Source organism: Microchirus variegatus, assembly GCF_963457635.1.
Source record: "Microchirus variegatus genome assembly, chromosome: 8".
NCBI classification, from domain to species: Eukaryota; Metazoa; Chordata; class Actinopteri; order Pleuronectiformes; family Soleidae; genus Microchirus; species Microchirus variegatus.
Window position 1 is genome coordinate 11,048,618 of NC_139809.1, and position 64,242 is coordinate 11,112,859.

Below are 64,242 nucleotides of genomic sequence, written 5' to 3' on the forward strand. Positions count from 1 at the left end.
AATTTTAGTCAGATTCTGGAAGATTTCTACAAGATATTTTAGTGTAAGCGATAGGTTGGTGAGGGGCGGGGCGGGAAGGTGAGATTAGTCCTCCCACTCGTCGTCATCCTCAAAGTCCTCGTCTTCGTCGTCATCCTCGTCTTCGTCTTGGAAAAGAAAACACAAAATATATATTTAAAACATTAAAAGAAGAATGTGGAAATGAAGGAATCACACTGAGGGATTTAGCATCTGCTTTCAAGGAGCAAAATTGAATTACCTGAAGAATGGATGGCTTTGCTTCTCTTCTGCATGACTTCCATGAGAGCACCGACGATGCCCGCAGTAGGGGCCGGCGTCGGAGGGCTAGACTCAGGCTGATCCGGCACCTGCAGACAACCAAAGAAATCCACATCACCATGAGTGATACGGTTCTTTATTTAAAAACGAATATTGGGGGGAATTTGTGGCACAAACCTTGAAGTTGAAATAGAAAAGTTTTGGGCTTAAACTTGAAAACCGAACTACATTAAGTTTGAGTCTTACATTCAGAATATTATTCCATTGGCAAAAAAAAAAAAAAGGGTTTTTCACAGTATAATTACAACTCTTTTCACACCACAAAGAACTGTTTCGGGGTGTTAATAATGACAAAAGCAGCTCTGAGGAAAAGTATCATTAAGAGCCTCTCACTACTACTGCATCTTTGTGACAATATTATACCTGGAACATGAGTTTTAAACATAAACTCATAATCCTAATGAGAAGTTTTTTAAGCAAAGCTATGTTTTGCTTTTAAATAAAGACTTCATCTTCTCTGTTCAGCACAAATAAGATAAAATAGAATTCAGAATCCAGCTGTTACTACTTGGTTTTTCTCCTTTTCTGGCTTTAACTACCTGTATTGGACTGTATTTTGGTCTATAAACAGAAATGCATGCGAGTACTGGATGTTCTGTCAGTAATAGGAACATAAGAGGCATGTTGACCCAAAGACAAAGTTGACGACTGTGTTTGTCTTACGTTTTTGAGCTGGATTCCCTGTCGGATCTGGCCCAGCAGAGCGTCTCGCCCGGTGCCGGAGGCCGGCGCTCGGCTATTCTGCTCCACCTTCTTCAGTTGAGTTCCTCCCCTGATCTGCTCCAGCAGCGCCGACCCAGGACTCGGTGAATGAGGCGAGTCTCCGCCATTACCGACACCGTCCAGCTCTGAAGGGGGAGGAGGGCCGGGTGGTGGAGGTGGAGGAGGAGGAGGAGGTGGGGGAGGCTGAGCAGGGGCAGAGATGCCCCCACTGTTTACTGGAGACTGGTGGGGCTGTGATGTGATGGATGAGTGCAAGGAGGATGGAGGAGGAGGAGGAGGTGGAGGCTGGTGGTGGTGATGGTGTGAAGCAACGGAAGGCTGGTGACCTCCTCTGGTGGGAGGTGGAGGGGGCGGCGGGGCACCCAGAGTTCCTGGTCTGGAGGGCGGAGGAGGAGGAGGAGCTGAGGCGGGTGCTCTGGACGGAGGAGGGGGAGGTGGGGGGGGAGGGGCTCCTCGGCCCCCTCTGGATGGAGGAGGAGGCGGGGGTGGAGCCGAGCTCTGGTGTGGTGGAGGAGGAGGTGGTGGTGGTCCGCCACGAGAAGGAGGTGGAGGGGGTGCTGCAATGGGGGAACCAGAGGTGCAGAAGCAAGTTGAAACAATGACACTGAAGATGACAAAGATGTCAGCTTTGTTGTACACAAAGGTTAATGGTGGAGACTTTTAGAGCTGAAACAATTAATCCATGAATCGATTATTAATCAATTACTAAATTAATCATTAAACTAATTTGATAATTAATTAATAGGTTTTAAGCTTTTTCTGTTCTGGAAATAAGCCACATGACTTTATTCTTTGTGTTGTTATGAATACAAAGCAACTTAAATTTGATGGTGTGATGTACAGTCTCGAAGTGCTTGGTGACCATTGATTTGGACATTTTTAAAAAAGGTGCCAAAAACACCTGTACCCATCTCATTATATTCTCTGACTCGGTCATTGTGTGTGTGTGTGTGTGTGTGTGTGTGTGCTCTCACCCTGCCTCCTCAGCTCGTTCTTGACGGCCTCCACCCCTCCCTTCTTCTCGATGAAGTCGTAGATGACCTTGGACGTCTTTCCGTCCTTCAGCTGGGCTTCAGAAATGCCGCACATGTCGAACAGGTTCTTCAGTTCGGGGTCCAGGTTGTTCAGCTGTAAACATCAAAAACACCAAGAGTGTTTCAATAAAAACTGACGATGGCTACAGCAAATATGAAAAAGAAGCAACAGTTTAAAAACAAATTGTATACTACTGTCTCTCATGCAAACTGTTGTGCATCATGATCTAATCTAATGTGACAGTGTGAATGAGATGGTTCCTAATTGGTGGCTATTAAATATGTATTTTTTGTGCAGTACAATAATCCACAGGTCCCTGTTCCTCTGTGACTGGCTATGAACTGAAATTGTCCAAAATGAAGAAGACAAGTGAGCTTCTTCCCCAACAACACAGCAGTCAGTCTCAGTGTCAGTGTGACATCTAGTGGCCAACAAGCAGAAACACAGTTTTCCTCCAACACAGCAACAAACCATTGAGCTGCTGTTCATCATTGTCATGTTGGACAGCTATACTCTGGGTGAGTGGCTTGTTGTGCCTGTTAAAGCAAGGAAATTAGGAGCTAGTTTAAAGATAAAGAACAAGCAGCAATAAGTGCTCTGCTGACGGGGTCGCTCAGTCTCAGACTCCATCATGACAACAGCTCTGGTTGCACCGAGGAACTAGTCAGGCAATATCCCCTCTTCTTCATAGGTAAGTCTGACTTTGAATGTGCAGATTCAGTGTTTTCATGGTTCTCAAATGAAGATTTGTCTGTTTTGCTCTGAAATTTAAAACAATGTTATCAACCGTAAACCTCAATCTAGGGTCTTTAAGTATGTAAGGCGTAGGTCCCAAATCCTCTATAGCACCAATTAAGGTGAAAACAGGCAAAATTGAGTTTGACCAAATTTCCCGAAACTTGGTGGGAAGATGATATGGACCAAGACGAACAAAAAAAGTCGACCGTAACCATGGCCTGAACTCCACAGGAAGTCAGCCATTTTTAATTTTGGTGTCCATTTTGCCAACATACATCAATGAGCGAACTTGTCCGAGCACGTTTGTCTTACCGACATAAAAAAAACACGCCAATTTGTACTAGAAACGTCAGAAGACAAAATGTTGTAAGATTTGGTTCAAAATTCAAAATTTTGTGGCCACAGCAACCCTTGTTCTACTTATTATCATTATTATTTAATGTGACCACTTGATTTCTTCAGGACGCATCTATCAAAGTAGTTAATGACGCTGCTGCCTGATTCAACCCTCAACATTCTCTGTCCTCCAGCCTCTGAGAGGCAGTGAGATTATCAGTTAATATGCAGGAAGAAACAAGAGCCTATTGTGCGATTCATCATACAGCCACCACACACAGGTCACTATTGTGCTCCCATGTGCACGTGTTTGCGAGATGCGAATAGAGAGCGTACTCACGTCAAAACCTGTGTTTGGATCCCAGCCCACGTGACCGATGTGCCTGAGGGAAGACGGGGGACAGGTATGTGGTGAGATAACACACATACACGCATGTAACACCAGCACATCAATACACTGATGTACATCAACTATTTAGCATGTGCATGTGGGCGACCATGCGGTCATGATAGATAGTGAGCACAAACACGCATGCGCGTACAGAAACAGTGTGGTCATTGAAGGATCTCCACATGTTTACTGCTGTAACACAGTGTTACTTCAGTGTGAAGTCACATCCATTAACATTGGCACTGTCAATACCATAATGTTCTTAGGGATTCAGTCTTCAAAACCCTCATCAGACCAACATATATGTACTTTTTGGTGTTATGGATATAAAATAAATAATCAAATATGACTTGCGCACGCACACGCACACACACACACACACACACACACACACACACACACACACACACACACACACACACACTCACTGGAAGTTGCTGGGTGTTCCGATGTCGGCCTTGGTCAGCTTCTTCTTCTTGCCTTTGGTCTTCTTGTCCTTGCGGGTCAGACCGCCGTGGCTCAGCATGTTGTTGAGGTGGTACGGCTGCTGCTGGTGGTGGTGGCCGTGGGAGTTGTGGAATCTGACGTTGTTGATCTCCGGGTTCTTGATGTCCACTGTGGCCATGTGCAGAGCTGGACCTGCACACAGGGAGGGGGACATACTGTACCATGAGCCGGGGCCCCGACGCGTGACAATGAAGTCTCTAATTGTATGATAAGCGATGTATGTTCGACGAGCGCATTTGAATGTCATGTTCTCTTTCTGTAGAGGAGGAACTGTTTTCCATGAACACCACCGTCGAGAAGTTAAATGTTAAGACTCTTTAGGTAGGACGGGATTCTGGACTCTTTGAATGGATTATATGAAGAAACCAAGACAAAGGACATTTAAAGGTACCCTCTTTTAAACAATTAAAATGCCTATAATGGCATGGTCATGATTATATTAAAAGCATTTTCATTGAAAGTGTGTCTACGGCTTTGTTTTACACAAAGATTTTTGAAGATTCCACACAGAATGAGATTTTCTGCCTTTCTCACAGTTGCTAGAATTGTTCTTTTACATAAAGTGCAAACCAAAGGCGAACTCTTTACTGGCTCAGACTTCTAATTTTGTTTGTACCCACATGACCCCTTAGGGTGATTATGCTGGATTATCAACAGCATCAGCAACCACCTCAATCAGTGTCTTTTAAAGGTAAATGGTGGCTCAGTCTAGTTCTGGGGATGGGGAAGTTTGGGAACACTTATTTTTGGGAATGCAGGTCAGTTTTTGTAAAGTAAATCTTCTCATCCTCAATAATCCATGATATCCAAGACATCAATAAGACACTCTACCATGTCCCATCTTCAGCAATTTTGTCAGTCTGTTCTGACCTTTTTTTAAATCCATATTTTCTAAATGTAATGGCCAAGGAAGTTCCCTGTCCTTTTGTGGTCAGGCACACTCAGTCCTCGATTCCCTCGTAATCTCCACGAAAACCACAACAGCATCTGACAAATAACACTAATCCATCCACCGCTAATGCCAGTCTAAATCCCTGGAATCCCCCACAAATTCAAGGTCTGTGGCCAGAAAAACAGGCAACTCTGCAGGTAAAAGGGTGGAGCTGGACTGGAGATTGTTTTTTACACCTTTATGCAGAGCTGCAAGATACGGTGAAGATATGGGTCGCAGAGATGAGTTGTTCTATGATACTGATTCAAAAGCTTCTACACCAAGAAAGCAGAATATTTGGATCACATGCTTTGACTAAGTAACCTTTTACATCAAATGTCTGACTACAACCTACACAAAAGTTCGAAAGTCTTAGAAATGTCCTTATTTTTTAAGGAAACACAATTTTTTCAATGAATATAACATTAAATGAATCAGAAATATACTCTATACATTGTTAATGTGGTAAACGACTATTCTAGCTGCAAACGTCTGGTTTTTAATGGAATATGCACACAGGTGTATAGAGGCCCATTTCCAGGAACCATCTCTCCAGTGTTCTAATGGTACATTGTGTTTGCTAATCGCGTTAGAAGGCTATTGGATGATTGGATTTTGCAACTCTTTTGATGAATTAAAGTGTTTTAATGGGAAACACAAACATTGTATAGGTGACCCCAAACTTTTGAACGGTAATGTATAACTTCTCTGTGTACGTGGTTGCCAACAGCAGCAAACGTGCATCCAACTCCACAGCTTTCAGTTCATCAATGGACAACAATTGTGAAGGAGATTTAGCAGGATTTACGAGTTCTAGTAAGGTAATGAGTTAAATCTACAAGGGTCCGGCGTGAGCAGGCGTCTCTGTCTCTTCAAGGGTGTTTGAAGCAATGTTTTCACAATGGGGACAACACCAGTGCCTTCAACGTGGATACAGGAAGCTTAGAAACAACAACTAAACAAATCCAGAGCAACAACGTTGTCCTGGCAGTCTCGTGTTCCACAGCTGAAATGTCAGAAATAATCTACGCCACTGGAGACAAACTTCAATGAAAGAGACAACTCAGGCACAAATCCATGGAGTTGACGGAAGAGACGGCAGAGCTGTTCTGCATATGTTAATCCTGCTCCTTACATCTTCAGTGTTTGCCAAGAGTCAGAGGATCCAATGAAAGTTAAAAGTCTTTTGAGACTTGTGGAAGAACTAAATTAAAGTTTGATGTACTGGCTCACAACTTTGCTCATGTCAGTGTTTAAACGTAAACAACCAAACAGCGCTGGAAAGCTTCTGCCACTTCCTACCATCACTCATCTAGAATGACTTCTTCTAGGCAGCAACAGGACTGCTAAAATAACACACCAAGACTGGTGCCGTAGCTCATCAAAGACAAGCGAAACCCAGTATATGTAAAACAGTACCATACAACCTCCATGAAATGCAGGGTTTGAAGAAATAACAGAAAAGCATGTGGTCTACATATGGCACAGATGGAACTCCGAGTCCTACTGATCAGATTAACCTATGGAGGACTCTGTGTTGTGTCAGTGTGTCGTACTGTCTGCGAAACAATACTTTCAAATAATGTCAGAAATTGTGCTGGGACCGTCAACGGCTGTCAACGTTATCGCATGGCGCGTTTCCGTGACAACTGACCGGAAAAATAATGTGCGACATCATGTTTACACGACTCCGGATTGTTAAAATGAGTCTCTAAAGTAACGCTAAACTTAAAAAAACAGAGGTACACGTACGCAGTACACAGGTACGCTGGTTATTTGTAGCGCTGCTCTTTTCTTTTAATAAACAGACCGCTCCAGTTCGACTGTAGGCACGCCAACGGCGCTAAACGAGCTAATGCAGCTACCGGAGCTACCGTAACTGGTAAATGGTGCCTGGACTCCAGTGACGCAGCACGTAAACATGACATCACCCGCGTCTTTTTCCCGTCAGTCGTCATGGCATAAACACGCTGGAGGATAAATGTAGTGTAGGGTCACAGAGTCACTGATTCTTAGATGGATCATAATTATCGCTTAAAAGACTATTTGATGCAGTTTTGTATCCTCAGAGTTAAATACATTAATAGTGCTTAAAATGAACAGAACTAGCAGAGCAGTAATTATCGTTTAAATTCATGAACAATTTTCTGTTCAAATCAACTCTCAGTTCTGTTTCTGCAGGACAGCATGGCTTTAAAGGAGTATTAAAGCTTTAATAGATCTGGTCATGGAATACAATGTTTTCAAAGTTATTATCATATTATATAACTGTGAAATGTGAATGAATGGCAGGATACCCAGAGATTCCCCACCAGCGCATTGATTTGCCACAGCATCAATCAGCTACAATCCTTAATGTAGATTTAAGACACATCCAAAAAAGAAAAAAAAAAGGTGTGAAAGAAGCATTTGCTGGGAAACAGGCACAAAGTGGTTTTTATGTGAACTTGAGGACATGTGTATGCAGTGTGTATTATTCTGAAGAAGTGTGATTTCTTATCAGGCTTTGCTCTTATTTGTGACTTAAGAACAGCTTCAGAAGAAACTGAAAGGTTGAGCAACTGTCATAAATGGCAACAATGCAGGTTTTGATTCTTCATTCATATTAGATTTAGCTCATTGATACCACACCAGCACAACTAGACTTAAAACATTAATCACACCACTGTAATGGCCTTTAAATTAGGCTCCTTCTACGTTGCTACATCGTCTCTGTATCGAAAAAGCCAAAAGTGTACTCGCATCATCAACACAGAAGCAACCGCTCCAAGTGAGCTGCTTTCGAAGATGCTTTCCACATAATTATAAATCCCTGTTAAGGTTGCTAAAGTGAATCCTCCCCCACACAGCAGCACTCACGCTGATTATATCAAAATATGCATCATACAAGTGTGAAATCCTCTAAAAAGGCCCCCAAACGCAGCTGAGATGTTATGACTCAACCTTACATAACCAAAACGACAAGACAACTACATAAAACCATCACCCATTATTGAGCAACGACGAATAACAAATGTTAGTGTAGAATATCTATGTGTAATTAAATAATTGAAAACCAAATTTCTTTGATCATTAACAAGAGTTCAACGTACCATTTTTAGGGTCACCTCTTTTCTCTGCAAAAGAAAATTTTAACACCGTTATAGTTTCAGAACAACAAAACAAAATCCTGTTGAGCTTTTAAGCGATGAAAGAAGAAGGTGAGCTTTAATTTAAGATATAGAAATGTGTTTAAGTTCAGTTAGTGTGACGCAGTGGTGACAAGTTGACAGTTTTGAAGCCCTCATGAGTGTGTGGGCAAAACAGTCAGACAGTACAGGACAGTTCAGGAAGCCTTTGACAAGAGCAGAAGAGGAGAAGCAAAAGGTTTGGAAGCAGACTTGGGTCTAAACGTAAACCTCTCACCACAAGAAAAGTCTGTCTGCCTGCTCTGTGAGCCTTTGAACTCTCTGTCGTCGTCACAGTGTGAGCGTTGCACTTCAAAGTGCCAACATGCTGAGAGATGCTGGAGGGAAGCCAGAGGAGAAACAAGAGGAGCCCACAGTGCAGGGACACACACTGAGCTCAGAACATGAGCGACGAGAGGAAGAAGTGTCCCTCGCACAATCTCAACATGACAGCCAATCCCAGGAGGAGAACACGGTCAGCTGATGCATGTTTGTCCATTCTGTGGTGATGTGGGTTTGACCCATGTCACTGTGTCAGATATGCTGATGGAATATTCCCTATTTGTCAAATCATTTTCATGATGCAATTTTCCACTTGATGCTGGTTAAGATTGGTTTTCGACTTCTAATGATCCTCCTGTAGCAGAGGTGCCAAAAGAGACGGGTAGTGAAAAAGGTAACGGTCAATATAATGTCTTTGTTTCCACAGTCTACACTAGCAATAAAACTGTACTACGCTTTCTAAGGCTTGCTCATCTCCCTGACTCTGTCTGGACAAAGTGAAGCAGAGAGGTGTGGGTTTCAGATTGTGTTAGTAGAGAATGAGAGAAGTAAGAAATCAGAAGAAAAAACAACAAACACACACACACACACACAACACTTTTAAACTCACCAGTTTTGCGTTGCCGTCGGTTGAGCAGGTCGTTGATGGCAACTCTGAATCTTTTGGCCTCTTCTTCACTGGCAAAATTCAGACCGATCTGAAAGGTCTGAGAGGAAGAAGAGGATCCACAGATCAGTCAGAATCACAATGTTATATAATCAAAAACATCCAAACGGTGGAACTACTGACGTTTAGTCTCAGACTACAAAGAGACAAAGGTGATGCCCTCTGGGAAAAATGGAACACTTATATCTCAAGAAGAGGTGATAACCAGCCTTAATGCTATACATATTTTGGTTTTAAAATTAAATTACTATAATTTATGTGACATACGACCTACTCGCAACCCCTCGGTTCTCTCATGTTTTGTTCCCATGAGTGTCCACACGTATATGTGTATTTGTGTATATTTTACTTGAATACGAGTTTGATTATTTAGACACACAAGCTTGAGTATTGTACTTGAATAAGAGCTTGACTACTTAGACACACAAGTGTGAGTGATCATGTATCTTTGTCAGATCAGGTGCTCAGACTCGTGTACGTATTCTTTGTTATTCGTTTTTTGTTTTTGTTTGTCTGTTTTTTCTGTGCAAGAAAATGTGAAAAATAAAGTTAAAAAAAAAAAAAGAAAAAAAGAATCACAATGTTATGTATATTTTCTGACAATTAACCCTCCCTAATTTAAGCCATTTACAGACATGAGCTCCAGAAAACATCCAGGAAAAACTGTTACACGACAAACTCAAACAAAGCGAGAGATTTCTTCAAGGACAGAGACAAACAATAATCAATGGCTATTATGAATGGAGATATTACAGCTAAGCTACTGTAAATAGGATATTAGTAATGTAAATTCATTTTATGCAAATAAACCACTGCCTGAAGCAAAAATTGATTTTAACCAACACAGTTGCCTCAATTTAATTGTCTTGTTTGCTGGATGTTTACACTTTGTATTAAGATTGGTAATCTCTCTAATTTCAAGCGCTCAATCAGCCGAAGCTTTTTAAAGAGGGGGGACACATAATGAACCCCTGTGGCTGCTTCACTGGCTGTGACTGTAGCAAAAAAAACAAGGCAAAGCAAAACAGCTTAAGCAAACCCACGTTTAAGTCACACTTAATTGAATTGAGGTGATGGCAAAGATGGCTGCATACGTACGTCTCCTGCAAATGAGATGAAGTAGGATCTGGAACAGCTGATGGAGAAGTTGTGGTATAGTTCCTGCTCAAACATGATTTTCCCTTCCTGCAAAAAACCCCACAAAATATCTGTTACACTGTAATTTCTTTACACCAAGATTAAAGATTCCATCAACCACTGCTCTCACTTCATTCCTAATCAAATTCAAATAATACTAATTTTCTTCATTTCTTTTCCTGACGATTAAGTTCATATTTGGCAGTTTAATTAAAAATCTCTATCGATAGATCACTAAACTAGGGATGAAATGATTAACTGATTAATAATGAACTACTAAATTGTTCATGGTCCAATGTTTTCTTATTTTATTTAAGTAAAAAGTTCCCAGATGTCAGATTTGTTCTTAAAATGTGAATATTGTCCAGTTCCTTTGCTCCTAAACAATAACAACAAATTTGAAATGTTTTTTCTTTATCCTCCACCAGAGGGTCACGGGGGGTGCTGTGCCTATCTCAGCAGACATTGGGCGATAGGCGGGGCATCATGTGTCTTCTAAATTGCTGCTTTTGTGATTTGCTAATAGCATTTGTTTAAAATATCAAATTGTGTATCTAAGTTTAGTGAGACGTAAGAACACAACGAGATTAAGATTAGTCAGAAACTCAAACTGCCTATAACAGGCCCAGCAAATCCATGAGGAATATTGAACTGAGGTCAGCTGAAAAGACTTCCTGCAAAAGACACATCTGCTCGACAGTGACAGCACTAAATTTACAGTGTTGCTTCAATGTAGATGAACATTAGTCGAGAAAATGACACAGACATGAGAGCTGTCTTTGCGTCCAACACTCAAGAAACACTATTCCTTTAAGAAGTGACATTGGACTCTGCTCCGGTGCAGAGTTAAAACTTTCACAGATGTTTCCTTTACAGGCGGCTCTCACTCACTTTGATGTCAAACACTCTGATGAAGTAGGATCTCTGTGGGTTGTCTTTAACCAGACAAGCCACCCCACAGCATCTCTTCACCCAGATGGCGCTCCGGTCGGCCCCGTAAACCTGGACCACCGCTGAACACAGACTCTGCGAAGATGCGAGGAACAGAAAATAAGTTTGATTATCAATCAATATCCGTGTGCTTCCTACAAAATTATTTATAAGTGGTAGAATAGGAGTGAGTGAGTGAGTGAGCAGTCAGCAGAAAACTAACAGCTTGGCAGTCATCTCGTCCATTGTGCCCAGATTTTACAGACAGATCTGATTCCTTGTTAAATGCTTCCAAGATCCACGTGTGTGACAGAGCAGCCAGCGCCGAGAAAAAGACATCGATGCAGCGTTTATTAACCTTTATAAAACACAAGACGTGCTGACCCAAACACAGCTCAGATCTCAAGTCGCACATGATGCAACTATCTATACACTGTGGATCAAGGTCACCTCCTTTATCTGCAAAGTGGATCTCAACTGTGCACAGCACAATGGAGAAATGATTTAGGGTGTTGAACGCCGGCACTCGCTTGAATAATTTAAAAAATATCTAGGATTACAGCTTCACAACCAGTCAAATTACATCCATGTCTGTCCAGACTCGTATGTAATGAAGACGTCGAAGGAACTCAAAGCTGCTGTCAGCAGTGTTGTCTTTGTCTGACCTTTGCCTAACTTACGGTGTGCGACGCTGCACTTCACATTCCCTAAATCACCTCATGAACATGTGTGATGATGAGTGGTGGCATTTTAACAGCCCGACCTCACAACTCGACACGACTGCCACGCTAAAATGCTGAGTTCTGGGCACTGATTGGATAAAGAGCTGAAGGACGCTGGAAAAATGTCTCCTTGATTCACCATCAAATCCCTGAAACTGAGAGACCGGTGTCACTGATCAAACATGCCAGATCAGTAATAGCTGTCAGAATATCCAGCTGTTCAACAGATATTAACAAAAGTACTGACTGAATTTTGTTGTATTGAACATGATCATTATTTAAATTATAGCCAAATCACCTATCACCTTTTACTACGCAATTCTAAGTCAGGTTAGTGTTTGTAACGCACCATCCTTCCAGTGCGGACATACAGAACATGTAGAAACACTCGGCATCCGTTACAGTACAGGTGCATTCATAACAACAAGTCTGCATCTGATTTTACAAACCAACCTCAGGAGTTGAAGCACAACACACAGAAGAAAAGAACCATGGAGAGCACTGAGTGGGTTACTCTTTCACATCAGTCTCTATTCCAAATGAAACCATTTGAGTGTTTACCCAGTTGTCATCATGTTTGCATTTATGTGGATCATTTTACCCCAGACTGGATGCAGTTTGTATTCATTTCACCCTGCAGACAAAAGCCAGATATTATTGCAACGAATTTAACCTTCATAGAAGCTGCTGTTGTCAGCACCGTCCTGCCCTGCTTTGTGATTTTTGAGTGTTCTGCAGAAGACACGCGGTGTTAATTCCTTTGCCAGGTTTTGTCCCTGCTGCAGCAGAAAGTAACTCCCGCCTCTGGGAGAGAACGGAGGAAATGCCACTGGGCTGGTTTCTTCCTCCTCTGTGACTTATGAGAACAGGTCAGAGGAGCAACAGGAAACACTATTCGCCATGAAATCACTGCTCAGCATCACACAGAAAAGGTCAACGGTTGGCTGTCAAAGCGCTCTTGTGGGCTCTAACCCTGACGAGAAGAGAAGTATGCATTTAAATACACAGCAGACTCGTAGACTTTTGCAGGCTGTATGGTATGGTCTCTATAATTATAATTAGCCTATATTGATATGTCTATGCATTCTGCAAACACACCGAGCTTGATCATATAAAATTGCTTTAAAAGTTTTTTACCTTCGATATGCTTGTGTTTATCAAGCGTTGGTTTTCTGGCAATAAAGATGTTTAAAGCCAAAATTTAATGGAAAATAAAGCTGCCAAAGAGGCAAAAACCAGGCTTTAACTATATGACATTTATATTGCTTTAATAAAGATGGAGCAGGGAACTCAGTTGACTGATATGTGAAGTGAATAATTATTACGAGAGCTGGTTGATTAATAAATGCACATATTCAAAGCAGACGCTGATTTTAACCCAATCTTTCATGTCAAAACCAAGTTCTTTGAGAAAGTTAGGCTCGACCTTGTCAGATCAGTCCAAACTAGGATGAGGAGGTGCAGCAGGTCAAGTCAAGGTTTAAATAATTCAGATAATTGTTGACACTGATGGGGAGAAATCTGGCTATTTGATGGAGGTTGAATTATTCATTTTTTTTTTTTTTTTTTAAAGAAAATGAGCTTCACTGCATTTTAGACATCCAAATGACAAATAAATACATCTAAACATATACTATATGACATTGGCATTCTGAGTAACACGTAAAATAAGTAGAGAAATTATTTAAGGATACTAGTTTGTGATTTGTGTGACGACTAAACAGTTTAGACACAGGATTGCTGTTTAAACCTGACTGTTAGCCTAGCTGTTAGCAGGCAACAGAATAAATCTCCATGACAACTCAGCCACATCATTCACACAGGAAACTGTATTTGATGTTGTACCAGTACCAGTACCTGTGCCCCAGTTTTTTTAAAAACGTTAATTCAAAACAATCTGTTATTTAATGTAATTCTTATTTAAAAGTGGCACTTATTCGCAATGCATCAAAAATGTTTAAACACATGATGTGGCAGTATTCGTAACACTGAATCTAGGGTTGGATAAACCAGGACAACGAGGAAAATACCAGGTTAAATTCGCTGTCTATGATGGAGGAATAGCCCTCTGGAGATGAGTCATGGACCGGTGTGTTGACAGCCAGACAAGGTGCATATCCTGTACATATTGACCCAGGTGCAGGTGATAAACAAACGGAGGAACTTACGGAGCATTTCCTGCCCAGGTAGCCGAACAGGCACTCGTTCTCCTGCGGGGTCAGGAGGAGGGAGCCGACGTTTGTGAGCCTGCGGGGCGGCGGGTGGCTGTTCATGGCTCGTAATTTTTTTGTGGTTAACCCCCGAAACGATGCGGTTATTCACCCCGGTCGGGCTAAACAAACTCTGCTGATTACACAAAATCCATGCGGGCTCCGGTTGCTGGGGCCTGCAACCGGATCATCTCCGCTGAGTCCGACTCCGGGCTGGAGGGCGGAGGAGGACGGGAAGTGTGTCCCCTGGCTTGGTACTGGTCCAGAAAGAAGCCTAACTCCTTTGTTTGGTGCTAATTTATAAAAGTAATAACCCGTTGTGCATCTGCAGAAGGAAAAACGCTAAACTTTCATTCGGAAACTCCAGCAGCTGCAGCGGCGATGCGTACATCCAACATGGCAGCAGGACGGGATGGACCACTTTAAAAAAGAAAGGAAGGGGTGTTGATTTAGGCAAACTCCAAAACGATTCCCTATGATTTTGATTGAATGTTGAAAATGTCAAATGTGAGGACAGAAACATTAGCTTCTACGTAGACTTAACGTTTAAAATGCGTATCCTGTGCGTTTTCATTTCGCGGAGAGGTTAAAATGTCCTTGCTGACACAGAATGGTTCAGTCCGATGTGGCAGCAGGAATGCAGCTCTGGTGCTGGGGGGCGGAGGGGTGGGGGGGGGGTGGGGGCGGTGTGGTTCTGCATGAACCGGGGTAGAAATATGACGTTAAAGGGGAGGAGTCAAACGGTGACGTAAAAACGTAAATACATTGATTAAAAGCTGAATATGGTGTTTGTTTTCACGGAAAATGACAAAAAAACATCATGCTATTTAACCACATACTTAAATTACGGACTAATGAATTGAAAAAAAGCAAATTAAAAAAGCTCAATAATAAACAATCATCAATGTGATCATCATTTGCCCGAACAACATGAAAAAAAACATACTTTTGTCGTAGACAAGGAAATGGTGGACCATCATGTTTACCATCAGCTCATGCACCACAATTGTGCATAGTGGATATGAGTATGCAACACCAGGGTGACATGGCTTTTGATCAAAGACTAACATTTACCATAATTGAATTTGTGTTCATGCATTTGAACTACCACTTCAAATTGGCATCTGTCATACATTGGTGATCAGCATAATATTACCACAAAATCACAAGTGACATACCATCAGCCATTCTTCAACCTTCAAGACCCACCAAAACAAACACTTGCTAACACTTTTACCTCAGCATTGAACTATAAGACACGTGGGACTCTCCATTAAAGCAACACATTATTGCAGCTGTGTCATGACAAATTTCTACACATTTTTCAAAGTCCTTCACCAAAGCAAATAAAATGTGTTTGTGTGTGTGTGAAGGTTGTGAAGGTGGGGCTGGCAGACGGACAGGTGGCAATAGAGATTGTCCCACAGGTCCTGTCCTCCTACTGTAGCATTAAAGCCTGTTGGCAGCATTAACACTAATCTGTACGACCAGCTGCTTCTTCAGCCCCATTGTATGAAACTTGTGAGTGAGGAGTTAAATGGCCAAAATCACAAACATCAGAGAACCTGTATTGTAAGTTTACAGGCACAATCTGAAAGAGCCAGAACCTGACCTGGCGGCCCCTGCAGGAAAGCTCACAGGGAAGCACTTTTTGTTTCAATTTCAGAAATTATGTTTACAGAATTGTTCAACATTCTGAAATGTTGTTTAATGGAATGTTACTGACTTGCAAAATTATGTTCTTATCCAAAATGCTACTTCTTAAAAAGCTACCTGTAGGAGCCATTATTGATTTAATTTAGTTTAAACGATTAATGCGGATTACTTGTCGTTGGTCTTGACAACCTTTGATGTTTTTATTAGATAAAGGCTACCGTGGACACTTGATACCTTTGATAGATATAATAGATAAAGGAATAGGTAGATGTAGTGGTTTTTTTTGGAGCATTATGTTACTGTTAAATCTATAAAATGTCATTCACAACCTGGAAAATCAAGGGAATATTACTATGTGTTGTTGGTCTGAGACAGGCTTGGATATGCGGACATGGAAATGTAACCTGAAATTGTTCCCATTCAAAAATGCTCAAGGTCAGAACAACAGTGATTAACACCACTAGATGGCAGTAGAGAGTGTGATTTCAGGTACACATTACACTCACCAGCAAGAGGAAGAGAAAGGGTTTGCTCTAACACTCATCAGGTGAAGCCATCAATGCTACAGGGACAAATAAAAAGCCCTGGCTGGCAGCAAACACGAATTGTGCGGTTACCTGCAATAAAGCTGGTAAAAGCTCTACTGTTAAAAAAGGCCCAGACGATGTCGTTATTCTGTTCAATGGTGCATGAAATCTTCATAATATGAGGTTTTTGTGTGTGTCTTGGTTTTTCTGCTACAGATTCACTTCTCCGCCTGCCATAATCAGCAGCTGATTTTTTAAAATTATTATTTAAAGAGAACATTTTTACAGGAAGCTGAGGAGAAGTCGAATACCTTGCTGCAGATCAGTTTGCAACTGTTATTTTACTGAAGGATTTCTTGACTTCCATTTTCCACATTACGGAAAATGGAATACAATAAAAAAAAAAATACTTAAAGCAAAATAAATGGGCTGAGCATCTGTAATGTTGTCCTCTACCCGGAATCCACTCCTGTAGTCCAGACATAATGTGGGCTCTTTTCTCTGGGTCTGCAAGTGTAATTTAATAAAAACTGCTTCAGCACGCCACAATGGGAGTCACTCTGTCTGTCTGTCTGTGTTGTTTCCTGTTCAGATATTTGAAGGAGAAGGAGACTCCTTCAAACAACTACACTTGTCACCTATATGGGGGCACACAATACGACTTTTGAGTCCACAGTTCTGGTGGAGCGACGAATTTCAGTGACAACATTTTGTGCAAACTAGTATTTTATTTCAGCAAAATGTGACCATAAATGTCCACAGCAGCATTCAAGACAATATATCCATTAGTAGTGAATTAGTTAGTTCAGTGTGAACCAAAGCAGGGGTGTTGCAACAGAATGGATAAAGCAGGAAGCTGTCTGGGGCCCCAAGGTGAGAGTGGGCACCCCTGAGAACAACAGCATCAAGGACAATTCTGTGAGAATTCCCTTTAAATTAGTGCTGCATTAATGCATCATGCCACTTTTCCATGACGAATGACCGGAAAAAGACGTGCACGACGTCATGTTTACATGCCGCGGCACCGGAGTCCAGGCACCGTTTATCAGATAGCTATGTTAGCTTCGTTTGATCCTTTAGCGCCGTTAGCGCGCCTACAATCGAACTGGAGTGGTCTGTTTATTAAACAAAAAGAGCAGCGCTACAAATAACCAGCGTACCTGTGTACTGCGTATGTGTGCATCTGTTTTTAAAGTTTAGTGTTAAGTTACAGACTCATTTTAACAATCGGGAGTCAGGATGGAAATGCACTAACATGCCAAGCACTACTTTAAATGTAATTATTGGTCATGTACAGAAGACTGCAACAACGCCATGGTTGAAAACCTCTTAACTTAGCCCAGAGCTACGAGCTTACTTCAGTTTAATTCAATAAACCCCCTCTTTGCGTTGTCACCTTTGACTGGGGCAACTAAAAGTCTTTTGAAACACCCCTGATCCAAAGTGATCCAAAGTCATCGATGTGTTTAATAGTGCACCAAATTTTGACCAAAAAGATTGTCAGTAAAAAGTTCCATGAGTACAGTGAGTGTTTTAATGTGTGCAGACAGGTCTGACCACTATAGAAGAGAAGATTTAAATCGATTGTTTGAAGTTTTATGAGGGTTAATAAAAGCTTAATGTAGGTGTTATGACAACTCGTGGAGGTGAAGAGGAAAATTGGACAAGTTTCTTTTCTGGACTATATACAAATATGGCTGTACAACACGGTGGATTCCATGGAAGAGGGCCCACTCCCCACGTAATATAAAGCGCTCAATCTAACCAGATCTCAAAAGGTCTTAATTTTATGATGATACATTTTTATAAAACATAATGACAAATATTGTCTATTACTGTTGACAGATCCCCCTTAAATCCTACACAATGGACTTTTAAAAAAGTTTTAATTCATGGGTGGTCAGATGGATCAGGCAGAGGTAAAAAGAAAAGGTCAAAGTACATGCAGGAGGAACAACTAAGGAACAGAAAAATCTGCAAGATTCACAAGAAAATAAGCCTACACTTTAAAACAGGCTGAAAATCAAAGACAATACAACTGCCAAACATATGCCACAGAAGCCCTAATATTGAACAGAACACACAATGTCCAAAGAGTCTTTAAAGGGCAAATTATGACAGGTGTAAAGTTGGTGAACGCTTGTCTATATTGCATGTCTTCCTGGTGGATAAATACTGTGGCTGATGACAAAGCTCTATGGTTGAAAGCCTGCACACTTGATCCCACAGCTCTGCGTTTGTAGAACCAACATCCACTCCACTCTGCTCAGCATTTCCAATATTTGTTGACAGGAGCTGCCTAACCTCCACCGCTCAGTGTTATGAAACCAAGCGGCTGCCGCTTCACCTTGTCTGTGCGCACTAGACCTGTCTGCTTTCCTGCTTGAGCAGCAACATGCGTGCTCAGTAGATTTTTCACTCCAAGGGTCAGAGAACAAAAAAGAGAAGAGACCGTTTGTGTTCGGTTGTTTCTTCAGCTGTAGGATTCATGTTCTGCCAGAATAAGCTACTCGGCAGGTGAAATGGCCTGTGGGTCCTTGGAGGTAATCTTTTTTTAGTCTGTCTGATTGTACAGACATAAAACGATCATTCTGTAGATTCTGTAGATGCTGATAAAGAGGTTCAGAAGTAATAAGAGTTGGATGTTAATCCTCCACAGGTTTCCTAAGCTTTGCAGAAGGCCAAGAAAAGTATGACTGAGGACAACACCTTTCCCAGGGTCACTGCAGTGTCAAGAATAAGAGCTTTGGCTGCCGAGGAAGACACCGATAGCATTGAATTCCTATAGTGTGCCATTTAATTCAGGGACTTTTGTATCCTGGGAAGCATAAACTACATGGGACAACATATTAATTTGTTTTAAAATGTTAAACACACACATTACAGACTGTAGCCTCACAACCTTCAGATTGTAAACACCCCTTTAACTGCATGCCCATGGCTGCATCTCCTGTTTGGTTCAGTAAACCTCCTGTTAGGAGGACACATGAGGAGGGGCCACATAAACAATAGTGGGGCATCTCTGCCCCAGTAAAACCCAAAGGACCTGAAAAAGGGGGGGGACAGACAAACACATAAACAGCTCTACAGGCAGACAATATCTGCATCAGAGGTTAAAATCACCCATATGCTCGGCACGGTCAGAAGAAACAGGACGGTATGTGAACTTTGTTATTAAAACTCGTCTTAATTGCAGATTTGTTGACAGGTCTACACATCTAATCTAGTTCTATCGTCATATACACATGCAAATGAGACACCGAGAATGCATCTCCTTTGTTTGGTGTATTGCTGTTCCTGCCCTGATTTTCTAGTAATTTTGTTTAGGTGAAATTTAAGAGGATTTATTTCCAGAGCAAAGAAAAGCAATGTCAAATATTTTTTTCTGCATATATTTTACAGCCTGAGTTATGTTCAATTGTTTAATACTAACTGTTGTTGTGGTTATGACAGAAAGAGACAGCTGTCAATCATCGGAAGAACAGTCGCCCTTTATGCCTCAGTTCAAAATATGAGCCATGTATGAGAAAATATGTAATTAATCTCAAGATGGCAGCTTGACTGTTTTTGATGTTAAGGCAACACATCAAATTCAAATCCATATAATATTTGAATTATCTTATATGCAGTGTCCATATTAGGCAGACTTATTTAACATCAAATCAGATAAACGACGGCATTAAGAGGAATTTCTGAAAACCCAAAAAGTGAAGTTTGGGACACAGTGTTCCACAGGGATATGAAAAACAGACTGACTTAATGATTGAACTGTTAAAGTAAAAAATATTACATTTAGCTTCCAGTTAATGCTGCAGCCATGAAAAGTGTCTGAGAACTGGTGTTAGTAAAAAAAAAAAAAGAGAAGAAAAAGGACATTAAATCACATCTGGAAGGTGCAGCAGGGTGACCGCAGCCTGAAACTACACACGAAGATTATCAAGGCTCCACTGAAGACTGAAAATGAACCAGATAGAATCAGTGTGTGTGTGAGTGTGTGTGAGAGAGAGAGAGAGAGAGAGAGAGAGCGATGGTATTTTAAAAACCCTGTGTTGGCTTCAAATGAACCAGATTGTTTGATGTGTTTATGATTAAAAAAGCACTGAAGATTGAATTTAGACTGAATTTACTGTCTTGGCGTAAAAGTGGTGGACAGAACAATACATATCGAAAAGAATCACACACCTGTTGCTCTGGGTTAAACACAGTCTTTGCTAACTGATTTTTATCGCGTCAAACTTTCTGTACTTTTGATAATTTGACGCACTGCGCTGTTTACAACGTTGAGCTGTTTATCACTGTGGGCAGTTTGCATGTGGTTTACCACACCTGTCATCATTGAGCTGGTCAGCTTTATGCACTGTGCATTTACGGTGAATGGGTGTGGTGTCCATTTTTAAGCATTTTGACCTGATGAAGACCTGACGTGGATCATTTGTGGCTTCAGAGTCAGTGCAGGGCCTTTACTTTATCCACGGCAGTGATGTGGCTTTTTAAATAGCCCCAGATCTACAAGTGACGTTCACACTGTCTAATTACACACCCTGAATCATATTTGTGTCTCATTTGTGCCATTTTGGATCCAGAGAATATTAGATGTACTTTGGATTTCATACCAATAGTGACTATTTAAGGAAGAATACTATCAAATCTGTCACATTTGCTGCAAATCCTTCATCATCACAGCAGAATAAAAGCTGCTCTTATTCTCCACTCTACTTGTTAACTTGGTGGAGCATCGTTCTGCAGATTATTATCAAATTATCATCTGCTAATTCCAGTTCTACAGTTCTCGGGTCTCGTTTTTCACAGTGGTTCATTATGGATCAGGCCCATGTAGACGTTGAGTCTGGAGAACACTATGTTAAATCATCACACTTGTTAAGCAACTCCACACATGTTGGGAGTCAAACCAGCAGCAACAGTCTGACTCAGAGTTTCTGAGGTTTCAAAGGGCCCCCCAACACACACACACACATATACACACACACACACACACAGATTGCTGGACATTAATGCTGGATCGTTAACTCTTAATTCACGGTTGGCTTCACATTTCCTGGACTCCAAAGTGCGAGCTGGTCGTGAATCAAACACGGCCGCCTCAGACTCATCCAGAACAGTGTGGGACTGTGACTGGGACCCCAGAAAAGAAAGAGCAACACCACATCTGAACACACTGCTGCTGCAAAACCACCGCAGATTAAATCTCAGCAAAAACGCAATTCAGTTTGATCACCATTTGTCAAAAACGTCAACATTTCCATTGCGTTTGAAAACACAAACAAGCATGAGTAGTAGCCAAATAATGTTATGTTAGAATGATTCAACATTTCACACCATAATTACACTAACACTAACAACATGTAATGCAATCAAAGTCTATCTAAATGTTGCCTTCATGGTTAAGAATGAATGAGGCTAAAGGGACCAAATCAGATGTACTACACTTTCTTTTTTGACCTCCATAAACACACTGTATGAGCCAAAGTCATCAGCAAAAAGCAGGACCAAAGTGAAGGACTGAGCCAACGACAATGCCATCTACCGCCAAACAACGAGTGTTCCTAAACATCCAGGGGGCTTAGCTCACGACAACTGCATCTGCATCCAATTAATTTGAGTTCAGCTATTTTATACTGTTTTGTTGCGTCTGTGTGAGACAAAAAAGCACACCAAGTTTTATTCAGTTTGGACTCTGGCTTTGGTTTTTGGGGGGTCCAAAGTCTCTCAGCCTTTCAATGGTTTGGAGGTCAGCCTGAGTGGCTTCACCGCACACTGTTTGTCTTGGGCTGCCATCACCAGAAAACCCATCCACCAGGGAGGATTATGAAACTGGTGGATGAAACACAGCCTCAAAAAAAATGTTTCCTTATGCTGAGCTGGACATGAAGAAAGTTTCTGAAAAAGAAATACCAGCCTTCTTTAAATGTTTTTGAAGGAAAAACTTTCGCTATTTCAACTTCCCACTGTCATGTCCTCCAGCTCCCCATTCACTGATCTTTATCCCGAATTACTGTGATCATTAAGTTTTTCGTGCTATTAAAGTTATCAGAATTCATCAGTTACAGGCCAGGGTCTCTTTGGATGAATGACAAATTGCAATGATCGGAGAAGCCTCATCCCATTCGTGGTTTCCTTCAACTTCGCTCTGGTTACAATGCAGCAAAGTAAATGATGGGAGATTTTCCATTGCGTCCTTAGAGGCAACCTCAGTGGTCGTGTTTCCCAAGAGCCGCATCACAATGTCCCCCCACCCCCCAACTTTGGAAAAACTTAAACATGAATTACTTGCATATGAGTGGGCGCCAATAGCAATTAGATGTGGAGGATAAGTGAGTGTGTGTGTTTGTGTGTGTTGAGGGAGTTCTTACATAAATAGCTGAGGAAACAGTTTCAGAAAAAAGAATGAAATAGATGACAGCTATGAAGAGACTTAACAGGGCTTTAAGTATACACTGTATGTGCAACATGAGTAAGAATCTATGAAGTAGTCTACAGTCAAACCCCTTTGCAATTGCTCTCCCTGTCCACAATGTCTCTGCAGCTCTGGGATTTGAACCAGCATCTTTTTAATACAGTTTCTGCTCAAAGAATCAAAGAACAGAGGAGCTTTGTGTTCTTCTCTCTTGTGTCCTGTCACAGCCCTGCCTGATTATATCTGCTCACTGAAGCTCATGATGTGTTTCTAAATGCACAATTAATCTTCTCTGCTTGTGTAGGACCACTAATTGCTAGATGAAGAATCAGGTGCCATGGCGCAGATGGGGCTCGCTCTCCTAACGTTGGCCTTATGGGTTGGTGTTCGAGTAAAACTCCATGTTGGTGGTGACCAGCTGAAGCCTGCCCGTGCACCTCTGATGCCTCACCGGCCCTTTGTAGTGGTGTGGAATGCTCCTACTGAGTCATGCCGCCTTAGGTTCAAGGTGGACCTTGACCTCAGTGTTTTTGACATTGTCGCAAACCTCAACGAAACCCTAAGCGGACCGAATGTCACCATATTCTACCACAGCCACCTGGGATACTACCCATACTACTCCAACTCTGGGGTGCCCATTAATGGTGGCTTGCCGCAGAACCAGAGCATCTCCAAACACCTAGGCAAAGCCCGTACTGACATTGAAAAGCTGATCCCTCACAAGGATTTTCGAGGTCTGGGTGTCATTGATTGGGAGAACTGGAGGCCTCAGTGGGTCAGAAACTGGGGCTCCAAGAACATCTACCGCAACAAGTCCAAAGAACATATACGCAAACTTCACCCAAACTGGCCTCAGAGCAAGGTGGAGAAGGAAGCAAAAGAAAATTTCGAGAGAGCTGGACAGACCTTCATGAACCTGACCTTGGCGCTGGCTGAAGCCCGAAGGCCCAACGGACTGTGGGGGTTTTATCTGTTCCCAGACTGCTACAACTATGGGTACAAGCAGCATCCGCATCACTACACTGGGGAATGCCCCAACATTGAACATGTCCGCAATGACCATCTCATGTGGCTCTGGAAGGAGAGTACGGCCCTTTATCCATCCATCTACCTGGACTACGAGCTTAAGTCCTCCCACAACACTGTCAAGTTTGTCCACTATCGAGTCAAGGAAGCCATGAGGATCGCGTCCATTGCTCGTACGGACCTAACATTGCCTGTGTTTGTCTACTCCAGACCGTTCTATGCCTACACCTTTGTAGTTCTTTCAGAGGTAAGTTTTTGAACCAAAGCTTAGAGCAAGAACCAGTAAATCAACAAAGTCGAACCCACATGTAAGCAAAAAAACTGAAAATGTGAGGGCGTAAACTTTACATTGCTGCTGCAGTATCATAAAGGTGACTACAACCTACAGTTACCGTTTGACTAAGGTGTTCTTTGGGTAAAACTGCCTGTCTGCCTGTTTCAGAGTGACCTAGTTCATACCATCGGTGAGAGTGCTGCTTTGGGAGCATCAGGTGTTGTCCTCTGGGGATCATCAGAGTATGCCCGAACGCAGGTGATGTTAAAAATTAGAACAACCAAAATGATTTCAAACTGGTTATACAGGACCGATCTAAAAGGTGCAAATGCGCGATTCTGAGCTCCCATGGTGTGAGCGTCCATTAACGCCGTAAACCCACACATTATGTGGGGGTCACCAAAACATTACCAAACAGCTTTGGTTAAACCCTACATTCAATTACATCTACCCCCAAAACCATTTTACATTCAACTAAATTCTGCCGATAGGAACAGCTTTCAGCTGAGCGCGCATTATGTTCTGGTATTACACTTAAATTATAGCATACATTGCATAAAACAAACCACAAAGCACAAGGGAGCCACAAAATGTTTATGTGACATAAATCACATGCAGTAACAGCCCCTAAAACAAGACTTTATGAAGTGTGACTGGAATAATAGAAGAAGACATCATTATGTTCATCCCCCGAAAAAATAAATATACTTTTTTTTCTCTGACTGATTCAGAGAGCATGTCAGAGTATCTGGTTGTGATGATGGATCGTTCTACACGCTGTTCACAACTTGCAGTCCTGGAGAAAATCTGAATTCTAACATCCTTATAAGCTAAAAACAGCAAAATTGTAAGGAATAAATATTAGCGTTGACATGAGACTATAAGATGCTCACATCATCATACTGAACTAATTTATAATCTGTGATCTAAGTCTAGATTACTTCCATTTGTGGCTGTGGTTCATCATTACATTTCAAACATGAGACAAGAATAATCCTTAATCTTACATGTCTGATTGTGTATTTTCAGAGGAACTGTCTGACAATCAAGAAGTACATCGATGGTCCGCTGGGACATTATGTCATCAACGTCACATCTGCCGCGAAGCTGTGCAGCAAAGCGTTGTGCAAGAAGAACGGCAGGTGCATCCGCAAGAGTCTTGACTCCGGCGCTTACCTGCACCTGAATCCACGCTTCTTCCACATCCACCACAACCCGGCATCCAGGGGCCCCCACTTCCACGTCAGCGGTCACCTCAACAACCATGACATCCTGGACATGAAGCACAAGTTCACCTGCCATTGCTACCAGGGCTGGACTGGAGTTCACTGTGAGGTGCCCCAGGCTCCATCCCATCCTCCTGCTCCTCCTCCTCCACAACCTGCCATCCCACTTCCTTACCCCCGTGGGCACAGCCTGCTTGGAGATATCCTGCTCCTCCTTTCCCTCCATTTCTCCTGTATGTGCATCATCATGTTTCTGGGACTCTGTCTAATTATCAAGTGTCTGATTCTATAGTCAACATATTAGGACCAAAATGCAACTGAAAAACAGAATGGTCTGTAGGCCCACGAGATGTTCTTTCTGGAAAAATAGAAAAAGAAATAGAAAATTTTCTGTCCCACCATGTTTAATTTCTTCCAGTGTCTTGGGGCTTTTTGTCCACCTGGTGGCCCCACTTTCTTCAAACACCCCAGAGTTGGCATGAATGTAGATTTGGGCAGATTTGCCTGTAGGTGGAGACATGAAGCTACCATGTGGACCAATCCCAGCTGAAGTAGGACAAAAAGCAGGGTACACCCTGGACAGATTGCCAGTCCATCATAGGATCAACAACCGTTAAATCTCTCACACTCATACCTACGGTCAATTTAGAGTGTTCCAGTGAACCTATATCATCAAACTGCATGTTTTTTAAGACTGTGGGAGGAAGTTCCTGGAGTAAACCCACATGCACACGGAGAGAACGTGCAAACTCCACACAGAAAGACCCTCCAATGCGTTGGAATGCCATGTAACAAAAAACATGTATGTATTAAGAAACATCGCAGACTTACCCATGTGTTGCTTTCTTCTTCGCAAAGGATAGATTCATGACCTTCACAGGAGCAGTTTCACAGGAAAACACATTCACAGAAACTCCTCAAACCATGATTACACTCACCATAACATCTGTACATAATCCATGTGAATCCACGTGACGACAGCAGCATCATATGAAGGTATCCCAGAGGTCTCTGTTTTCGTCCGAGTCCTGCGACTGGATCGGGGGCCCCAAACCACATCAGATGACTTTAGGAGCAGCTTCCCTCTTCATTGTATCGAGCTTCACTTTATCAGTCTTCACTGCTATTTTGTGTAGGCTTTGTGACTTTCAACCTTGTTTGCTGTAAAAGCTGGAAGAAAGAAAGAACATTTCAGTGCACCAGTGCCTGTTGTTGTAAGAAAGGATACATGACACAGTCACTGTCTGGAAAGTCTAATAAAAAGACAACACCCTCCAAACCCTTTAAATAGCAATTATTGCTCTTACTAGGGCCCAGTGAACAACATTAGCACACATGCAGACAGGTTTGCCTTCCTGGCAAACTGCTGCTTAGAGATCATTTGGATAATTGCTGCAGAGATGATGGGGTTTAGGGGAATGTCAATGTTTCAGCCACACTTTGAAAATACACTAGGTTTCCTTACAAGGAAGTCAAATGTGTCTTTTTCTTTGACATTCAGCCATTATTTAAAGCATTGGAACTCTTTACATGCCAGTGTCTGTTTACAGCCTGAATAAAAGAGATGAGTGGAGGAATTATGTTCACACACAATTGAAGAATCTACAGGCTCTATTTGAGCACAACAAGACAATTCCTTCAGTAGTTAGTTAAATTGAGCAAAGGCATCGCATAATTACAGATTTCGCATAAAAGAAGAAGCAACAGCGTTGAGCGTGGTACACGTCGAAGAGCAAACTACTGGAAAAAGTAGAGAGAAGAGCTGGAGCACAAACTAAACACATGTCATCTATTAAAACCTCATAAGACAAATCAGTAAATCAACAGTCAGTCCCTGAGACATCTCGGTTATTTTTACGGTCTCAGTCATTTGTTTCATTTGGGATAATGACTGTAATGAAGCCGACAACACAGCCAGCACTTCATCAGGCTGCTGAGTGTAGAGTGCACTGTAGATGCCGTCTGGTGGAGACAGTGCACGTCAAATTGAGCTGCCGTCGAGCTGCGGCAGGACGAGTCACATGACCAAAATAACAGGACACTAGTCTTTGTGTTTGTCCCATGAGAAAGGGAGGGTTGGCCGACGGGCAACTTTTGTTCTAGGAGATACTTTTTTGCTAATGCACATTTGTGATGAAAAAAAGGTAACACTTTAGATTAGGTAAAACACATTCATCATCAACTAGGTGCTTACTAACTTATATAAGTCGCATACTAGCCCTTTATTATTAATCATTAAGCACATATTAACACCTTATTCTACATAACCTATTTCAACCTCTATTACGACATGAATTTAGATTTTTCCAATATAATGTTAATACATGCTTAATATCTACTAATAAATGGCTAGTATGCTACTTATATGCATGTTAGTAAACACCTAGTTAATGGTGAATATGTGTTACCAAAAAAATATCCAGACTCAACTGTGGATTAAAGAGGGTATTGAAGTGACCTGAAGAAGCACCTTTATACAGTTGTCGGCACCTAATGTTGGTGGTTTCTGCTAAATGATCACTTTTTGTTACTAAAATCAATGGAAATACATTATCATGTCTTTGTACCTATGTCTGTATTTTTGAATTCAGTCTAAGTAGATGGGGGACAAAAAACGGATCACAAACTTTGACATCTGCAAGCTATTTTGTTCATGATTACACTGTCGCAGGTTCATCTATTACAAGCATTTGATCCATTGTCAGTGTCCACTAACAAACCTGATGTTTGCCAGGTAATGAGCTCACTATACCATCATCTACATAGAAATCCCTAAAGGAGGAGGAAATGGAAACTTAGTCAATGGTTATTTCAGACAAAAGATAAGTCAGACTAAAATCAATCCCACGAACAAGCATATGTTATTTAAAGTGGCTAGAAAAACTGGTTTATGATCACTGCAGTCATCAGGATTGATCCTGTGCACATACTAAATCAGCCTCAGATTTGCCTGAGGGCCGCATGAGTTAGAGTCTGGGTGAGGCTGGGCCACATCAATCGCCGCTCTTCCTCATCGTCACTGCGGGCCGCACTTTCATTAAACTTTGATATCAAGTGGGGGGGGCCACAAAATATCGTCCCGCGGGCCGCGTGTCTGAGACTACTGCACTAAATAAATCTGAGCCACATTCAAAGTTCTTAAATGTTAGTCTGGCAGAGCAGAAGCTGACTTGGCTGAATGTTTCTGTTTGTGTCATTATCAGATTATGATGATCTGCAGACCCGAACGTAAACACCTGTGGCATCCGCAGTTAACTCTCAATTGAACCCGAGAATGCGAGAACAGAGAAAATGATCACCGTCACTGAAAGTTATATCACAAAATAATTTGTTTCCTGTTCTCGCGCGACCACATCTGAAGAGTGGACTCTTTAAGTACGCCGCTCGCTGTATCGACTTCATGAAACAAACTGCCGAGGTTTATCATCCAATGTGTCTTAAATAGACAGAAAGCAAACACCTGCAATTTTCACAAACCTCAACGCTTCACTTTGCTCCTCTACTTGAACTAATAACCATAATCAGCTGCAGTGCAGTGTCAGCAGTCGCTCTGCAGCTCAACGGTGAAGCTGAACAGACTTGATGTGTATTTGTCCTGTGCTGAACTGAACAAAGACAGTGATGATGAAATCGACCCAAGCTTTTAAAGGATTTTAGCACTATCTTTGCTATTCTTGTAACCAATTAAAGAGTTAGCGAGGCCTAATCTATTTTCCATTGAGTCATAATTACCCATGTGTTAGTCCATCTACCTAATTCCTGTTTGATATTCCTATCCCATCATGAGCCTACTGAATCTTCCAAACTTCAAAAACCAAGGACATGCTTTTGTCTGCAGTTGCCTGTTTATCAGCTGTTCCATGATCAGCTCTGTATCAGCGTCACCTGCTGTTGATTACAGGCTTCAGGAGAAGGCATCTAAACATTTTTCCTGACCCGTGTACACAAACAATTAAGGATGTCTAAACATTCACGGCTCACGTCTCACCTCAAAAACAGCCACAGGTGGGAAAAAAAATAAAACACATGAAATCGGCTCCACTTCCGATTTCATGTCTGTCAACAAAGACTGATGACTCACTGGCAAACGTCATTGAAGCCTTTCAAACTCAACGCTGAAGACTGTGAGGCTACGTTCAGATTACCAGGCGAAAGTGACTCACATCTGATTTTTTCTTTGGTGCGTGGTTCTAGATCGGAATTATATCCAACATGTGGCGAATGATGATATTAGATTCCGTCCTGCTTTTTGGCTACACTCTTAGAAAGAAAAGTGCTAAGTAAAACCATATAAGGTTCTTCAGCTTGTCCTCATAGGAGAACCCTTTATGGCTTCAGGTAGAACCTTTAAACCCCTTTATTCAGGAAAGGGTTTTTAACGGGTTCTCTGGATCAAAATGACTCTTACTGGAACCATTAGTGTTACCAAGAACCCTTGAAAAACCCTTTCTTTGGGAAAGGGTTTTTCAGAAGGAAATGGTTCCAAGTAGAACCTCAGCCCTTGTCGAATGCACCCTTATTTCTAAGAGCGTACATGTATGCACACGCACAAGTTACAACCATACTTACAAATGTGCCAAATATTCTACTACTTTTTGTAGTATTGCAAGAAGAAACTCAGTTGAGATTGAGTCAAAGTTTACGCCTCCAGTAAAAACACACGCTTGGCATCAGTGTGTTGATTTTGAACACAGTCCACTACTCAGATCCTAATCCTACATCAACTCAACAACACAGTGAAGCTCCCTGAGGGTCATAAAATGCAGAGCTAGGTTGCTGGGTGAGGGTGGTATCAGAACCAATAATAATATGATTGTGGGTTTGGGGGAAAAACAGAAAACGAAAGACACAGCCTGAGAAATGAGATAAACCACAAGACTGGAAAAGGAGAGGGCGCCGGCTCCTGCTGACCACTGGGCCACTGAGAGAAGACTTACGCTCTGAGACGTGAAAGACAATGCCATTGACACCTTCCTCTTCAGGAGACAATCATCAGCTTTATAACAGTCCAACCAGGAAGGACACGTCACTCAATCAACATTCAAACAAGCATCAAATAAAAGCTAATAAATAGGATTACGTACATCACTTTGTCTAAGTGCTGTGGTGGGAGGAACCAAAGACGATTAGCAACAGAAGAAAGCACTATGGAGATCGTCTGTGCTCACACTTTTATATATCTTTCACTTCGGTCAGTGACCAATGTCCATATATGTGGGAGTGATAATGGTTATTTTGACCAGATGAAAAAGACGGTTGCCAAGAGGCAAGACTTAACGAAAATAACTTTTCTTTGACTTGGCTCTTAAAATGTCAGAGCCACAGTGAGCTGAATATAATTATGTTCAATTTCCTGTGTGATAATCTGATATGAATACCAGAGAAACCAGGGGGAAAAGAGGTATGTTAATGTTGTAAACAGGACATGATAATTGTGCTGTACTATAAAACCTATGACACAACACTTATTTGAATTATGTTTGGGAGTTTAACGACGAGGAAGTGGAGGAAGAAAAACTAGACAAGATGAAGAAGAGGAGGAACATTGGATTTTCAGTTCCTAATAAATCAAAGGCAGGAAAGAAATTCAAAATGTGAAAATTACCATTAAAACTAAAGCGACGGAAGTGACAGGGAGCCAACAGTTAAGCCAATCCACATGATGAAGCACCCACCAAAAATCAGTTTTCAGTTTCTGTTCTCTTACATTTAAATTCTGTTGACCGGCGTTTTACACGCAGCAGCAGGCGCCATGCAAGTTTTTCCCAAGATAAAAATCGGCTCATTTTGTGCTCAAACCCTTTCATATCATAATGTGGTATGCACTGAACGTAGACCGACCCAGATCCATCGCTTCCTTTCCCGGGCAACTTGATGCCTCATTACAGCGGCAGAGGGATCCACACTGTCTGAGCCCAGACTGTTTCATAACACACTCCATATGTTCACGAGACGGCTCTGACCACCGCAGTTGGGGACACGGAGGATTCCGTGCAGGGGAGAGCGAGTGGTTGGTTTGGAATACGAGGGTGAGGAGGAGGAGGAGGAGGAGGAGGAGGGGGGGGGATTGATATAGATGCAGGGTGGGCCTCTCATCTATGGAGTTGATGGAAATGAATCTGGAGTCCCGGTCACAATCCAAATACCAATGGAATCCACACACACACACACACACACACACACACACACACACACACACACACACACACACACACACACACACACACACACACACACACACACACACACACACACACACACACACACACACACTGTGGGAATGTGGTTGCCTTCACTCACATGCACACGAGGTGTTACGAAATCAGTCTAAAGTATTTTCCTGAGTCTGAGACGTGGCATTTATTAGATCATTATGTATAAGTTGAACAACCTGTGTGTGTGTGTGTGTGTGTGTGTGTGTGTGTGTGCATGAGAGAGGGAGTGTGTGTGTGTGTGCTTGTCAGGGCCAGATAAAGCCTTTATGGGGCCCTAAGCTCAATTTGATTTGGGGACACCCTTCATTTAAGTGAAGCCCTAAACTAAACTGTTTTAATGACTCTGGTTTTTAGCATAACTCGCACCAAATGGACAATCTTCAACTCCAACATAAAACTAAAAAACTTAAGATAAACACTATTTCGGAGGCACCGAGCAGCTGTAGCCGTTACCTCTTAAAGACTTTTTCTGGCATTAACACTGACCTTGTCAGAACCAGTCGTCCTCATGGGGACCAAAACCACAACATCCTAATGAAGCAGAACCTAATTTCTTTGGAACTGGATAATGATAGAGGTAAGATGTGAATTGTGGTTAGGTTAAGGTTAGGGTTTGTTATTAACTGGTCATGGTTAACGTTACGGATTAGAATACATTTTGGTTAGGTTGCACAAAATGAATGGAAGTCAATGCAGTGTCTTAAGAAGAGTGGCGAGTGAAGACCCAGTGGAAAGACATTTCTGGAAAAGGAAAGGCAATTTATTTGCTGCCCAACATTACAGTTCAAACACGAAGGAATTCACGAGGTCTTTCGCGAAAACAATGTCATGCACGCATACCCACAATCCCTCACAGCTGAAGGAAACTCCTACTTCAGAATGTGCAAGGCTACAAATTCAACCTTTAGCCTAAAATACAATTTTTTTTATGGGTGCTTATACCAATCTGACCGAAAGTGTCTAACATTCTAACATTCATACACGTTTTGATGGTGGGAGGAAACCAGAGGAAACCCACAAAGACATGGAGAGAACATGCAAACTGCACACACACAGAAAGGTCCCAGACCAGCGATCGAAACCCAGCACCAGAGCCAAACCCTCTGCCTTCCCCTGACAATGTTACGAGGATGAATGTCTCTTTTACCTCAGTAGGTCCACACTAAATAGCATAACTACAAATCTGTAACCAGGATAGGAAGTGCTAGCCTAGTATAGCCCAGCTTTTTTTTGGAGATTTGACTGGTAGATGACACAAAAAAAGCAGTGGGACTGCTGTATGTGAGTCTAAGGTCATCGTGTCGTTTGTGGTACGTAAGTCCTGCAAACATCATGAACTTCATGTCATCCCTCCATTATCCGACTGTTCCAGACGAATGGCCTATTTTTCATCAGATGACCTGTCGAATAGCCTGTATCCAAGTTTGGAATTCTACAAAACACTGTGTTACAAGTCTGTTGAAAGAATCAAATTTATGAAGGTCATTACATTTGAAAAAAAAAAAAAAAAAAAAAAAGTTTCCAAAAGTTTGTGAATCAGTACTTTGAGCTTTTTAGCTCTCTGATGTTCTTAGTTCACAAAGCATGAACACAGAGTATCTCAGAAGTTAATAAACATCAGTTCTACTGATGCAGTGAGAGCGAGTCAAGTTTCTCCTGTAATAATATATTCTCCATGGCTGTGTACCATTTAAACATACAAACTATGCTGCATCTCTATGCCACAGATGGAAATGTGTGAATGCTGTTTAGATGAGCATACTGTGTTACATGTATGAAAACACACAGTTAAAGAAAGGGAAAATCTGTGTGTATATTTAAAAAAAAAAAAAGAGACTTGCAGCAATCTGGTTTGACTGTGACTTTTGTCTTCTGGTTGTAAATATGCATGGTTAACCACTGGAATCTCTGCTCGGGCTGGGTTCAAGTGTCGGGTCCACATGTCATGTCATTTAATCAGCAGAGTGACACTCTGCTCCTGGGAATGGAAATTAAAACAAATAATACATGTACAGTAGATGAAGATACTAGCTTCTCTGAGCCTGGTGATTTTCTGTTCCTTCACTGTTGTTAAGTTAATGTGTCTTTACTTATTTAATTGGTATGAAAGTGGTATGGGATTTTCTTCAACAAAATTACAGAGAAAGTGTTGTTATGAAACTACAGTCATTTGTTTCAGGATAACTCCATATAATGAGATAATTTATTTGGATGAGTATAGCACCTCCATCTTCAAAGACTCCTTTGGGGATACAGAACTTGATTCATTCATTCATCTCCTACTGCTTTATCCTCCACATGAGGGTCATGGGTATATGTGCTGGTGCCAATCCCAGCTGACATAGGGAAACAAACAGCGGTCAATTTAGAGTGTGCAAATGGGAGGAAACTGGAGAGCCCGCGGATGCAACATGCAAACTCCATGCAGAAAGGCCCTTGTACCTTTTAAATCTTCAAACAAAGAAAGAAGTGATCCAAAAGTTGGAGGCTTTTTTAAGGCTTTCTTAAGGCTTTCTCACAAGTCCAGAGCAGAGAACACTGGGCTTTGTGTCCTGTTTCATACTTGGACTGGACTTGATTTGATTTGATTTAACTTGGAACTTTTTTTTTTTATCCTTATGTGGTTGCAACAATGTTGAGACTGAGCGACTGCTTAGAATGAGCGGTGATGAAAGTTCATGTTGTGGCCCCAGGCAATTGCCTGCTTTGTCTACTCTGTTATAACTTCCCATACACACACACGCACGCACGCACGCACAAACGCACACACACACACACACATGCTAACACCATCAATATCAACAGAATAACAGTATCTTCACAGCCTGATGAGCTGCAGTAAACCCATCAATCAAGATTCCCCTCTCTCATTTTTCAGACAATAAAATAAGTATTATATTTGACAGCATCATAATCAAGTAAATCCATAAAAGCCTAAAATTATTTTATTTTGGTTGAAGCTCAGCATTGAAAAAGTATAAATGTGTTTGCCTTCACTCGTGTCTTTACCATCTTACTTGATCTACTTGAGTTCTTTTTTTAAAAAGCTGTAGCGTTTAAGTTTTCAGTGTCAAAAACTGCTTAATACTTTAATAATCCACTGTAAAATAAGTTCCCACAATGCCGATTAAAGCCTATGAGCTCCACACAGACTCCTGACTTACAGAGGGAAGGCGGACGCACAACAGCTACTACACAAGCGACGTGTGACTGCGGCAAACTTAAGGTTAAGGAATTATCCAGGGTTCTCTGAAACATGGGTGAGGTAGTGGAATACTGAAATGAAAGTTGAAAGAGTGAATGGTTGGAATGTGGGCTCACCTGAGGCGTTGGCCAAGTCTGGGGGGGGGGGACTCACATACAGTACATAAGGAAATCCGTAACCCCTTACCCCAAACTTAACCTTAAAGGGGAAATAAGTAGTTTATAGTGCCATCTAGAGGAGAGGCTGAAATTTACAACAGAGACCTGCTGCTCTGCTCACCCCCTCCCTTCCCTGAGCGCTACGGTATCCGCAGCTGGTCAAATGTCGTCCTCGTCGTCTTTCTCCGTGTCAGCAGATGAGGTTCGTAAGGTGAGGGAGAGGGTGAGCTACCGCGGCCGTAGCAGACGAAGCGGAGAGAGTGGAGGCGGGACTTCCGCTACAAGTAAAGAGACGCTTGTTTTGTTCTCTCGCGTTTGTCCTTACAGGCTCCGGTAGAAACATGGCGTCTCGCTGCTAACAGTGGCAATGCAACCGCGGTCCGCGGTCATGTTATTTTACATGACTTTTTGAAACACTACGAAAATGAAACAAAACTATTATACAGCGACTAGACAATGCAGGAGCACATAATATGTATAAAAAAGTGGATTTTGGGTTATATAAACCCATAAATACTACATATTGTACCTTTAACACAACGCCTAAACCGAACCCTTAACCTAAAGCCAATTCTTACCCTAAACCTAAAACCAAGTCTTAACCTTAAAAAGCCCTTTCAATGGGTGACAGAACCTTAAGTCCTGAATTGTTTTGGTCCTCACAAAGATACACATACAATACACACACACTTACAGTTACAATGGTTGACAACTGTGTGTTTATGTCTGTCTTTTAGTCTGATGCTGATTAAGTGGATGAGTTGAGACTTTTCCTCCAGAGAGGATAAGACCTCAGAGAAGCTCAGCTAACTCACTGGGATTTAGACTCCCCCGCCCCCTCTTGTTCTCTCTCCCTCTCTCTCCCTCTCTCTCTCTCTCCACTCTGTGTCTATGTCTCCCTCCCCTTGCTCTCTAATCACTGTGTTGTGGTTGTGATGCTTTCTCCTCCCTCTCTTCTCCTCTCTGGGCTGGTATATATGTGTGGATGCCCTGCTTGTGTGTTTCAGACTGACAGAATGAATGCAGGCCTGACGGCCACATGCTGCTGCTGCTGCTGCTGAGGGACACAATGAATGAACCATGACCCCGACCTTCACACGGAACTGCTCACTAATTGGGTGATGTGCAGCATCTACAGGTGAGCTGTTATAATCAGGTAACAAGCTGACCCAGCTGTTTTCTTGTAAAATAGAGAAGTCATCTTTACTTTTTTTAGCACAGAGGAAAATAAGGTGTATTTTTTTGAACACTTAGGGAGGCGGCACCCCTGGGTGTTATAGCACATGGTGTTCAGCATCTGTTTTGGGTGCTGTAGGAAGGGGAAGGAAGGGGTGGTAATGTCCTGTCATGCCAGGAATGTAGGCTCACTCTTAACAATCCCCTTCACAACAAGCAGAACAATTTTGTTATTTCAGAATCGGACAGACACACAGCAGTGCATTTTTTTTATTTTTTTTTTTAAACGAGACTCGCAGTTGCATTTGTTTTTCCAAAAACGCTGCACGAGTTGAGCTGCGGACATTAAACTTCTCATTTTGGTCACTCAGCTGATGACTCACAACACATCACTGTAAATAGTCAGAAAAGCTGACAACACAGGAGGTCATGGTTTTCGAGGGACGTCACCGAGAACACTGAGGATCAAAGTTAGGCACAGAGGCAGCTATAAAAAGTTCCTTACTGTTTACAGGATGATGTTGTTTGTCAGTCTGCCCTCCTCACAGTGTCTGGGGTTAAAGATCAAACGCTGAGCTGGGAGACTTGACAGGATTTCAGGACTCAGCGGAAAAAGTCCTGCAGTGAAACAGGAAAGGGAGAAAACAGCTTTAATGATGAGATAGTTGCAGACATTGATAAATATGCCATGTTCATTTTAAATGATAAGAAGTCAGAATACACTTTAGCTCATTTTGAAATAAATATTTCCGAAAGATTATATGGCAAACAATAATCCAACAAAACAATTATACTGATTAATAACTGTCGAGATTCACAGAAGAGGCAGATTATCACGCCAGTTTGGCTGATTTTCAAATGAAAGCAAATCTTTCGTACCAAAAAACAACTTTTGTAGGATTCTTTCATTATTTTTCACACTGTAAAATGGTTGCACTTAGTCTATGTTTGTTGTAAGATTCTGTGAAATGCATATTGACAGTAATTATAACTTGGTGGCCGTGTGTCATAATGAAAAAATTGATTGCAATTGAAAATGGCTTCCTCATTTTCTCATATCTTAAAGCTGAAGAAGACAACGTCTTGCCTTAAACGTGTCATTCATGATATCAACTCATTAAATACTTCCGCAGTATAATGGCATTTTGATTTATCACCAGTAAGCCTTCCTTTCACCAAGTGACTCTCTTGACCACCAGGAGGCATGTTTTGCAGATAAACGGTGAGTCATTAGAAGTCAGAGCAACTCAAGTTCTCTGTATCCAACACAATAAAGAGGAGGACAGTGTTCTAAGGGTTCTTATTATACGACAACACTAGCTCTGATGAGAAGCATCTGCTTCCTTATCGGCATCTTGGAGAGACCAGGAACCAGTAGATATGTATAAAGTGAAGACCTTCATATATATTCCTTTAAATAACTGTGCTTAGATATTCTCCATCTCCTTTATTAATAGACATTTTGCACTGTCGTCACTTTGCAGCTGCCCTTCACACAACCCAGCAGGAAGTCACTATGAATGGGTACCACTCCAAGATTGTGATACAAAAGCCTGGAGAGATTAAAGGCTTACAATAAACAACAATCCTCAGGCAGTCAGGAGGCTCTTTTGGAATAATATGAGAATCTGCGTAGAAAAAAAACCATTTATTCTCTGCTTCTCTCTGAGATCATCCATCTGTTTTCTTCATCTGACAGATACACCCCAAACTGAGAGATTTCTGTAGCCTCTGCAGCACTCACCAGGCTCTGGATTAGCGTTGGCTCGACCCAGTGGAAAGATTTTAGTCTTGGCGGTTCCTGCTCTCTGGTTTTTGTTTTCAGGCTCTTGTGTGAGGAACATGAATCATGACCACATTGGGTCACTATGAATATTTGTTGAATTCTTTGCTCCGGTTAACATGGTGCAAGCAGCTTTGTGTTCGATTCATGGAAAGTGGTGATGCAGCCATGTTTCTGGGCATAGTTCAAGAGTGTTTGGAGAAGTTCAGTCGTTTGTTTTTAGCTGAAGCATCACTTGGGCCCCTCTCTGTGTGTTCAGGCCTGATACTGGTGGATGAACTCTTTCATGCACAGTCATTTGAGTCTTTGTGGGCAGTAAAATTGAACTCAGATATGCAGCTGCTGCCTTCACTGGATTTGAAATGATTATCAACCCTCTACAACTGGTAGCAGTTATCTGAATTACTATGGCTTCTCTAATATCATAATTTTCCTCTACTTCCAGTAAACCTTTTCAGTTCAACGAGCAGGAGTATACATCTTGCAAATATCCATTTACGATTTGTAGTTAGGGGCCTGTTAAAGTATCATAAGAGGAGTGTGATATTTTTAATGGCATTTAATGCTTTCCCAGGGCCAGAATCATACTTCCTAAGTAGTAGTGTGACTTGGTGTTGGTGTTGGAACATACAGTATTTAAATGGCAGATGGTACATGTGAGAAAAATCTGTTATTTTGGCTTCTGGCCTTCAGCCTGCCATCAGGGGTTCGGCTCGATTCCCAAACATCAAACCTGGGGACTGCCTCTTCCTCTCCTGGCATCTCTGAATGTGCTCACTGTTCTGGTTCTTTTCTACCGTCTTAGAAAAGCCTCCATCAAACGCCAGACTTCATCTACCCTTGACTTCAAAATGCTTTCTTTGGCCACAAATTCTTTCACATTGAAACTGAGAGATCCTTGAAGGTTGCTGAGGTTATTGAGGTCATAGCAATACAATCCTCCATGTACCAACAATAAAAATGTCTTTACATCAGAAGCTGAGTTTTGATAAGATTTACACAGTGGCGTAACAACATCCCTATCTCGTGTCTCCCTCTTGACCTTTGCCCTGTGTCTTTGCCTGGTTCACAGAGGCTCCTGAGAGGCAAAGGAACTGTCCAAACTTTAGACAGCTGCGGTTTCAAATTCACCCCCCTTTTCCACCAGAGACACTGACAATTAGAGGTTCTTTCCCTCTTTCTTGTATTTGTTGAATGAGTTGAGCCACTCCATAAAAACCACAGACGTCAACAAACTCTTATCTTAATCGATGCCAGACCAGCCCACGGCTCCAAGCTCCTCTGGATAAATAATTCTCTTTGACACAGAGCCAAACTTTAAACATGCACTTCAGAGTGTTTAATGTTAGCCTGCCCCCCCCCCCCCCAGCTGCTATCACGATACGAACAATCAATGGGAGCACTTGAGGGCTATAATCTGGTTTATGCTTCCAGGTTGAACTAAACTGTGTTTTTTTTTTTATGCCTGTGATTACCTTTAAGTTACTCCACAATCAGACCATTTTGGGGTTTCTTTCAGATTTCCAGGAGACAGTGCTTCACTGAAACACAACAGCACCAGTTGTGTTGAAGTATGTTGTGTTTTTTTCTGTCTAGCAATCTACTTACTCACAGCTGCCCAGTAGAACAGCCAATAAGAACTGCCCTGTTACTGGTCACAGTCTATTGTTTCAGACTCAATTTCTTTAAGGCTACTGAGGCAAGTTCAAAGTAAGTCAGCCTACAGTGAGGAATTTTAATAATTGCCTTCATTTTAATTGCCTCAGTTGTATTAAACCTAAACAGGCAAAAAGCAAGTTAAACATAGGTCATAATCGGAAACATCTGCATCACCGTTAAATCATGTCTGCCATGCTCTCTGCCAGACTTCGGAAGTGGTTTCAGTTCAAACTCTGAGCCATTAACCAGCCGTACATACTTATACATATACATTCATTGCAACAGCACAGTACATTCCCAATAAATGCTACAGTCAAATGATTTCCATACCAACAGGAAAAGACTGGCAGGATGATAAAACAAAGGAAACGCATTTCAATGCAACCCTACACAATTCAATGAAAACTGTAATTGGAAACAACACCCTGGTTAGCAATGAATGATTGTTTAAAGCTATTTCTAATTATTCTTAGGAACAATGTGTGCATCCTGTGTTGCCAGGATTTTTGAAAATGCTGGTATGTGTTGTAAAAGGTGAGTTACTGGTGTGGATTGTACCTGTGAACACTGTGGAAATGTTATAATATTCAACATATAAACAGGTTAAATTAAATATGATATGTATGGCAATTTTTGTAGTTTTGTTGTTAATGTAGTTCTAATGTAGGTCTTTGTGGTCATTATGTCATCAGAATAGATAATTGATGTGCTTTTTGATTCTTACTTTACAATGCAGACACAGGACAACGGCAGGAATAGAATTTGAAGTGTAAAAAAAAAAAAAGTCTACAGTCCTACCCATGCAGCTGTTGGTTTGGTTGGTCGGCAGCAGGCAGAAAATACTCTGAGAAACACAAGAGGGCAGAATAAAACAAAATAAGAGGAGCAGAAGCACTGAGACTAAATACACAAGGGGGGGGTGGAGGGACATGTAGACACAGCTCAAACATTTCAGGTGTGGGAAAACAATCTCAAAAACCAGAAAAGAAAACAGGAAGTGATGCAACCAACAGAAGCACATGGTCAAAATAAAGTAGTAAGTCAAAATACTCACTTTTAAGTGCCACATAATAATAGAAACAATGTTTTACAGATCTTTTTTTTTTTTTTTAATCTTAGAATAAATCAACTCTAATATACAAAGTTTGAAACCTTATATTTATCACTTTTAAAATTAAAATCAGGTAAACAAGTCAAAACTTTGTTCCCATTCTAAGACTTGGCAGGCAGGATAATGCGTAAACACTTCAGTTGTATACACTGATAAAGAAAAAAACACAGACTGAAAAGATCTGTCCGCCTGTGTCTGCCCTCTGATTGGATGTTTGCTTCGACCAGCTGAGTATGCCATGCAGAGACGCGGCAAACACTGAACCTCACTGAGACATTTGGCAGGAAAGCCTGTCATTGTGGCCTGAGGCTTCAGCTCTGGTCAGAGGAAGGCTAGCTGTGGACAGCCTGTACAGCTGAAAATGATCCTTCCAATTCCTGGGTGTCAACTGACTTCCTCACAGTGACCTCTGACCCTGGAGAGCCATGGGAATTAGGCCAGAGCTGAGTTTCAAAGTTCAAATATACTTAAATATCTAGTTAAAACATGTTATGTATATAGATAATAGACACTGTTGTTGCTGCTTCTCAGTTTACTTTTTACACCCATTTGACCTTCGATTGAAATGTGTTTAACATAATGACATAAATCCAACACTGTCTGCTGTCTGTGGAGAACAAACTAGTAAATACAACTGACTAGTTCATTGCTTTAACTTAAAATATTTAAAAGAAACAGACCAGGCCAATATGTGATTTGACCAGGAACATGTACCTAATTTCACTGGTGGATGTTGATCAATTATCCAATTTCCAAGGTTAAGAACCTTCTAGGGATATTAGCATCTTGTTCTTTGTATTCAAATGAATTATCCTATCTATCTAAAATAAAACAGTTTCCCTCCTTCTATCCTCTGTGTTCCCTTCTTCAGGATGATTAGCAGCTGCTCCTTCTGAAAAACCCAGGATGCCTATGGTGTCAGTGGGCGGAGCATCCTCCTCCCACCATGTTGTACCCGTTGCTCTCACCTGCTCATGGCTGCTTCTGCTCTTCCACACCGTCTTTGGTCAGAAACCTGCCAAGCTGCCCTTGATCAGCAGGAAGCCCTTCATCGCCGCGTGGAATGCTCCACTGGACATGTGCACCATCAAGTACAATATAACCACCAATCTTGACCATCTATTCCACATCCATGGGAGCCCACGTGCCGATTGGACAGGCCAGAATGTCACCATCTTCTATGCCAACCGTCTGGGCTACTACCCTCACTACACTCCGCAGGGAACCCCCGTTCATGGTGGACTGCCGCAGAACTGCAGCCTGGACCTGCACCTGTTGAAGGCCTTCCAGGACATCAACCACTTCATCCCTGCAGAAGACTTCCGTGGCCTCGCTGTCATTGACTGGGAGTTCTGGAGGCCTCAGTGGAGCCGTAACTGGCACAAGAAGGACATCTACCGCCAAAAGTCAAGGGAATTGACAGCCAAGGCGTATGTGAATGTGACAGCGGCGCAGGTGGAGGAGCTGGCGCGGCGTCGGTTTGAGAAAAGTGCCAAAGCCTTCATGCAGAGGACTGTTCAGCTAGGAACGCGCCTTCGCCCTAATGGTCTCTGGGGTTTCTACCTCTACCCTGACTGCCACAACTACAACCTGCATGACCAGAACTACACAGGCTTCTGCCCCCTGCTGGAAAGCCTCAGGAACGATGAGCTGGTGTGGTTGTGGAACAGCAGCACAGCACTTTTTCCGTCTGTGGCGATCAGGAAAAGTCACACCAACAGCATCAGCAACCTGCACTTCTCCCAGCACAGGATCAGGGAGTCGCTCCGCATTGCCTCGCTGACCTCAAAGGAGTACGACCTCCCCACCTACGTGTATCTGAGGCTGGGATACAGAGACGAGGCCCTGGCCTTCCTCACCACAGTAAGCCCACAACTACTTAGTGCTTTGATTGATATAAGTCACATGACACCATACCTTTCCTTTCATTTAACTAAAACTTAAGGGGGCTTTTTTTCATTTAACTGTAGAAATTAGCCACATGCATCTAATATAAAGATTATTTTAAGAAAATTATATGATTTCTATAAATATCTCAAATCTGTACTTCAGTTTGAAACAATCTGTTTGCACACACAACATTGTTTCTGAAGTGACTCACTGCCATCTCCTGGTGATCCAGAGAAATGCAACTCAGGAGTCACAAATACAAATTTGCCATAAACTCCTCTCTCTTCATCACTGTCAATACAACCAGAGATTTTCTCATTCAAAGAATTAGGAATAAGCTTGGAAATAGTATCAACCAGGTGGAACATCTTTGAAAATAAAACCACAAGCACTGTTGTGTTTTAATATTTAAATGTGTAATAGTCTTTTAGCTAAACATTTAGTTTTCTTTCATATGATAAGTAATAAGTAAATTCAGAGAGTCCCTCTCATTTGAACTGAACAGGTATTTACTAATTTGTGTCTTTTTCTTATTTTCGGTGGTCACATTAAATGCATTTTTTTTATCTTTATTTTTTGTGTCATTATAAGTCTTCTTATTTAATAAAATGTCTTATGCTGGATGCAATCTGAGCATAAGTATGTTATCACACATTTAATCCAGCGACAGTGGCTGGAGAATTATGGAGACGTTTGTCCCTGTATTTGTGACATTCTCTGGAATATTTATTATCTGAGAGAAGTTCCTCAAATATGAGGCTCTAAATGGTGACTTTCACTAAGGAATAAAGTACAACTCAAAGCTGTAAATAAATTCCTTTTAAGTATGAGCCTGAAATAACATAGAAGTAAACAAAAGCATGGTACTAAATTGAGCTGTTGTTGATTTGACAGTCATGTTGTTTGCAAAATAGAACAGTGTATGATGATAGCATCTGCTAAGTTTTAATATCTAATGTGTGTTAGTTAAGAGTAACGATGAGATGTGATGTGTGTACCTGTAGAAAGACTTGATCCACACCATCGGAGAAAGTGCTGCTCTGGGTGCTGCAGGTTTCGTCATCTGGGGCGACCTGAACTTGACCTCCTCCAGGGTAAGGTGACCTTTGCTTGAGCTGAAATTTGCCTGGGTCACAGACGAAGTCATGTCCCTCCTGCTCAGGGCTCACTGAAAAAGAAAAAGAATTAGTTAAAGGCTGTGCTTGTTGTTTTGGAATGAGATGTGTTGTCAACTTTTTTGTACATCTCAGTCAGACTGTGTACTTTACTTTCCAGTGAAAAACAATCTTTCCTCAAGTTCCTAAATTTGTGCTAGCCTCCAGACAAAACAACACTGTAAACACTCAGACAATAGAATGTTGACATCATGTGGTCGTTGTGTGCTGTGAAACCACTTCCGGCATTTTCTTTAAAAAAAAAGTTTGATGCATATTTTTATGGCCTGGCATTTGAGTGTCGGAAGGAGTTAATCTAAAGTTGACAGTGAGACCCACAAGGTTCTCATGGTACTTTGTGATCTGACTCACAATCTTATCTGCTGTCAAGCTTAATCTGGAATATATCTGATGTTCACTGTCATCAGACACAGGTATTTTAAAGCTGCTGATGTCAACAATGTCATCATCTGGTTTCTGCTTGTTACTGCATCACCTCATAAACACATTTGACAAAAGAGGTGATGATTTACTGAGAAACAGTCTAACCTCACATGCAGAGCTTTGTGGAATTTCCACTCCTCCTGACAACATAAAAGTGTTACTGGATAATACATTTCGCCTATTGTCAGAACCTGTTTTCAGATGTGCACTGAAGTTTGGACATTTTCTGGCAATTCCTGCTAGTTCTCCAGTCTGCATATTGTCTGAGTGAGTGTACATGAAAATGAAACTGTGGAGGATCCAAAGAGTGTCCTGCCTCTTGCATGATTGATCCAGGGCACCATCCCCTCACCGGGATCCTCTGTAGATTCTCCTGCTGCTGTGAATGTGTCTCTGCCAGACAGCTATTCAATAGACATTATCCAAATATCTGGGAAAGTTCTCAGTCATCCAGGTGATAGTTTCAGAAGTGAAGAGTCTTTTGGATGAGAGGTAAAAAGCCTTTAAATTAACTCAAGCAAGCAAGTCCAGTTGTCTACACTCTTAGAAATAAGGGTTCCTAAAGGGTCCTTCTACAAGGGCTGAGGTTCTACCTTGCCCAACTTCTAACCATTATGATCCAGAGAACCCTATAAAACCCCTTTCCCGAATAAAGGGTTTTAAAATGTTCTTGGTGGAACCCTCCCAAAGAGCTCCAGGTGGAACCTTTATAAAAAGGTTCTACCTGGAGCCAAAAAGGGTTCTCCTATGAGGAAAAGACAAATAACCTTATATGATTCTACTTAGCACTTTTTTTTTTCTAAGAGTGTACAGTGAACTACTGATTAGGGGTGTAACGGTTCACCAAAACCACATTCGGTTCAAACTTGGACACACGGTTCGGTTTAAACCTCGGTTTTTAAAAACATACTGAAAAACCTTTTTGAAAACTTCCCAAAAAAATGTCTGGATTTTATTAGACGATTGTTGCATTGCAATATCAAGAACATGGACATTACTAGTATAAAACTTCTCATTAGACCAAAATAAACACTTCTGTTGATCTCTTAACTATCCAGAAATACACAAACATTTTGTCTACATTGTCTAAATAAATAAAATTTCTTCAGAAAGAGTTTCTGAACCGAAGTCTTTTGAACCGAGGTTTATGGTTCAGAACCAAGTCCCAAACTTTCTAGATCAGTGCAGGCTGTCAAGAAAAAAAGAGTTAATCATGTATTTTATAAATTATTTCACTGACAGCAGCTGAAATCATTACTGGAGTGAACTATTTTCTCATCATTAAAATAATACAAATAATTGGCTTTGTTTCCACAGTCAAACTGCAGCAAAGTGAAAGCCTTCCTGAGCCACCGCCTGGGTCAGTACATCATCAATGTGACAAGAGCCGCTGAGGTCTGCAGCGACTTCCTGTGCCAGGGGAACGGCCGTTGCGTCCGCCGGGACGCCCGTGCCCCCCATTACCTCCACTTGAGCAGGAGCAGCTACCACATCCGTCCCGCCGGCAACGGGGACTTTGCTGTGACCGGGTGGCACTCCCAACACGAGCTGCAGCTGCTGACCGAGAGGTTTCACTGCCACTGCTACGAAGGCCACGAGGGCGAAAGCTGCGACAGCGTGAACATCGTGAAGGAGGACGACGATGAGCTGTGGAGGGAGGGGGAGGACTACGAGCAGGAGAGGAAGAGGACAGAGTGGGAGTACGAGCAGGGTGAACAGCGGCACGCAGGCGAGAGTGCCGCCAACAAAACGGCCTTTAGCCTTTACGTGATGTTGATCATGCTGCTGTTGAACTTATCTCTAGCAAAAACAGTTGTATGACGTACTCTTCGTGACTCACGGAGTCATTTTCCAACATGCTGTGTGTGTAGAATTGAACACTTGATGTACAGTAGCTGTTTGACTGAGTGTAACACAGCAGCAGCATCTTCTTATTTTGTTGTCAGTATTTGTGTGAACTGGATCACTGCCTGTGTGGTTTAACATTATACGTCTGGTCTTGTTCAGAGGGATCTTTGCAGCAGTGCAGGCTGTTCTCAGATGACTCACGAAAATATGAACTCATGAATATTACTTCAACTGATGTCGCAAACATTAGCTCCTCTGGTGAACAGATTGCGAAATCCGGCCCACAGAGAACCACTATGGAGTCATTTATTCTCAATTTAATTTTGTAGCACTTTTGAAGCTTAAGGACAAGTGTTTTTTTTGACAAATAAGGATACAGAACAAAAAAACACATGCCCTAATCCCCCTCAAAAATGAATAATCGAGCAGCACTGAGGTCAAACAGTAGATTGATGTAAATAAAACTACAGTACATACTAAATAATAAGCAACTATAGGGAATGTTATCATAACTATATATCCAGTTAATGCCATTTAATGCTGATCTCACTGAGCATGAGGCAGTTCTACAAAGTCCTGATGTTAGGAGCCTGGCTGACCACGATGAGGTTAAACGGCTGTAACTTTAAACTATTATTTACCATAGCGATGAGGAAGTGATATCAGTCTTTGACTGTGAAAAAGCAAATAAGTGTAGCCTGCTTTTGAATATGTAAAAAAAAGTGTTTGTTCAAAACTCACCTTGCTGCTGAATGGAAGGGAAACTTTTTTTTTAAATGATTGGTGGTTATTGTAGAATGAATGTGTTTGACAGTAACAAATTGTTATCCTTTGTTATGCGTGTGATGGCACTTTATATTAGACCATGCTGATAAGAGTTCAAACTGGTGTAGAATTGAAAAAGGTGTTAACCTGTGGCCTGAGTCAGGTTTAGCAATAAAGAACATTTTACTTGATGATGAGCTGAGGATCAGAGCGTAGAGATCACGCTTTTTTTATCTGAAATAAACTCAAGAGGCAGCTGGAGTTTCCACAGTTGTAATCAAACCACATTGGTTCAGATCAGTCACAAAAGAGGAACTACTGACAGTTACGGTCATGTCTTGGGTATAGTGACAACAAGTAATTTCTAAAATCCTCTTCACTTAACTTAAGTTATACATACCAAAGGCAAAGGGACAAAAGCATCAGACTGAAGGGATTGATTCACTAACTGACATACTACCTGCACAGTTCTTTATGACAATGTTTGCCAATTATGTTCAGGAACAAATGGACTCAAGCTTTAATAACAACAATGGCAGCTTGTGAAGAGGGGATCATAGATGCTGCCATAGCAGTAATATAACAATTGGAGGGGATTTATTTACTAAAAAAAGAACAACAGAAAGCAACAAAGGCTTCACAATTATCCAAACAACCATGATGTGTCACCTCTCTTTTTCCAAATACATGGTTTTAGTGGGACAGGCTAACTTAAAAGCTTCAAAGCTTCATAATTGGACTCATAGTAGATCTACAAGTTTGCTTTTTAGAGGGAACCAACGGTGACACACTCACAATGTATGTAGAGAGACAATCACAATGATAAAAATTAAGTTTTGATATTTTTGAAGATTTAATTCTGATGGCATGAAACTTCTGAACAATAAGCTGTTGATCAACTTTGTACTGTTGCTTTCCCAATACTGAAACGCAGCTTGCCAGGAAGCACCACATGTTTGAGCCTGTTTTGGAAGCATCTTGTGCGCATTATGGGTGTTACTGATAAAAAAATATATATATAATTTATCTGTATCTTTCATTTTTATCGTCTGAAATGAGATGATGAGGTTTGCTTTTCAATGACTGCATCAAACTGTTACTGTTACAATATCTGAATTTGGAAAACTCAGATCAACAGGGTGTGTTTTTGGCTAACAAGCAGCTACTGTCTCTGAAGCTGATGAGCAGTACTGTAGATATGACGGAACACTGTACAGCGTGGAAAACATGGCACATACTGAATTTTAATACATGGTTCAGAGGCTCATAAAGCGTTAATGCCTACTTCTTAGAATACAGCAGTATAATATGTTGTCCAAATTCAACACAGAGCAGAAATGGGTGGAATTCTGATTTGGGTTGTGTTCATCGCAACTTAATACAGGTACTTTTAAGTTAAACATACATGTGTCATGAGTCTGTGTGACACTGGTTTTAAAGGAGTCAATGCTTTCATCTCAAAGAAGCCACGTTTAGGTCTAAACAGATAAACTTCTCTCATTATGGTCATTTTTTTTGTTTTTCCTCCGAAGATTGTAAAAAAGCAATATGCAAATAACTATGCAACACACATAAAATGTTACCTGAATGTAAATGCACTACAAATAAAGACTTTACTTCAGTATCCATGAATGTTTCTGTTGTTATTTATCAGCACGTGTAAAGACAGGAAGAGAAATTGGATCACCGCAAATTGGACAAATGCTAGTTCCAGGTCAGAACTAGGCCATCGGATCATCGCAACAACAAGACTCAGCAACATCATGAGTGGAAAACGCTTCACAAGAGCACCAGTGTGCTTTTCACAGCCAAAACAACAAGCCTGGAAACATTAATCACATCGCAACAGGTTTCTGTCCAAAACAAGAGGAAGAGGTGTGGACACAGAGATTAAAGTCTGCTTTGTCATCTATGATGACACATGAATAAACCCACATGTCAAAAAAGGAAGAAAAAAAAAACCAAGAAAAAACAGAGACATTTTCATCCTAAGACACTTCTTTGCCACTCCCTATATAATTATCCCCCAAATGTTTGAGAAAATGTTGTGAGAGTAAACCGTGTCAAATAATAAGGTCAGCTCGACTCAGCCATTAAAAACAAAAGACGTGTCATAACAAAAACGAACAAAGGTTGATCAATGAGTCAAAAATAAGCCATCAGTGAATAGGACAAACACACAAACTAAGAAATGTTTAGGTCAACTATATGACAAGACTACTGTCCCAGAGTGAGGCTGCAACAGATGGGTTATTATGTCACATACGAGTTTGGGCGGTTCAAGTTCTTCAGGTGACATTTGAAATGTTCCAATGCACACAGGCACAAGGATGGTTCAGGATAATGTCAGTCTTTGGGTGATCTTCAACTCACTACACACCAGAGAACGCCAGAATTATTTATTGGTTATAGTTCAGCCCTTTATACTATAGAGAAACATATTCTGCTGCAAGCGTCTGGATCTCACAGTGAATGGAGTCTTATTTCGTGGATCAAATATCTGTTTATTTCATTTTAAATCCAGCCATGACCTACGGTTCTGTTACATGTTTTACTTTTTTTTTTTTAAATATCTGAATCTAAGACTCAAATTTTAGTGATATTACATGTATGATATGGCTCTTGTCAGTCTCCTACGGGTAGGACACAGACACAGCCTATTTTGGGCTGCCTCCAGTTCTGTAATCGGTTCCAGAATTGGAAATTAAAAAGACCAAAGACATGAACATACGCAGTAAACAATATATACCAAATGTATGTCAAACCTTTATAATTATAGGGTACACTGTTGAAAAGGTTAGACAATTAGATTACATTATATTAGAAAGTATTTACGTATTTATTTAGACAATCATTTACTTAATTGTATTGATTTTGTGTTATTAGAAAGGTAATACTGAGGTTATAACTCTTAAGAATACTGAAGGACTTTGGGATGAGCCAGAAAGTTCTCAAGATGGTGTCAAAGGATTTGTCAGAAAGTGTGAAGTTACACAGTCCAAAATGGTTAATAGAGTGAGCAAAATCCAAAATCTAAACTATATCCAACAGGTGCAACTTATGGCATGTACTGTACTGATGCAGAGCATCAAAAAGAAAACTTAATCTCATCCACTGCACTCTCAATTTGAACCATTTGAACCGCTTCCTGCGTTTTAGACTCCCATGATCCACAGACAATGCCAACGAGAAATGATTTGTGCAAAGTGCACTTATACTGTTTGATTGTTAATTATGAAATTGTTTAACTGAAATTAATGACTGTGTAATTGAACTCCAATCTCTGTGTTCTGTTGTCACTGCCATTCTTTCTGAAACTGCTGTTTGTCGGCATTTGTAATTTACTGTTGCCGTTAAATGTGTTGTTGTTTGCGTTTGAGATTTATGTCTTGTTTTGTGTGTGCAGTCGGAGACAATTTCCCACATTCTCAACAAAGTTTAACCTCACCTAACCTAGCCCCCTAACTATAAGAGTCTGTGTTGAGAGTTATGTAATCAGCCAGTATGTGTATTCATGGAAATTAAAACGTGTCTTCAGTCTACAATTTGCAAGAAAAAGGGCTCAGATGACACCGAGCAGATGGCTATCTTTCAAAGTGTGAAAACTGGCATATGAGACAGCAAACACAAACAGAGAAGTTCAGAAAGAGTGATCATCCTTCACAGGCTCCTGAAGAGAGCAGCAGGTAAGAACTGCTGACATGCTGCAAGGTTTGTTGTTGATATTATTATTATTCTGCCTCTGGTCTGGTCATAAACAATGTAATATGATTTGTGTTGTGTAAATTACTGGCATATGACATGATGTTATTGGGACTAAATGATGGTTCCAGCTAATGATGTGATATTGAATCAACTACGAAAAAGATACATGATGAGATAAGAGGATGATAATATAATAATTTCTCGTGAATTTTAAGTATTTGCATGTGAAGAGGTGAGAAATTATGTTTAATATTTTGGTGCTCATTTTTATATGTCCTCTATTGGATTGAGCCTTATTTGTTTCTTTGTCCACAGTTGTCACAATGGCCACACCTCTCTTGTACTGCGTTGTCCTCTGTATCGTCAGTTCTACTGCCACCATCCATGCCCTACCGAATACTGAGCCACCGCTGATCCATGACCACCCCTTTGTGGTCATATGGAACGCCCCTACTGAGCAATGTGAACTGCTAGAAATCCCACTGGACACAAAAGCCTTCCAAGGAGTGACCACACCTTCTGCCAAGCCTGGTCAGTTCCTCACGATATTCTACGAGGACCACCTTGGCCTCTACCCCAAAGTCAACACCATAAAGCGCAAACTCTACAGAGGAGGAGTCCCCCAAAATGGCAACCTGACCGAGCATCTGACGAAGGTGCAAAGTCAAATAGATCGCTACATCTACCAAGATTCTTCTCCTGGGCTGGTTGTCATCGACTGGGAATCCTGGCGCCCCCTGTGGGACCAGAACTGGGGATCCAAACGTATTTATCAGAAACTGTCCATCTCACATGCACTGCAGATGTCCCCATTTTTATCATCAAAGCAAATTTCCAAACTGGCTAAGAACCAGTTCCAGCAAGCTGGCCGGAGCTTCATGGAGAAGACCATTAGCCTTGGCACTGATGAACGTCCGAGCCACCGCTGGGGCTTCTACCTGTTCCCTGATTGCTACAACTATGACTGGAAGAAGCCTGGCTATACAGGAGAGTGCTCCACAAAGGCCCAGAAGCAGAACAATCAGTTGATGTGGCTGTGGAAGCGTAGCACTGCCCTCTTCCCCTCAATCTACCTCCATCTCACGCTGAGGAACTCCCCCAAGGCTGCTCTTTATGTTCGCAACCGTGTTCAGGAGGCTATGAGGGTGGCGGCGCTGCCTAAACGTCCATTTACAGTACCAATCTATGTTTACTCCAGGCTGTTGTACAGACAACAGACCAAGGAGTTCCAGAGCTTGGTAAGACAATCTGATTCCTGTAATGTACACACGTTGTCTTCTTACATTTGAAAATGAAGTTGCCAGTGTTCTTCACTTCAGATGTTTTTAGGTTCTTCTGACATATACATCCACCCCAACACATATTTCTTTTAACAGACAAACCAAATTAACACTTCTAAAGAATAGATTCTTGAATATTGGTGGGAGGGCAAGGTAAGCACTGCAGAAGCAGGTGGATTCAAACATTTTAACAACGCAAGATAGGTTCAAAATGCAGGATATTTTTGGTATAATTGTTAAATTACTCCATAATAATTTAAATCAAGTAATTTACAAACAACTGTTTACAAGCCTTGGGATAATCTGGCCTGTGATGAGACATTGGACCTGTCCGTGGTAGCTTACATCATAAGCTTGTTTATGACATAAACAATGAAGAGTGAGGGGTTGGAGGGTCTCACCATGAGATGCCACTAATTCTTACCTACACCTGATTTTTAAATTTTGTTGTAGTTCATATACAATGCACTGACTGTCTTGTCTTAACTCAAGAAACTTCCTAGAACGTTTTTAAACGCTCAGTCTGAATAAGTTGTCATCTTTCAGAGAGACCTGGTGAGCACTGTGGGAGAGTCTGCAGCTTTGGGAGCTTCCGGGGTCATAATGTGGGGAGGAACCCAAGACTACAACAATAAGGTAACCACAGCTATGTAAAGTTCACTGCTGGTCCCTGTAATTTTTTTTATGCTGAAATACTATTGTGAATATGGAGCACATATAAGATAATATGCACTGTTTTTAGTTTCCTTTTTTCTGACTTTTTGTCAGACTGTAAGAAAATATTTTCTTGGCCACAGCAGAGAAACCAGATAGAAGGAAAGAAGGTTATGGTTACGATGCGTTTGTCACCACAATGAACTGCTGTGTAATTCATCAACGGGAAGATACTCAACCATGCTTTGAGCAAAGGAGAAACTATAAGTGCTATGTCACTGAATTATCTGTTATCGTTGTCGACGGATGTGTGAAAGAACTTTGTGTTTGAAATTCTTCTGTACGTTTTTTTCACTTGAGAAATAATTCTGCATGTCTTTAGCTATACACAAATACAGAATATTGCGATACTTTAACTTAAACTATTAACTTTTATTCTTTTCATTTCACCAGTGACACAGATGACTAAAAATCCATATTTATTCTATGTTTCTTTTATTTTTCTAATATGGGTCAGTGTTTTCATATCAACTCTCACCTGAAATGTATTAATCCTGTTTGGACTGTTCTTTCCATTCTAATAACGTCTAACGTGTAAACTTCACCCTCTTCCTTCAGGCTGCCTGTCAGTCTCTGTCTGAATACCTGACGTCGACCTTTAACCCTTACATCGTTAATGTGACAGCAGCAGCCATGCTCTGCAGCGAGGTCCTGTGTCAAGGGAAAGGCCGCTGTGTCAGAAAAAACTACAACTCCACAAACTACCTGCACCTGAATCCCACCTACTTCAAAATCCTACACACTGAGAGGAAGTACGTGGCCATTGGTTTGCCCTCCACCGCCGACCTTGACACCTGGGCTGAAAACTTCACTTGTCAATGCTACGCAGGATCAAGCTGTTCACCAAAACTGCTCAAGCCAAATGAAATTAAAATGATTTGGGTTTAAACTGGAACGAGAATAATTTCCCCTGCTGACCCACAGCAAGTTATGTCCTGAATGTGACACTAGTCTTTCGAAAGTGATACATAGTTAAAAAAGAACAAAAGGTGCTCGATAGTAAGACGTAAACAATTTTAAATCTGAAATTATTGACCACTCAATCAAGTCGCGATAATTTCTCATCGTTGAGGGATTTCGTCAAAAAAATTATTAAAAAAATATTGTCTTTTGGACTTTGTTGAAACTGTAACTATAACATGTGAGTGGACAATTAGTTGCAAGATAAACTAACATAACAAGTGAATAAGAAGAGAAAAAGTATAAAAACGTTTTTTCCACATAATTTTTTTGTGACATAGCAAAGAAAATAAGCATTTTGTACAAAACCAGAAATGTGACATGATAACAAAATAGCCTGCATTAAAAGCTTAGTAAAATCTTCACAAGACTGACATCAAAAGACCGAACCTGATGCCACAAGGAGGCTTAAGAGGATTTAGGCAACTCAGTAGTATTTTTGTCTATTATGGCTCTGTGAAAATATCCATAACAACAAAAATAGTGGCCTAGATACACATGATACGACACTGTCTGACTAAATCAGATAGTCAGCTGAAATATCTAGCAATCGGCTACTTTAATGTTCTTTTTCACATACTCTAGTTACTGTCCAATGTTGCTATCAAGCCTTTCTGAAGCTACGAAATGGTTGAATCAATTCATTTTATTTAATGAAAAGAGTTATCAAAATATCTGTTGCAATGGCTTTCATTATATTTGCAAAACTATCAAAATGAGCTGCTTGAGCAGGGATATCGACACATGATCAATTAAACACAGTAAGGCATTCACAGATCAAAGATAATGACAAATGCTAACTCTCAAAAATGAGCAAAATTTGCTCATTCATTAAAATGACCTACCTTATTACCAGATGTGGAGCTATGCATTTTTTTTTTTTACAATAAAATCACCATAATCCCCTCAAAGATAGGACAACATTCACAAATAGTCTCTATTCATATTTTATTACAACGTAAATTCAGAATGTATTTGGGTTCCTACTTCAGACTTAAATATTAAAACCCTGAAGTTAGAACAGTTTAACTGTGTTACTGTAAATTAGAGCTGCAACTAACGATTATTTTCGTAATCAATTAATCTGTCGATTATTTTCTCGATAAATCGATGAATCGTTTAGTTCATAAAATGTCATAAAATGTTAAAAACCGTTGATCAGTGTTTGTCAAACCTAGAAATGATGATGTTCTCAAATGTCTTGTTTTGTTCACAAACCAAAATGATTCAGTTTTAATGATTTCTTTGTTATGTGGAGCAAAGAAACCAAGCAAATATTTACATTTAAGAAGCTAAAACAATCAGAAATCTTGTTTTAATAATGAAAAAACCTTCAAACCGATTATCGATTATCAAAATAATTGGCGATTAATTTAGTAATTGATTAATAATCGATTCATCGATTAATCGTTTCAGCTCGACTGTAAATAATCCTAACTGTTGCCCCCTTTGAGTTGTCTGGTTGATGTTGTGTACAATTAATACAATCGATGGGGAATACCATTCTGTGATCCTGTTGGAATTCTACAATGACGGTAACATGCACATTTTGACTTGTCTAGGCGATTTACAAAACTCAGGTGCAGGTACTAGCAACATCAGTGATTGGATCCTTTCCCTGTAGGTGTGCCAGTGAGCTGGCGTGTACAGATCAAGACCTTGGCAATTGCACACCAAGATTACTTGCACTCATTATGATGGCATTAAAAATAATAGCAGTATAATTTACTCTTGTCAAACTGGGGCATGAATTTATCTCCCTGTTTGACAAAAGACTCGCTTTGAGGAATTCTGGGGTTGCTATGATTGATTTACATTGGTGAGGTGCTCACCAGAGGCCCAGTATGAGATCAGTGCAGATAGCAATAAGGTGTCAACTTCAGAGAACAAATTCCAAACAGATCCCTCACTCATTATACTAGCTTTCGTTCTGACATGTTGCTTGGGATGTTGATGTCCTTGTTTAGCTAATGCTTAATCTATTTTGCCCTTTTTTGTATACTTCCATGCATCCTTTAAATTGACTTGATTGCTAAGCAATGCATCCGCGACAGGGCAACACAGAATCGAGCGATTCTAAGAACACAACAAACATGGCAATGGTGGAAGTTGACTGACTAATGTAATGTACCGGAACAAAATGTTGTCAGATGAAATGTAAGTGAACTTCAAACAGAAGGCCCTGTCCATTTATGCATACAGTATGTATCTCATGTTAAAAAATAAATGATTTGGAAGATGTCATCGCATTCTCGATGTCTGAATGTCACGTTAATGCATTATTGCCACAGACGGAAGCATTTGTGCTGCACAACAGATGGAGTATCAAATTATTGAGACATATTGAACATGAATACGATGACTGGTATGATAATTTATTGTATATGTTTACGAGGCTACATATATCATTTAACATCATACCCAGAAATCAACCTTAAAAAGTCAATGTAATGACGTTGTTTTAAACTTGGTTTCTGGTCTTGTGTTCCTGTTCAGACTACCACAACACATGGTTGAGGTTAGAGTGAATTCCCATTATGATTTGGTAAGAAGAAAGTTGAAATCAGAAACAATTTGTTTTATTTTAATTAAACCTAAACCACCGTCTGTATTGAACTTTAACCAAAGTGCTTCAGGTGCCAGGACTACAGACAGGACTGGATGTGAACCTATTAATCTTAATAAACTCATACAAAACACATTTCTAGTTGTACTGAAACAATTTCTCTAGCAGACAATGTCAAATATCCTGTGTGTGCAGATCTGGGAGGATAAGCCAGACCACATTTGGACATGAAAAAAACATGACAATTGAGTCATTTGAAGTACCGCTTTATGCACCACAAACATTGATAAGGATAAACACACACACACGTGCACATATACATATAGCTGAGAGAACACTGGCCCCTTACTCTAACCCTACGCATCTCAACTTAATGTTTATTCTAACCCTAATACCAACTCTTATCCCTAAAAACTCTTTGAAATGCTCTCACGACGATGGTTTTCAGTGCAAGCATCGAGCTGACATCTGACAATTTATGGCATACACCTCCTTATTTCTAAGTAAAGCTAAAGTGCAATGCCGACAGACTCAGAGAAGGACCTCTTTTTGAAACGTAACTTTCAGCTGGAGTTGATGATTTGTGATGAAGCCAGCCAGGCTTCAGCCTCTTCATGTGATTCGTCATTCACATGACGAAACCAGGTGGATTTCCTTCAGTTAAGTACATTTCCGACCACAACTGACCAAGTTCAAACTCTCACTGCATTCCTTTGCATGTTGGGACACGAGCTGGCTCGAATGCGAGTGGCATGTGTCCACACATTGTCATTGTCCCGGAACTTACTACAGATATCTTCCTCCTCCAGGCAGGTAGGAGGGGGCTCACTTTCAGCATGAAAAACATCCACCACGACCTCGCGGTAAAACTCAAAACACCTCAAGGCTGCAGGTCTCTCAACTCTGACAAGTTTCCACACGTGTGCCGCCTCTAATGTAACAGTGTATTTAAAGACAAGCTATTTAGACTCCAGCAGAAGAGTGAGGCTAGTTTTTACGAGTAATACCATCAGGAATAACAGAGGACGGAGCTTCAGCGGCGAGAGGTTGGACCTTATAGCAGGTTGGTGCTTTGTCGATGTTTAAGTGTTTGAGTTTTACTGGGATTTTACAGAAATTTAACAGGCATGTTACTGGGAGGAACTTTCACCATAAACATAACATGACAGGAGAGTCATTTATTTTTTTGCGAACTTTAAACTCCGGGTTTACAGAAATCCTCGTAAAAATAATTCTGATTCTGTGACCTCATAAATCCAACACCACTGTGTTGAGTGTCTATTACTGCAGGCAACAGTGATATTTGCAGCAATCAATCAATGGAAAAAACACTCAAAGGTGTTGATGAGCAAGAGTTTTGGCCAGTAACCCAGCCGATCAAAGCAACAGGACAAAACAGTAATTCATATCATACGTGATTAAATCCTTAAATAAGTACCTAAGTGGTAAGGTCAGGTACAAAGTCTCAATTATATTAAAGAGAAAGATTGAAATAATGCGACTGTATTTGTTGTACTTATTTTTACAACAAAGTGAGGGCCTGATGTCATGTGCTTGTGATGGGAATGCTGTTAAGGTCTGTCCTAATAAATAATGATAATACTAACTAATAATCTTATGTGTGTACACTGTAATGGCTGAGGTTTCCTGTGTGGTTTCTCTGCATGTATTGTCACGCCATTAAAGACTTGACATGCTTTACTAAGTTAAAAACTTGTTTCCCAGTGAGGACAATAAAGTCTCTCCCATCTATGTTTCCATGAAGCCAAAGATATGACAGTGATTGACTGTGAACATTGTACTATGAATAGATTGAAGAGTATTTGGAGCATCTCTAAAGTGTTTGATTTCAATCCTCTCTTTATGTTCAATCTGCCACAAGAAACATGAGAGTTGATTATTATTAGAAACCAGTAGTAAAAAACCATAGCACCATAACTGTTTAGCTTTTAGAATGAATACATTATTGAGGGTCTGCTTAGCAAAAATAGAAGTGCAGCAATAAAACAATAACATATATGGGCATGACAATATTTGGGAGCAGTATTCATATCCAAAAAAAGATTGTTTATGACCTCTTGTGAAATTCAGTTCTCTCAGGTATAGCGATGTTTTAACATCTTGGGTTTTCTTGCTTTCGTGTTGCTTTGAATAGAGATTTTCTATTGTGCAACAATTGGAAAATAATTATTGATTGAGATCTTTGTCTTTATGATATTAAAAAAGAGAGCGATAAGTCTTGCCTGAAGTCAAAGAGATTTGGTGCCGTATCAGTGCTGTCACAAAAACTTGTCCAGCTCCATGTCTTAACGTGAAACGATGGCTCCTCTGTTCTGCGGTGCTGAGGAAGAGCAGCAATAGAACAATAACACAAAACCATGTGGCCATGATGATATTTAATGGGTCAACTGTACTAATTGATGATGTTGAGCTTTTAGAGTTAATAAATAATTGAGGGTCTGCTGAGCAAAAATAGATCTTGAACATCATTTTATGAATTCTAGCTTTTATATAAAGTCTAACGATAAAACAACAACATATAAGTAAGTAATTACTTTATAGGTTGATAAAGTGATATGACTCCAAGCCTGCTATTACTATTCAAAAAAGATTGTTTATTACATATGTTGAAATTCAGCTCTCTCGGGCAGATGCTTTAACATTGCTGGTTTGATCTGGTTTTGAATAAAGAGCCTGGGGTCAGTTACTGAAGTCATGTTTCATTTCAATAATCCAACAAGGAGAAAACAATTACTGAGTCAGATCTTTGTCTACAGGATATTAAAAAAAAACAGATAAGCTTTCCCTGAAGTCAAATAGATTCGGTGCAGTATCAGTGCGCATAAAACAACTTGTCCAGCTCCATGTCTCAACATGAACTTATGCCTCCTCTGTTTGCATGTTCTTTTCTTCAGAGACAAGAATCCTGATTGAAAATGAATCGGGTGAAATTTCTTCACGACAAACGGCAAGTCTTCGCCCTCTTCACTACGTTGGCCCTGATGAGCTTGTGTCGGGCCTTACCAAGAACAGACCCTCCTTTAATTCATGATGCACCCTTCCTTTTCATGTGGAATGCCCCAACTGAGCTGTGTGAGAGCCGCTTTGGCATGCCCCTCGATCTTAGCCACTTCCATCTTATCAGCAGCACGCTGAAAACAGCAACCGACCAGAGCATCTCAATATTCTACACCGACCGCTTTGGCATCTTCCCCTACGTGAACGAAGACACTGGCGATGTTTACGAAGACGGTCTACCGCAGCTGGTTGACCTTGATGAGCACCATGAGGAGGCCGAGGATGACATTCAGTACTACATTCCTTCCAACAAACCAGGACTTGCGATACTTGACTTTGAGGAGTGGAGGCCACAGTGGGCGAGAAACTGGGGCAGCAAAGACATCTACAGAGACATTTCCATTGACGTAGTCAGGAAGAAAAACCCCACCATGACTGATGATCAAGTAGAGAACCGGGCAAAGATGGTATTTGAACGTGGAGCCAAGAAATACTTCCTGCGCTCCATCCGCATTGGGAGGAGGCTGAGGCCCAATAAACTCTGGGGTTACTACTTGTACCCTGACTGCTACAACTACGACTACAACCAGGACATGGCAGGCTTTACCGGAGAGTGTCCCGAGATTGAGAAAGACAGGAACGATGAGCTCACATGGCTCTGGAGAGAGTCCACAGCCCTCTATCCATCCATTTATCTGGAGCTGGTGCTCAGAGACTCCCAGCAAGCCAAGCTGTTTGTCCGCCATCGAATCCAGGAGACTATCAGAGTAGCAATGCTTTCCAACAGCTCCTACTCTATCCCCGTTTATCCCTACATCCGCCCTGTGTACAAAGACAGTGTCGACGACTACATGTCAGAGGTCAGATACACCTGTGCTTGCTCAGACAGACACATTTTCTGTAATCTTTCGTCACAAAGGCACACTTTTCATTCATATGTCACTATTTCCCATTTATTATCTACTGTGGAAGCCCACAAGAGTATAGGTTTTTTACACCTCTTGGATTAAGAGATCTCTGTTTTGCTCCATTGCTTCAAATAGATCCAGATCCGGAACAACTTAAGGCCACATTATACTTCTCCGACTGCGTATGCGTTATCCGTCTGCGTCACCACGGAGACGCCTCGAGCATTTATACTTCTGCGTCGTGGTGACGGACACTCGCTACAATTTCCCGCCCGATCAGTAGGGGTCGCTGCGCAAGGTTGTTCTGCTTCAGGCTACAGTGAGCAATGGCGTCCGAGAAAGAAAGAGAGAGAAAGACTGTTGTTGTTGAAACAGTGGCCGTTTCTCACTTTTCTGTGTGACGGAACGCAGTTTTAAGATAATTTGAGGCGAGAAATTGGCCATTTAGGGTCTAAACATGTGCTGTGTGTGTATAGATATGACGTATTTATAGTTCGGCAGCGGCGTTATCGGCGGGGATCAGCTCCGCCTCTGTCAGGACGCCCGGAGCGCACTGAGAGCCGGCACAGAGCAGCTTCGCTCGGCCTGTCCTGAGGACCAATCGCAGCTCTTGCCGTCTCCGTTGTCCCTTGACGGAGTGACGGACACTTAAAAAATATTTTGTGCAGACGGAGACGACGCAGAGGCTCTTCGACAGTCTCTGCGTCGACGCAGAGTCTCTACGTAGCCTACGCAGAGCACTTTACGCAGAAGTATAAATTGGGCTTTACGCAGAAGTATAAATTGGGCTTTAGTGTATACTGATATAAAACAGTATATCATTCAGAAAACATACATTTAGCTTTGCAGATTATCCGGCCAAATTCTACCCTGTAGTGTGAGGGGTTAACAGGGGTGATTTACACGCATCGGCTGCATCAGAGGCTTCCCAATTTCAAATCCTTAGTATTAAACATGTTTGATATTTACGACTGTTGGAACGTACAGTAGTGTTATGAAGCAACCAGAAACCTAGTGACTCCCAGTATTGTTCGAACATATTGGCATTGTGTTTAGGTTCTGTGTAAAATGTAATTTACAGTCAATGGGGCTAACTCTCCACCATCTACTACTGTTATATATCGGGACATTATACTCGAGCATTATCACATTAACTAGAAACATTTCACCAAAAATTATTTGAAAACCAAGCAGGCACATTTTGCTGTTACTGACTGACAAAAAAAGCATAGCATATTTTGCTAGAAATGGTAAGGATTCTATATGTCAATTATTTTTGCTTTGCTTTTGCAGTTCGATCTGGTCAACACTATTGGAGAAGCTGCAGCTCTCGGCGCAGCCGGTGTAATTTCCTGGGGAGACATGAATGTCACAGATACAGAGGTAGAAACTTGGGTCATATTGTGTGTTTTCCAGGAAAGATTAATTTGCACCACAATTAACTAACTAACTCAACATCCCACGTCCTGTAGGACTCCTGCTTTGACGCTCGACGCCACCTGGAGCAGGTCATGAACCATTACATCATGAATGTCACTGTGGCAACACAGCTCTGCAGCCAGGCCATTTGCCAGAGAAAAGGTCGTTGCGTGAGGAAGCGGTGGAACGATGACGTCTACCTCCACCTTGACCCGCGTCGATACCAAATCCGGAGGGTTAAGCGAGGCGGCCCGCTTTCTGTGAGTGGCGGCCTCTCGCAGGACGACATCAACTGGTTTGACCGCCACTTTGACTGCATGTGCTACACCAAAGAGCCTTGCAGATCGGTCTTAACAGTCAATCTCATTAACGAAGCCTTCGTCAAGGGCAATGGAGTTGTTGACGGGCCCCGCCCCCTCATGCTGGTGATGATACTACTCTGTCTGAAGTATGTAGCAATGTGATTTGGGCTGTAAAGTTAATGCAATTGCACTGTTTATTGTGTTAGTTGATAATGTCCTATTACTTGTGACTTTGAAAAGATGAGGCTGAATTAACCTGTTCAACTTTTTATGCCACCTCTTGAAGTAACGTTAAAATACAGTGGTGTGAATAGGTCAGGCAAAGTCAGCTATGGTCAGCTTTCCACAGGAGGCGGATTTATGTAGAAATGTACACTTTTTCTATTGCTTTCAATTCATGGTCACAAAACGACGAGTCCTGGTGTAAAATGACCAGCTCGAGTCTAGACATTAATGTCCCTGATATGCATTGAAACAACTTATGTGACTTATTTTTCATCCATCTGCTTCAGCTGTGTGTACCTGGTGTTTGCGCTAATTATCAAATGTTATGATATGAAAATGGTAAACCTGCATGAAACTGTTAAAAATAGATCTATTAACTCCTGTTTTCATCAAATAAAAGGATTTAAGGGGTGAGCCAAGGGTGTTCTGGCATTCTGTGGCAGGCTTTGTCACTGAAGAGCAAATGTTATGTTAAAATATTTTCATAATTGTATTTTGTATTAGTAATATTTCCAACACTGTCAGTGTCCATTGTCACTCTGTCACTGCTTAAGGTAACAAAGAATAATATAAACACAGGGAAATATTAAATATAAGAATAGTACAATATGTACACTATTTTACATTCACATTTATGCTATGGAACAGATATTAATGTATATTTAGATAATATTAAGAAGTACAAAACATAGAGAAATCATGCAAAACTTTGTACACTAAAATAAGTAAACAAGTAGTTGATTTTTCCCTAATATTTTTATTTTGTATTCATCATGATCCATGGAGGAAGTGACTGTCGTAACAACAAATGCCCCGCCTTTATTGGCAGCGAGTCAAGGGAGGCGTTTCTGAACACCGAGCGGGTGTCAGTAAATGCCACGGAAAGGCCAGAAGTTGTCACAGGCTGTCACGGACTGCCAGTGAGGTGCCGCTACCTGCCAATGCCACTGGGAGGATCTCGCTCTCTCTCCAAAACTAGAGGTGGAAAGGGCGCACAGAGTCGGGCCAAGAGCACACAACAATCCTTCCCCCCGAACGCTGATAATGAAGTTTTTAAACTCCAGAGATAAAGAATTGGTGTCGAGAGCAGCCAAGACAAATTGAGAAGTGAGATACAAGAACCGATCAGTGAGGTTTTACCAGGACGTGGCGGCAGATGTTCACAAGAAACAAAAAGAGTTTGACGCAGTGAGACGGCAGCTCCGTTCAATGGGTCTCCGATATGGCATCATCCCCCCTGCCCGGCTGATTGTGACCTACAAGGAAAGGTCCCACATCTTCAACAACCACGACGAGGTGGAGGACTTCATCAAACGGATCAGGTCTGAAGAGGGATCAGACTGAATTATTAAAGATCTGGAGCTCCACGGCTTATAAAGCAGACGGCTGACGAGGAAATAAAAGTCGACAAAAACTATACCGTGAACAGGGGTTAAGAAAAATAGGAGCTCTCTACAATCCTGATGATAAACATCTGATGTCTTTTGATGAAATTGTTGCCAAACACAACATAGCTTGTAGCCAGTTCTTTAGATATCTACAACTGAGAGATTTTATTAGAACACAACAAAAACGGTCCTTGTCCATTCCTACCTACATTATCAATACTGGAAGAAATGATGGTGAAAGACTGCCAGGGGAGAGGATTGATTTCCAAAATATATGAGAAACTGGTTGGTGAATCTTCAGAAACATCAGTAAAAAGGCTTGAGTACTGGAGAGAGGACCTACAGGAGAATATCTCTATCGAGGAGTGGGAGAGGGCGTGTACCAAAGCACAATTACAAACAGTGAACACATGTTTAAGATTTCTGCAGTACAACTGGTTGATGCGTTCTTATATTACTCCAGTTAAACTTAATAAATTCAACAGTGACATACCGGATGTTTGCATAAAATGTGATAAGGAAAAGGGCACGATTTTCCATTGCTTGTGGCAGTGTTCTCAAATAAAGAGATTTTGGGAAGAAGTGAAACAGTGTATTGAGGAAATATTAGAGATAAACTTACAGTTTGAACCAAAACTTTTTCTATTAGGCATTTATCCAGTTAAGTGATACATAAGAAAGAAGCATAGAATATTTCTAGATATAGGCCTGCTGTTGGCAAAAAGAGTCATTGCAATTGCTTGGAAGGAGGTGGACAGACCAAGGATAGGTAAATGGCTTTCAGAATTAACAACGACTCTGCCCCTGGAAAAGATTACGTATGCAATTAGGGGTAAGCAACCAATTTTTGATAGCATCTGGGGCCCCTTTACAAATTTTCTTGCAAACAAAGACTTGTCTCATTTGGTGGAACCAGCTGGGGAGGACCCATAAGTTGCCCTCTGCAGTTCCTATGGTAAATGATTACGGTCTGGTGTTGAATGACCACTATCTCATTTATGCAGCATAATGTTTACTTGTGAGTATGAGCAATGTGTGGTTGGTTTTGCACTTACTCCCTCCCTTCCTATTAACTTGAATTCTCATATGTATTATTTGTATTTATTCATT

At 41.2% G+C, this 64,242-nt stretch overlaps 4 protein-coding genes across 5 annotated transcripts; 3 read left to right on the forward strand and 1 right to left on the reverse strand.

The window, feature by feature from the left end:
- Window positions 1–10: 10 nt before the first annotated feature.
- Window positions 11–14,426, reverse strand: wasla (WASP like actin nucleation promoting factor a). Of its 2 annotated transcripts, XM_083893311.1 has the most exons (11): window positions 14,074–14,426; window positions 11,145–11,279; window positions 10,215–10,301; window positions 9,060–9,156; window positions 8,093–8,116; window positions 3,991–4,201; window positions 3,512–3,554; window positions 2,037–2,190; window positions 1,003–1,619; window positions 260–368; window positions 11–146 (listed from the first exon to the last, which is right to left on the reverse strand). In XM_083893311.1, exons 1-11 carry the CDS (start codon window positions 14,176–14,178, stop codon window positions 85–87), a joined length of 1,644 nt encoding a protein of 547 aa, XP_083749437.1. In that variant the 5' UTR covers window positions 14,179–14,426; the 3' UTR covers window positions 11–84. The 2 variants fall into 2 exon arrangements, with proteins under 2 accessions (XP_083749437.1, XP_083749438.1); XM_083893312.1 differs by lacking the exon at window positions 8,093–8,116.
- Window positions 14,427–23,050: 8,624 nt separating this feature from the next.
- On the forward strand, window positions 23,051–25,531 carry hyal6 (hyaluronoglucosaminidase 6; the record flags this gene model as incomplete). Its single annotated transcript, XM_083893583.1, has 3 exons — window positions 23,051–23,986; window positions 24,182–24,271; window positions 25,043–25,531. The coding sequence occupies 3 exons, from the start codon at window positions 23,051–23,053 to the stop codon at window positions 25,529–25,531; spliced, it is 1,515 nt and encodes a 504-aa protein (XP_083749709.1).
- A 15,921-nt stretch (window positions 25,532–41,452) lies between these two features.
- On the forward strand, window positions 41,453–53,234 carry hyal4 (hyaluronidase 4; the record flags this gene model as incomplete). The annotated part of the gene is made up of 6 exons (XM_083893759.1): window positions 41,453–42,409; window positions 43,441–43,530; window positions 45,352–45,806; window positions 50,720–51,590; window positions 52,179–52,268; window positions 52,905–53,234. 6 exons carry the CDS (start codon window positions 41,453–41,455, stop codon window positions 53,232–53,234), a joined length of 2,793 nt encoding a protein of 930 aa, XP_083749885.1.
- A 3,680-nt stretch (window positions 53,235–56,914) lies between these two features.
- LOC310930556 (hyaluronidase-5-like) lies at window positions 56,915–61,682 on the forward strand. Its single transcript, XM_083893584.1, has 4 exons — window positions 56,915–56,935; window positions 58,788–59,750; window positions 61,092–61,181; window positions 61,271–61,682. Exons 2-4 carry the CDS (start codon window positions 58,809–58,811, stop codon window positions 61,679–61,681), a joined length of 1,443 nt encoding a protein of 480 aa, XP_083749710.1. The 5' UTR covers window positions 56,915–56,935; window positions 58,788–58,808; the 3' UTR covers window position 61,682.
- Window positions 61,683–64,242: the final 2,560 nt, after the last annotated feature.

Bases quoted from the DNA above. Each gene is read 5' to 3' on its own strand.
- wasla (XM_083893311.1), bottom strand. From the start codon at position 14,178: ATGAACAGCCACCCGCCGCCCCGCAGGCTCACAAACGTCGGCTCCCTC. The intron at 11,280-14,073 runs GTAAGTTCCTCC...GCATCTTCGCAG, and splicing joins ACCTGGGCAGGAAATGCTCC to AGTCTGTGTTCAGCGGTGGT. The intron at 1,620-2,036 runs GTGAGAGCACAC...CCCCCATTGCAG, and splicing joins GAACGAGCTGAGGAGGCAGG to CACCCCCTCCACCTCCTTCT.
- LOC310930556 (XM_083893584.1), top strand. From the start codon at position 58,809: ATGAATCGGGTGAAATTTCTTCACGACAAACGGCAAGTCTTCGCCCTC. The intron at 59,751-61,091 runs GTCAGATACACC...TTGCTTTTGCAG, and splicing joins TCGACGACTACATGTCAGAG to TTCGATCTGGTCAACACTAT. The intron at 61,182-61,270 runs GTAGAAACTTGG...CACGTCCTGTAG, and splicing joins TGAATGTCACAGATACAGAG to GACTCCTGCTTTGACGCTCG.